The 60,948-nt window shown below is 39.0% G+C and overlaps 4 protein-coding genes and 1 non-coding gene across 6 annotated transcripts; 3 read left to right on the top strand and 2 right to left on the bottom strand.

Annotated features, from left to right (window-relative positions):
• Nucleotides 1–624: 624 nt before the first annotated feature.
• On the top strand, nucleotides 625–13,284 carry LOC106410172 (MADS-box transcription factor ANR1). 2 transcript variants are annotated; one of them, XM_013850659.3, is made up of 9 exons: nucleotides 625–744; nucleotides 920–1,104; nucleotides 4,681–4,759; nucleotides 7,291–7,352; nucleotides 7,947–8,046; nucleotides 12,540–12,581; nucleotides 12,691–12,774; nucleotides 12,856–12,995; nucleotides 13,082–13,284. In XM_013850659.3, exons 2-9 carry the CDS (start codon nucleotides 920–922, stop codon nucleotides 13,095–13,097), a joined length of 708 nt encoding a protein of 235 aa, XP_013706113.1. In that variant the 5' UTR covers nucleotides 625–744; the 3' UTR covers nucleotides 13,098–13,284. The 2 variants fall into 2 exon arrangements, with proteins under 2 accessions (XP_013706113.1, XP_013706114.1); XM_013850660.3 differs by lacking the exon at nucleotides 13,082–13,284 and having other exon boundaries at nucleotides 12,856–12,999.
• Nucleotides 13,285–19,414: 6,130 nt separating this feature from the next.
• Nucleotides 19,415–19,521, bottom strand: LOC125590828. The gene has a single exon (XR_007326830.1). It is a non-coding gene; the product is annotated as a small nucleolar RNA R71 (small nucleolar RNA).
• Nucleotides 19,522–20,374: 853 nt separating this feature from the next.
• On the top strand, nucleotides 20,375–26,536 carry LOC125590414. Its single transcript, XM_048763977.1, has 4 exons — nucleotides 20,375–23,528; nucleotides 25,178–25,485; nucleotides 25,546–25,875; nucleotides 26,396–26,536. Exons 1-4 carry the CDS (start codon nucleotides 20,654–20,656, stop codon nucleotides 26,534–26,536), a joined length of 3,654 nt encoding a protein of 1,217 aa, XP_048619934.1. The 5' UTR covers nucleotides 20,375–20,653.
• A 10,646-nt stretch (nucleotides 26,537–37,182) lies between these two features.
• Nucleotides 37,183–38,748, top strand: LOC125574821 (probable xyloglucan endotransglucosylase/hydrolase protein 10). Its single transcript, XM_048764442.1, has 4 exons — nucleotides 37,183–37,421; nucleotides 37,520–37,620; nucleotides 37,947–38,140; nucleotides 38,228–38,748. The coding sequence occupies exons 1-4, from the start codon at nucleotides 37,226–37,228 to the stop codon at nucleotides 38,628–38,630; spliced, it is 894 nt and encodes a 297-aa protein (XP_048620399.1). The 5' UTR covers nucleotides 37,183–37,225; the 3' UTR covers nucleotides 38,631–38,748.
• A 20,856-nt stretch (nucleotides 38,749–59,604) lies between these two features.
• Nucleotides 59,605–60,645, bottom strand: LOC125590413. Its single transcript, XM_048763976.1, has 2 exons — nucleotides 60,181–60,645; nucleotides 59,605–60,063 (listed from the first exon to the last, which is right to left on the bottom strand). The coding sequence occupies exons 1-2, from the start codon at nucleotides 60,643–60,645 to the stop codon at nucleotides 59,605–59,607; spliced, it is 924 nt and encodes a 307-aa protein (XP_048619933.1).
• Nucleotides 60,646–60,948: the final 303 nt, after the last annotated feature.

Genomic DNA, 60,948 nt, shown 5'->3' with positions numbered 1-60,948 from the left:
ATTCAAATTCTATGGCAAAAAGTAAACATAAGAATTAGACAATTGCATTAAAATCTCATAAAATCATTTAAAATACTGCAAAAGTTATTACATGTGAATTCTTTCAAATTCTTGAATTCAATACCACCCCATTAGAGTTTGAAAAGGTGTATTAGAAATGCAAAATTTCCTATGGTGTAATTATAAATTTGAAAAGTGTTCTATAATATAATATTCTGAAATAAAAATTGTGGAGAAAGACTACATCATCGGACAACAGTGCAAGTACAGCACCAACTCTGCCAAAAGCCAAATAAAGACATCTCTCAAATATCCACGTGTCCATCATCTATTGTTTGCTTCAATACCACTTTGTTTCATCGCCCCATGATTCGTGGGTTTATATCTGAGCGTCCGAGGATATTTTAAGCTCACGCGCTCCTGTCTACATTTGACTCTACTCGCTCTTCACATGCTTGCCAGAATCTTCGCCTCGCGATCTTAACAAGTTACGAGGTCAAAGATTTATGACCCAATCAGACTTGCCAGTATAAAAGCGAGTACGAAGGGTTTTTATACTCTCGCAATAGAGACCTTACTAAACTGCTGATTGTAATAATACCAGCAGTGGTTTTGTCCTCAATCCGCTCTCTTGCCATATATACACAGAGAAAACTCAGAAGGCATATTTTTTGAAGAAAAAAACAAAGAAGCTTCTCGTCTTCCTCTGCCTTCTTTCCTTATATTGGAAAAAACCCTAATCAAGTAAGTCAAATCTTCACGAGTACATATACATATAATTTCAATACAACTAATCAGGAAACCTAGCTATAAAAGAGAACAAATCTAAAGTAAGGTTTGAATCAGGAAGATCATCTAGATTTGATCATTTTTGACATTAACGATGTGCATACTTCTTGAAATTGGTGATGCACATTAGATGGGGAGAGGGAAGATAGTTATAAGAAGGATCGATGATTCGACAAGTCGACAAGTGACTTTCTCCAAGAGAAGAAGTGGGTTGCTTAAGAAGGCTAAAGAGTTATCAATTCTTTGTGATGCTGAAGTTGGTGTTATTATTTTCTCTAGCACGGGCAAGCTCTACGACTTCGCAAGCAATTCAAGGTCAGCTTCTTAATAATAAAAACTATCTTGTTGTCTTTATTTCTAATTTTTTGCTTTGAGTTGCATTTACTTGCCTGTTAGATTCCTTACTTGTCTTTATTGCGGTTCATTATGCGAAGACATGTGTATGTAAACAAATTTTTTACTCATGACCATGTCTCATCTCTTCATACTAGTATGTCAACAGGGTTACAGTATATGTTTTAAGGGATACGAAGAGCTCTTTCGTGGAATATTTTATATTTGTTTCTTCGTTATAAAACATGTTTTTTAAAGTATAGAACATGTTTTCTCATCTTTAGACTCGGTCTACCTTATTATACTATACTTTGTCCTTATTGATTTGAGTCCAGCCTATTAATATTCGCTTAGGTAATATGACTTGGATACTCTTAATTGACTTAAATGATTTTACTTCACTCATATATTCAAACAAGTAATATATTTGAGTCTGAGTATGTAGCAAGCTCATCAAGATCACAGTTGGTTTTTCACGTCGTGCTAATATAAGTCTAAAATTATAGTAAGAACATATACAGATCAAAGTTTTTGACTTTTGCTTCCTCGTTCAGTGGTATAAGAATTTAGATTTGAATTGTTTATATCGTATTATTTTGCAATTTAATTTTTTTTTCTGGTTAAGTATTTCCATTGTATGTGTGTTAAATTAAAATTTGTGAACTATGAAAGCTTATTTTGTGCCTTTCCATATAACATAGAACGAATATCATTTGATTTTTTGTTTTATTATTAGGTATATAGAATTGCATTATGCAGTTTCATGTTAAGTATGTAGCTAATGTATTGTAAGGACTAAGACCACGTATTTTATTGAATTTCTCGTTGATTAAAAATGCAAAAATAGGACGGAACTAAACATTTATCAATCATCATTTACATTAAACAAAAAATATATGAGAAAAAACTATTTGTTTATCTTCCATGCATATTGGATTCAGTCCTTAAATATCTAAACCGAAATCGTAATCAAACCCATAGAAATCCCTCAAAAAGGCATCCAAGACATTTATTATTTTGAAATTTGTTTACTCTTGAAGTTAAGATCTACGTTGCATGGAAGCTCGTTTCCATCTTCTTTTAACTAAGGCTTATAGAGAACACATTTCTAACGGGAAACATAATAAAATTTTCCTTTAAAAAAGGTATATAAAATAAATAATTAAGAAATATGAGATTAGATCAAATTTGATTCGTTAGGATAAATAAAGATCAATTTGACTCATTAGAGGTTATTAACTCTAGGAAGGATACCTAGGTTTGAGGATCTAAAAATTAGATTTGAAAACAGTTTTTGGTGGAGGTGAAAAAAAATGAGAATGATTTTTTATATATATATATATATATATATATATATATATATATATATATATTGTATTTTAACATGATGATTGTTATCTGTAAACTATTTAAGATTTGTATATTGGATTTATGTTGATTTAAACATTTTGCTTTTTCTTTTAAAATATGTGTTTGATGTTTTATATATTGTATTTATTAATTACTATTATTTTATATGTAGTTATTTTGATTTTTTTTTTAAATCCATTCTTATATATTTTAAATATTGTTTCTACGTTTCCGCTTCCATAAAATTCAGGTTAAATTTTCTAGGGAAAACTGTTTTTTTAGAGCAAAAAAACAGTAATTATGTCCCTTAGACTAATCTATATTTTGTGTCATATTTTCCTATAATACCCTTTAATATTTATGAAAATAATTTTAATAAATAGTTTTACAAACAAAAAAAATTTGGAAAAATAGTAACATTTGTTAAAATACCTATATGAACTTAATGGTATATTTTCTAGTTATAAAAAAGTTAAAATTATAAATTTCATATTATGTTCTAAAAAAAATAGAAATGACATTCTACGAAGTAGAAAAACGAAATCTACTTTTTTCATTAAATCTACAATGTTTAGAATACGTGATCTACGTAAATAGGAGTATTCTACAAATATGTAGAATACACATTCCGCGCTTAACCTACCATTCTAAAATTCTTAGAAATCAAAATCTACACATTAATCTAATTCTAAAACATGTAGAAACCGACTTCTACAGATTTACTATAAATCCAAAACATGTAGAAATCAAATTCTAAACATTACTATAATTCTAAAAAAACTGTAGAAACTGATTTCTACATATTAGTTGTATTCTACGGATAAGAAATCAGTTCCTAAAAATATGGAAACAAAATATTTGAGAATATTCACTTTTATATTTTTTAAAAAAATCGATTTAAAAAAAAAAAACGAAAAAGGAACAAAAAAAAGCGACAAATCTATTTGAGAATATTCACTTTCATCTCAGAGAAAAATATCCTATTTTAGAAATTCAAATTCAAAGGGGTGCTATTGGTTGTTGTCGATGGAACATTCTTGAAGAGGCGTGTCCTATTTTTAGAAATTCAAATTCCTATTTTTAGAAATTCAAATATTTGAGAATATTTGAGAATATTCACTTTCATCCCAGAGAAATCGAGTTTAAAGAGTTGAAATCATGCTTGGTCGGTTCAAATCAAGTGGGAATCAATCCGGATATAATCATACAAAACCAAAAAAATCGATTTGGGATTCTTTCCTCGGCACGGGATCGATCGATCTATTCTTACAGATCGGTCGATCTGTGTAAATCGACCTTCGCCGATCGAGTGAAATGGACCAGGTCGATCAGTATATATTTCGCGTTTTTTTTTTGTTCTGAATAATGATCGGGATCGATCGATCCACTATAACTTGTAAGAACATATACCATCGCTATTTGATGGTATATGTTATCTATAACATTATTTTAAAATTTCAAAAAGTTTACGTCACATACAAAAAACCATCAATAAAAGATATAATTACAACAAGAAAAATGAAAAATTATAAACATATAAATTTAAATTAAGAAAAACTAACATTGGAAAAACAAGAAATTAATATAAAAGAAAAAAAACCGACAAATAATATTATAAATAAAATAAATTTATAAGACACAATCCGCGCGAAGCGCGGAAAAAATCTCTAGTATCTTTTAAAAAAAAATACAATTTTAAGGGCATTACTGCCATTTTGGAAAAAAAATAGTCTAATAGGACATAAAGTAGTATAAATTAGTCTAAATGGACATAGTTACCATTTTTTTGCTCTAAAAAACAGATTTCCCCATTTTCTAACATTTTATGTATAGTAAGTAATTTAGAATAGCATTCATTTGGCATTATTACTATTATGATTGTTACTATTATTGTTAATATTGGTATGGAAAACCATGTATTTTTAAATCTTAACACCTTAAACTTTGTTTACAACTTTACGTTTTTAGTAGTAGCACAGATATTTTATATTTCTATGTATGAAATGTTTCTGTAAGTGTTCAAATTTAATAAATTCACTAGAATAAAAGTTAATACATGATTAATAAGACTTGTATCTATTTCATGTAATATTGAGGTTTTAATTTTACAGTCTGCTTACATAATCGATGACCTTTTTTAGTAATTTTTTAAATGTTAATATATTATTCATATAATTTTATTATTTATTTCTTCTGGAATATGTTTAGTATGAAAAGTATCATTGGGCGGTACAACAAAGTAAAAGAGGAGCAGCATCAACTACTGAATCATGCCTCAGAGATAAAGGTATTTCTAAAAGAAACAGAATTTATTATTTTCTTTGTCAATTATAATTTGTCTCACTAGGACTTCCATAAAATAGTACCTTTACAGTTTTTCACTTTTACATGAAATAGTTTCTGAAATGGGTGACTTTCAAAATCGTATCCTGAAAATGTTTATAATTCACAGCAAATACAACTATACATTCTTATGTATTATATTCTGAAATAGCATTCTGAATTTGCTCGACTGATCCGGCATGGCAATATAATTGTGAACTCATCCCTGCAGGCATTTCGAAACAAATTCTAATAGTAGTACACCAGTTTGAAAATAGGGTTTTGAAAACTGGAATTTGGATTCCTAAAAAATAAGTTTACATTTTTCACATGTATCAAATTTGTAAAATTACGAAAATCTTACAAATGTACCTCAATTATACATATAAATTTGTATGCTTACCAAAAAGGTGAACCGAAATTAAAATCATTTTTTTGATAAAAATGTATATTATATCATAAACTTCTCGTGAAAAAATACTATTACATATCATGATATCAATAGTTTTACATTAAGTTAGTTCAAATATTATTAAAAAAACTTAAGATTTAATAAAATTTAACTGTTGTTAGCTCAATTGAAAACGTACCGAAATAAAGTTCACAAGTAAATGTCAAAACCTCATGAGAATCTTTTTTTGTTTTTGTATAGTAAATGTCATATTAGAACATTTAAAAAAAATTTCCCCGCCAAACTTCAACCTTAATTTGTAAACGATTGAATGCAGCTTTGTCTATGTTTTTTTTTTTCTTTTGATAATATAATTAATGTTTTTTTTGTCAGAAGTAAAATCTAAGTATTAGTCAAATTTGAAGTGGTATGGATAACAAGACTGGTATATAGTTAAGGTTGTTAATTTCGATCGTTAACTGAAAGAATAAAATATTAATACAATTATATGCTCATGATTCTCAGCATATTGTTTCAACTAAACGCTTTGTTTTACACCCAAAAAAAACTAAACGTTTTGTTTGTCTATTGTTCGAGAAAGCGAACTTCTTTTTTTCAAGAAGTATTCGAATTAGTTCGTCTGGTTGTTTTACATGTTTAAAGTTATATTTCTCATTTATTTGAATTGAACATACACATGATTGGTTGGCTATAAAAATCATAAGCAAATGAAATTTGCAGTTTGAACTATAAAAAATAAATATTGATATGGCCAGTGCGGAGGCAAAAATTTTTTTTTGTCAAAGTAATAATATGATTTATAATATTATCGTTTCTTATAAAGTAATGTAGTATAGATGATTTTATCTTTATACAAATGTTTTCTTTCTGATTTTTAACGTTTTTTATATAAAAGGTAGGGGTGGGCGTTCGGATACCCGTTCGGATTCGGGTCGGATATTTTGGATTTTCGGGTATTTCGGTATAGGGATAGAGAACCCGTTCGGGTATTTCTATACTTCGGGTTGGGTTTGGGTATTTTTAGTTCGGGTTTGGTTATTTTGAATCGGGTTCGGATATTTAGATTTTAAAAAAAAAATTTTTTTTTTTTCATTTTTTAAGTTTCTTGTATTTAAAAATATAGACTTCACTTAACTGATTTTTTATTTTTTATAGAATGGATGATTAATAGGTTTGGAAATAATATTTCAATAGCAATAGATATTAATTTGGGTATTGTTTTTAAACTTTGAATTTAACTTTTGTTAATACATAAAACAAAAAGTTTGACATGCATTTAAATTGAATATCAAATTATTTTCTCCATAATTATATATATATATATATACTTTGATCTTAAAGTATGTGTAACATCAATATAAATATTAAAAAAAAAAGAGATGTAAATTAGAAATATAAGGGTAGTATATATATATATGTTCGGTTATCTTCGGATATCTATTCGGGTTCGGATATTACCCGTTCGAGTTCGGATATCCAATCTCTCCTAACTTAATACCCGTTCGGGTATTTTGCTACTTCGGTTCGGATTTCGGTTCGGGTTTTTCGGGTCGGGTTCGGGTGCGGCTTCGGGTATCGGGTAAAGTGCCCACCCCTAATAAAAGGGTAAAACATGAAAATTTCAGTGCATAAAGCACAAAGATTATGAAATGACAGAAAAACTTGAAAGTAAAATTAATAATAATTAAAATTCTGTCTATAACTAGAAAAGAAACTAAAATATGTGGTCAAACCAGAACAAGTCAGCTCTGGTGGTAAAAGAGTTACGGCTGTAACTTCCGCCACCCGGATTCGATTCGCGCTAGGAGAGATTATTTACATTGCTTGGGTTCTCGGCAAAGAGGTGAAAAACACATTTTTTTTCACCAAAAAAAATATGTGGTCAAATGGTTAAAAGGTATATTATGTTATTACTTTTATGTGTGTGTTTTTATCAAAATTAATTTTATGTGTTAATGGATAAATATACAGCTTCAGATTTTTATGTGGTGTCAAGATAGCCCTTCAAACTCTATATTATAGCCACGGCCCCTTTAGTATATTTATTTATATCAACATCTATAGTTTTCTCTTCATGTTACTAGTTTTGGCAAAGAGAGGTTGCGACTTTGCAGCAACAGCTCCGTTATCTACAACAATGCCACAGGTAAAAGCTCTTGTCCCATATAAAGTAAATAACATAAACTGAGTGTTATGGTGATTATGAGATTAGTATAAGGGGAAAAGTATTATACACGACAAATTGTGTAAACCAAAACGAACACAAAAATATATGGGTGATTTAATGCAATTTTGGCTCACCGTCGTCTAATCCGGTACTTTCTTCTTTTATTATTATTATTTTAATTTTTGGCACTGATTAAACTTTGATAATCACAAATCCCTCAATTCTTTTTCAAAATTCACATTCATATACCCAGTCTCTTATTTGGGGTTCTTATCTTATGATTTGACATTTTTTTCTTACACTTTTCGACTAAGAGACGTCTCTTATATCTCTTATTTAAAATACGGTTCTTAGTTTTTCTTAGTTAAAAGCTAAGAACCGTCTCTTAGCCGAATATAAGAACTCCAGTTAAGAGACCGAGGTTAATCATGGCCTAAAAGACCAATGATACAAGAAATTCACTTTAAAAAAATTGTAAACAAAAAAAAATTAGAACTCTACAAAATATAACTATTAAAAGAAACTATATTCCACTACCTAAAGCTAACAATTTTTAATTAACATAAAATGCAGGAAACTTATAGGAGAAGAACTTTCTGGAATGAATGCTAATGATCTACAAAACCTTGAAGACCAGCTAGAAAAAAGTCTAAAAGGTGTTCGTCTAAAAAAGGTAATATGCATTATTTTGTCCAAAGGCTATTGGTGATCTTTCTTTTATTTTCACATTTCTGAGTGTCGAGATCTTTTGTAGTTGTAAAACGGATTCTTAGAATGATAGTGTCATGCCCATTTTTTACTCAAAATATACGTCATGTATTCACATTGTCTTCATCCACAAAAAACACTTAAAAATGCCAGTGCAATCTTATTTTAAGGATTGAATCCAAATTTTTTACAAAACTGTACTAAAACGAATAGGAAACAATTAAAGAAAAGTATCAAGTTTTAAAATAAAAAAACTTAAATAAAACTCAACAACCAAAACACGCAACACCATACCATGCCGACTACTCCTGCACTTCCTTGGACTCACCTGAAAAGAAAAGAGAGGTGAGTATTTCGACAAATACGCAGTGTCTGAAGCTCTTGAAATCAATCACCAACAATCATCACACAACATAGCATAAGTATTAACTAGAAAATCTAATAAATCAATAGCAAACAACAAAAAACGAAGATAAATTCCGACGGTGCCAACATGAACACCTAAATAGGTACCCACGTTCTTCATGTTGTGGCATGAGAGCTCACCACCTAAATCGGTACTCGTAATTTCAATGCATTCACGCAATCACGGTACCGACACCGGTTCACGCGTGATCCGCCACCAAATTATCAACTCCATACACAAACACGCTTCATGTCCGCTCCGGCGATGTATCATGCCACTTAATTTTGTGTCATAAAGGTCTATATGAAATTCTAACAACATCAAGGCATGCTCAATTATCTCTTAACCTGGCTATGTTAGGCTCTTTAACTATTGTTGTAGCTCACCATATGTATTCCATTCCCCCTTATCCATATCTAGTTACCGACTATACTACACAATTATCATTGTTCACACATCAACAAGAAACGATGCAAAGCAGGAGAAGTACTTATCTACATTATGTTGCACCGGCACCACATAGGCCTTTAGCATTTCTCTAACTTCTATACACCACCCACACAGGTCGTATTCACAAACAACACAATCATCTCACACAATTCCTCAAACATCATTCAACCATATTCATTTTAACAACCTAGCAATATATCTATTTCTTTCACACAACAACCATCATATATATTATATGTTTTAGTATATATATATCTAGACAAATCAAGTACATGTATGCTAATAGATACATGTAGGTATGAAGGATCCACTTAGAAACTTCTACCTTGACGAGTTAATGATAAAAGGAGATAGAGATGGCAACAAGCCCTCACCTTATCCTAGATCTGCTAGTTGAAATATGAAATGATGTAGACCTGTGTTCTACGTCTCCTCACGAACCAGATCTACAAGTAATACGGTTGGTTTTTACCCAAACCCTAGATTAGAGACCTAGAAGAAGAAAGACACAAAGAAGAACAAAGAGATAGTGATTAGGGTTTCCTTACCCTCATCAGTAGCTGGATCTAGAAGAAAAGAGCAGAAGACAAAAAAAAACTACGAGAAGGAATCGATACACGACAAGATCTCCTCACTTCACGGTGGCTGGCGGTTCTCCTCCGTTGTCGGCTAGTGGCTCTTCAATCGGGCAGGGTTTCGCTATGTTTTCTCTCTATAAAGAAATACCTAAGAAGAAGAAGAAGGGAAAACCATATGATTTTTTTTACACGGACCATAACATCATGGGCCTCTTCATTAATGATTCGGCTTGGGACCGGGATGTCACATATAAACTACAAAGGCAGTGCTTTATTTACAAGCCTCTCATACATACAAATGGTCGTCATACATACGTCATTGATCGAGTATCGTTTGATGTAAATGGAAAGGATCACTCTTTGTTCGCTCTTGACAAAGCCAAAGTTCGTATACATGTCCTTGTCTACGTAGATGATCTCATCATAACAAGTAACATCTCCTCTGAAATCAATAAGTTCAAAGACTATTTGAGTACATGTTTCAAAATGAAAGATTTGGGCATTTTTTGGTATTTTGTTGGCTTAGAAGTCGCATATAGTCCTACATAAATGTATCTATGTCAACATAAATATTCACTTTATATCATCTCTAAAACAAAACTGTTGGGCGTGAAGCCATCTACATTTTCACTTGAGCAGAACCACAAGTTACTCAACGATGATGGTGATATTATGGATGGACCACATCGGTATCATCATCTCATTTGACGGCTTATTTTCTTAAGTACCACCACACCGGAGATAATCTATGTCATCCATGTTCTTTCACAATTTATGAACAATCCAAATGAATTCTATTGGGAGACAGCTCTCTATGTGGTTATATCTTGAAAAACAGCCCGGGTCAAGGGATTCTACTTCAAGCAAACACAGAATTGTTACTCTCAGCTAGTGTGATTCAGATTGGGAAGCATGTCCAAACAAGTATGTATGACGACCATTTACAGCCAAGAGTTTTCTTCCCTAAGTTTATTTGGATTGTCGAGAGAAATATTTGAGTTAAATTTCAAAAAAAAAAAAAAAAACCATTTAAAGCCAAGAGTTTTCTTCCCTGGTGGTAAGGTTTCAACCGTCCACATAGCTCTCTATCCTCAAGCACTACGATTTCATCTTCTACATCGAACCTCCAACTCTCATCTTCCACGTCATCTTTGTAGTTAAGCATTTCAATGGCAGAGGCAATAGCTAAGTGATAAGCTTGATAATGATCCAAAAATTTGGAGCTTAAGAGATAATTGACAATGGGATACAGTGTTTTTTGTCGGGTATGGCTGCTGAATTAAAGTAGTGAAATTATCGGCCAGCTTGGTTGGTGACTTTCCTTGTCTGTGACATCGTCCAAGGGCAGTAGGATCAGCTGGTGTCGTGGGAGCAATGAGATCCACTTAGAGTTTGTGGATCAAGCAAAGCGATAGGGAATCTTGTCTCATCATCGATTTCATTTTCATAGTTTTCCAAGGTCGGAACGGAAGATGCGCCAGTAGAGTCATCTTGAGAATCAACGAATGAAAGAGAGTGTTTTACATATTCCTCATGTGTTGTGAACTCAAGACGAGTTTCAATGTTGTTTGAGATAGGTTCTGCTCTGTTCATGTACATAGATATTCTCAACTGCATGAACACGTGTTTGATGCAAAATCAAAGTAGTCATCTTCCACAAATGCAGAAGTTCCACTCTGCAGGGAAGGCTGAGTTTGATCTGTTGCTAGAGAAACCGCAAAAGGGAACTATGTTTCAAAGAAAATGACGTCCCATTACTGAGATAACATGGGTCTAGAGGTTTTAAACATTCCATTTCTTTCCGAAAGGGTTGTCGAGATTCGAACTTGTCACCTCCATGTTTCTGATTGTAGATATATCAGGGACCGCCCATGGCTCTAAGATGATTCAACGTTTGGGGTTTTGTGTATATTGTTTTGTATGAAATTTTCCCTTTGAGGATTGTAGTGGGAGGGTTAATAAGATAACATGCTGCCAAGACGAAGTAACTCCAGAATTAAATAATTTGTGAGGCTTGGAAATGAAGACAACGCACCACGGTTAGAAGATGCAGATGCTTTGTTCCACACGACCATATTGTTGTGGAGTTCCTATGCATGCGGTTTCGTGGATGATCTCTTTTTTTCCAAAACACGCGGTCAAATAGAGAAATTCTGAGCCGTTCCTAGGATTTCAACTTAAAAATAATTGGTGATAAGCGGATTGACCCAAGTCTCTTATATGTTACTTAATCCTATCTTAATTAACTGATGTGTGATCTTTTCTCCAAACCCTCCCTCAAGATAATGACTCATTTAGCTATTGATGTCGACAAAATCTATCATACTCCTTCCAAAATAATGCTCTTTTCTAGGTATCTCGATGGATTTGAGTCTTTTTGGATCATAAATTAGTGAGATGATTGAGACAATTTTCGGGCTGGAGTAATGGGACATGGTGTGGACTGATTCTGATACCATAACATCCTTTTGTAGTTGTAATGAAGATCCTTAGTTGTTAAATTATAAATTTGGTGCCTTATATATATACAAGTCTGTCGTACATACAACGATGTAACCTAATAACGATAAAAAGGACAATGCCTAGGTCCACTACTGAGAATGTTTATTGTGATAGTTATCACTAACCTAAAATTTGTGATATCTATAGAAGTCAAAGAAGCTAAAATATTATATACTCTAAATATAAATGAATTTTTTCGAAGAACACTTGAAATACTTATGAATATAGAAAGGTTTTCTTCATTACTTTTTTCTTAATATTTTCTTCTCGCTTTACAAATTAATTATAGTGTGTGTGGAGTTATATACAAATTTGTATCCCAATCTTTAGAACTATCAACATATCTAGATAGTTATTTTATAAATGGTCTAGATAGTTATTTATAAGTTGTCTATATTGTGTCCCTTGGTTTCAGAAATATTTGGGATTTTGCCCAGTTTTGATTAATTGGATCATTGATCATAACTAAAGGTAGTCAAAAATCAAATTTAATTCAAGTCAATACCTTTTTCCTTTCTACAGGACCAACTTTTGATGGATCAAATTCGAGAACTCAACCTTAAGGTTTGTTAGTTAAATAACTAATAAAAATATGATATTATGGGATGATAAATAAACTGATACATTTCTTTTATTTTTTACCATAACTCTAAACTAGCCATGTTTCTTACAGGGACAAATTATCCAAAAGGAGAACCAAGAGCTACATAGTAGGGTAGATATCATGCGTAAAGAAAATATTAAACTGCAAAAGAAGGTGATACAAATAATTTTATAAAACAGAAAAGCCAGTCACATAAAATAAATATATTATGTTAACACATATAAACACTTGCAGTGTCAGGTTCATGGAAATCCAAATGCTATTGAAGGCAATTCAAGCGTAGATCGAGCAACCAATCGAAATGAAACATATGCACCACCGCAACTTCAACTCATACAACTACAACCTCCTAGAGAAAAATCAATTAAACTGGGGTAAGATTCTTCACTTACAGTAAATCTAAACTTATCCAAGATTATATTTACTAATATTAATGAATATGTTGGAATATTTGAACCAGGCTACAACTTATTTAGCAAAAAGTGTTGGAAAACTATCGATCTACAAATGAGGTCGTCTCTCCGGCGACCACTTCATGAAGTTTGTATATGATATGTATCGTTTCTCAAATTACATTTTAACCGAAAATATTTGATGTACATCATAAAAGAATGATGTGATGTGAATCCAAACACAATATACATTATAATTTCATCTTTTTCATTTTGTTATAAATGAAATTAACAAATTTTGTGAAAATGACATTTTTCACAAAGTTATATCAAATTAACCTAACTAGCACAAATTAAAAAGTTTCTTACTTTTGTACTCAAAAACATACCAAATATATTAGGACAATGGTTTGGAGTTCAAGTTTTACAAATATGGGCAACTACTTTATTCAAATTTTAGAGAAATTATGCGTGTGCATTAGCATACCTTGTGCGTAGTTATCAAAATTGAAGTTTATTTGGATTAATATATTTATCAAATTTTGATTTTATGAAATGCACAATATAGACAATATGTATTTTTTCTCCGACATTATAAGTTGAATAGAAAGATCCCCAATATATAAGGTGAAGAAACCAAGTCAAGGTTTGAAAAATTTGGTGTAATTATTATGGTGTATAACAAAATTAGGCATATGGTTGATCTAAACCTTGCTACCGCTTGTTTCAAGACTGTAAATAGAATCGGTGGATATGATTGGGTTAGTGGATTTAAACAAAAGAAAACGCATCTAGGATCCTCGAGACCATTGGCTGAACACGATACTTTGTCTTGTGGTGTAGACATGTATGCCTAACTCAGCGCTTCAGACTTGTTAGCGGAGGAGGATGTTACAAAATACTTCTAGATCCAAAGATAACACTAAAGGATAAGATATATATATATATATATATCTGCTTCTTTTGTAATCAAACTAGATTCTAATCCGCATTTTAAAAACGTAGAAATATTTTAACAAAATTTTATTTTTGATGTTTAATCATCTCAGATAATATATAGTTGAAAATGTAATTAAACCTCTCAGAAATATTACCATTTTTACTTTTTTTATAAATGTTCTATATAGTTTATTCATTTTAAGGTTTATTAATAAATTTGCTTTTATAAAATATTAATTATAATTAATAACAATGACGTAAATAGTTAATTATTTAGAAAATAATAAGATTTTATTATATATATATATATATATACATTTAGATTTAAAATAAACAGTATTTAAGGATTACATGAAAATACAATCTTATAGAGAATTTTTTTTAATTATTTTTAAAGCAATTTAGACAGACTCGATTAGGACTTTGCTAACCAAATTGGGACTCCGTCTCCATATGGACAAAATAAGAAGATTTTCTTCGTGCACCACTAGCAAGAGAATCTGCCATTGTGTTTGAGTCCTGGGTACATACTTGAGCTGAAAGGTAACAAAGCTAGCTTGCTACCTCTGGAAATCTTCTATGAATATTGCAAGAGCGTGCCATTCTTCTTGGTCTGAAACCATCTTCACCGATTGTGAACAGTCTGTTGCAAACATAACATTGAGTTGTCGTTAATTTTTCATACTTTCCATTGCCCAAATTAATGTTTCCAATTACCCATGTAGAGGACAAAAAGAGGTTCTAGAATTCTTTGTCCCCATCAAACCATCAAAACCCTCCAAAGTAATGTACCAACCTTGTCTTGAATATAATTCATTATCTTTCCAAGATACATCCGGAAAACACCATCTTCCAATCCTAAGCAGTAGACTCTAAAATTTTTCATCCCTTGGGGGTAAAACATGGTTCCCTAAGAAATTTGTATCCACTTGTGTTTCCTTCTAGAATAACGCCCATGTCTCCGCTAGCTGAAGGGTATCTTTAGGATCCTTTTCAAAACCGTTAAAACTTTTTCATTATGTCCCTTCCAAATATAAAAGAAAATCCATGCAAACTGATGATCTGTTATAAAAGGTTCAATCATCCAAAACAAATAGTCCATATTTTCAAAAACTGACTGCATATGAAATTCTGGATTAGTAGGAATCGTAGATAGAGCCCAAACCTGAGTAACTGGTGGACATTCAAATATGACATGATTAATAGTCTCCTCCTCCACTTCACATCTTGCACACTGAATATCACACTTTATACATCGGCTTCTTAGGTTTTTCCTTACCGGTGTACATCCATAGATGATTTGCAACATAAAATGTTTTAACTTTGGGGGCATTGAAGTTTCCAACAATGCACCATTAGACTTTTCGTATCCATACCTAGCACAAGTGCCTGTCATACAGAATCTGGGTAACATGATTCGATATCATAACCCAATTTAGCTGTATATTTCTCGGATTGTTGTCAAAACTATCCATCTTTATCCGCATATTGAATCCGACTCAAAGGTATACTCTCAATAAGATTTGCATCTTCCGGTTTAACATATAAGCTAATAAGCTGAGAGTTCCATGTACATGAGGTAGTGTTAATGAGCTGATCCACCATCAGTGTATAATCCGTGATAGGTAAATTGTTATTTGCTCGCCTCAGGCGGTTGACTAGTATCCATGGATCATTCCATACTCATATGGATGATCCATTATCCACCCTTTTGATTAGTCCTTTGTGAACCTGAGATTTAGCTGAGATAACACTATACCATATATATGATGACGAGTATGATCTAATGGGTTCCAGTGGGGGTTGTGTTCCGGAAATATCTCCCTTTGAATACCCGTGTGAATAATAAATTCGGTTTATCCATAAGCTGCCAAAATTGTTTTCTGAACATAGCTGTGCTAAAATCCGTCAAGGATCTAAAACATAGACGTCCATTAATCTCTTTAGTTTAGCAGACCTTATCCAACGAAAGCCAATGCATACCTCTCCCATTTCCTCTTGAATTCTACCAAACATGAGATATAATACTAGTAAGCTTGGATGTGACAGTTTTTGGTAAACCATAAAAAGACATGATATGATTAAGCATCACCATTGCCACTAATTTTATAACTATGGGACAGTTTTTGGTAAACCATAAAAAGACATGATATGATTAAGCATCACCATTGCCACTAATTTTATAACTGCTTCTTTACCACCTTTGGAGAAAGACCTAAATGTCCAACCATTCACTCGATTATGAAGGTTTTCCTGCAGAAATACAAACAATTCTGTTTTTGACCCTCCCAGACATTCTGAGATCCTTAAATATGACATCATGCCTCCTAGATTGTGAATCCTTAAAATGCCATGCATCTGCTTACGCTTCGAGTTTTCCACTTTATGACCAAATTAAATGGATGATTTCGCAAAATTAATTTTCTGTCCTGACTTTGTGCCATAGTCCGAAAGAATTTGCAAAATCGTATGACATTATTCCTTTTTTTTTACAAAAGAAAAGGTTGTCATCTACAAAACGTAGGTGAGATATCGCTGGGTATGCTCTGGCTACCTTGAATCTTGTCAACAATTTTGTCTCCCATGCTTTCTGAATATTAGAAATCAGTACCTTCGTACGTAAAATAAAGAGATATGGAGAGAGAGGATCGCCCTGGCGCAACCCTCTCTGAGAGACAATATGGCAATTTGGTTGTCCACAAATGACATTTGGTTGTCCACAATTTTGGAAGACAAACCTTCAATCTCTGACATAAAACTTTTGAGATGATCTTATACCCTACATTACACAAACTAATTGTTCGTAGATCCGTCATCCTGGTGGGCCTCTCTGTTTTAGAGATCATACACATATTAGTCATATTCAGTTGTTTATCCAACTTTCCAGTTCTCATAAAACTATTCACCAACTCAACCACATCATTCTTGATTAAGTGCCATGCATGTTTCTAAAACAGACCCATCATCCCACCCGATCCTGGTACTTTTTTCGGGTGCACCATAAACAAAGTATGTTTAATATCCTCTTCTTCTGAAACTTCCGCTATTAGCTGAATATTCATCTGATCCGTTATGCTTGTCGGGACATCTCGCAAGGCCTCATCGAAATCCTCAGGCTAAGTCATAGTGAATAATCCTTCAAAATACTCCACAACCACCTTTTCTATACCCTTATTGTCTGTGACCCATTGTCCTCCCGCATCTTGCAATCCAATAATCCTATTTTGGCTCGTCGATTTTAAGTCAAGGCATGATAGAATTTGGTATTGAAGTCTCCTGAAATGTTCAATGTATTTGATATCTTGCATATTTCTATTGTTTTATCCATTTATCCATGTGCATTTTGATCATATAGATTAGGATTTAGCCATGTTTAGGTTGCATTTTGCATACATGAGTCCTTATCAGGCATTGGAGTACCACATGGAGTTCTTGGAGGCACTTGGAGGCATTTGGAGCTCAAAAATGAGTGTTTAGAGTGGTCATTGGGCGAGCAAGGCATGGGAGCGACCAGTCTGGAGCGACACCACCAAGTCGCTCTGATCACCCTACTGGAGCGACCTAACCAGAGCGACAGGGAGAAGTCGCTCGCGGTTTCATCACTCGGAGACGCGAGAACGAGCCCGGAGCGACCTCTCGGAGCGACACAGCGAGGTCGCTCCAGCTGAGAGCGACGTTATGGGAGCGACAGGGAGAAGTCGCTCGCGGTTTCATCACCCAGAGACGCGAGAACGAACCCGGAGCGACCTCTCGCAGCGACACAGCGAGGTCGCTCCCGAAGCCTAGAGCGACTTGTCGGAGCGACGGGCTGAGGTCGCTGCGCGTTTTATTTCTACTCGAACTTGTGATTTCTCAAGGGCCTTTTGGTCATTTCATTATGCACGTTTTTATTTTCTAAACCTATGTTTTAATACTCTAGGAGCCACCAAGAGGGGGATCATCTTTGTTCTTAGAAAAACCACCAAAAATCTTTGGAAAGTCATCTCTTTGAATCAATTGATCAGTTTATTATTGAGAATTCTGTGTTCTTATCTATTTCCTGTGTTTCTCTACATGATTAATCTGAAATCCAACATGGGTTTAAGAGGAATCATGGAGATTAGTGAGTAATCACCTTTTGAATTCATGGGTTAGGGAGATTGAGGGTGATTAGGTTAGAACTAGGATGTTTTAGTGTAGATCATTCATATTTCCTTGCTAGTAGAGTGAGCATAAAGCATCTTCTGAGTTGGCCACTGAGTAGTTGAACCTTAGGCATTTCCCCCCCGAAAGGTGTTCGAGGAAATGCCCGAGACAACTCTTCTTAGCTTTTAGCATACTTTGCCAAAGACATTTGTTGTTAGAGGTGCTAAGATAGCCATTGGACTTGCTAGTTATGATTGCTTTCATATTATTCAACCAAAGACATTTGATGTTTGAGATATGTTAGCAAATGAGCATTCATCTAGACATAGAGCTTGCTTAGAATTGTGTCTAGGCTTAAGGTTGATAGTTTGATTGATCATTTGCCATCCTTAGTTCGATACTTGATCACCCAAGGTCTAATCCCTATGCCCATGAGTTCTCTTTTCCCTTAGTCAAGAAGTATCATTCTGTTATTGCTTTCTAGTTTTAGTCATAGCTTAAAACCCATCTAAATCATTGGTTGCACTTAGATTAAGTGAGTACTTGCATTCTCAGTGCTTTGATATCCCTCAGAACTGGTTCGACAATCATTTATACTACAGCATTTGTCTTAGGAGCCTTGAAAACTCCTAACATCAAATTGGCGCCGTTGCCAATTTCTGAGTAGATTTAAACATTGAGATTTAGTCAATTGCTTGAGACTAAGTCATTTTTATTTTCTTTTGTTACTGACTCTTCTTCACCTCCCTTTAATCTACAGGTGTATGAACTTGCGGAGCAGGGGTCCATCAAACCTAGTTCCAAGAGCAGCAGACATCAGAGCTTTAGAGAGAGAGTGTGCTAGAAAGAGAAGAGAAGAAGAACATCAGGCTCAATTGCAGAGACTGAACACTGACATGGGAGACGTTCATCAAGAAGATGCAGGCGTCAATGGCGCTAACAACAATGGTCCACCTAACCAACAGCGAGCAGCTCGGCCCATTGGCACTTACGACCGTCCAAACATTCATGGTTATCGATTGGGAATCCGAGCACCCGCTGTGGCAGCCAACAACTTTGAGATCAAGTCAGGACTCCTCAACGTGATCGAGAACAACAAGTATCATGGCTTGGCTCTAGAGGATCCATTTGATCACTTGGACAGGTTCGACAGCTACTGTGGGTTGTCAAAAACCAATGGTGTCTCCGAAGATGCCTTAAAGCTCAAGCTATTCCCTTTCTCTTTAGGGGATAAAGCACGTCAGTGGGAGAAGTCTCTACCAAGCGACTCCATCACCACTTGGGATGACTGCAAGAAAGCATTCTTGGAGAAGTTCTTCTCTACTTCAAGAACTGCTAAGCTGAGAAACGAGATCTCCAGCTTTCAACAGAAGGGCTTGGAAGGTTTCAGTGAAGCCTGGGAAAGATTCAAGGGGTACCAAGCTCAATGCCCACACCATGGTTTCTCTAAAGAGAGCTTGCTGAGCACATTCTACCGTGGTGCTCTTCCTAAGTACAGGGCCAGACTGGATACAGCTAGTAATGGATTCTTCTTGGGGAGAACTGAGGAGGATGCAGAGGAGCTGGTTGACAACATGGTTAAGAGTGATGCAGTCTACAGTGGAGACCACGACAGAGGCAGTAGATCTGATGATAAGCAAACGAGGAAGGAGTTGAAAGCTCTACAAGATAAGATAGACATCCTCCTTGCTGATAAAGCTACCCAAGAGCAGCTGCACTTTGTTGGCAACCCAACCCAAGAGACACCAGCTGTTGTCCATGAAGTTGAAGGTTTGGAAGGTCAGGAAGAGTTGTGTTTCATCAACAACAATGGTAGCTGGTACAAGAAAGAGCCCAACTTTCAGTACAACAACTACCAACAGAAATCCTATTCCAACAACCATCAGAGTGGTTACCAGCCTCGAAACAATCAGCAAGGCAGCTATCAACCACAGCAAAACCCTCCTCCTGGTTTCAACAACAAAGGCAACAATTCTTCCCAACAACAATCTAATCCCTCTACCTCCACCCCTCAAGTCAGCAGCACTGATGCTCTACTGAAACAAATCCTGGAATCTCAAACAAGAAGTGAGAAGCATGTTGGCTATGAGTTGAAGAATCTTCACTCAAAGATTGATGGGAGCTACAATGAGCTCAACAACAAGTTCAGAGCTTTGGAGAACCAGTTTGCTGCCATGAACACTCAACAAAATCGCCAACAAGGTTCTCTACCTGGAAAGTCTGAGCAAAACCCCAAGGAAACCATGAAAGCTATCACTCTCAGGAGTGGTAAGGAGTTACCTCAGAGAGCTCTCACCAAGGATGCTGAGAAACAAAGTGAGGGGGTTGCCATCACCATAGATGATGAAGTGGTGATTGTTGATGAGAAGACCAATGACGAGATCTTGGAAAAGATAGTGGAAGCCAAAGGAAAAGGAAAGGTTGGAGAAGAGAAGAAAACAGTTAAAGATGGTGAAGTTGTCACTCCTGCAAGTGAAAGTTCTTTTGTTCCTCCTGCCTATGAACCTAAGCTTCCATTCCCAGGTCGATTCAAGAGGCAGTTGCTAGAGAAGTACAAAGCTCTGTTTGACAAGCAAATGAGTGAAGTCCAGGTCACAATGCCCATTATTGATGCTTTCATGCTGATTCCTCAGTACAGTAAGTTCCTAAAAGATGCTGTAGCTGCAAAGAAGAAAGAGATGGAGGGCATGGTGATTCTCACTCATGAGTGCAGTGCTATCATTCAGAGGCTGGTCATACCAAAGAAGCTAGAAGATCCAGGATGCTTCACATTACCTTGTGCTCTTGGGCCTATGGTATTCGATAGGTGTCTCTGCGATTTGGGAGCTAGTGTCAGCTTGATGCCCCTATCTGTTGCTAAGAAGCTCGGTTTCACTCAGTACAAGAAGTGTAGACTTTCTCTGGTATTGGCTGATCGTTCAGTTAAGTACCCTGTGGGTATCTTAGAGGACCTCCCAGTGATGGTTGGAAATTATGAGATCCCTACAGACTTTGTAGTGCTTGAAATGGGTGAAGAAGCTCAAGACCCTTTAATCCTTGGAAGGCCTTTCTTAGCCACAGCTGGAGCCATTGTTAATGTGAAAGAAGGCAAGATTGATCTCCATCTGGGTAAAGGGCACGTTCTCCATTTCGACATCAAGGAGGTAATGAGGAGGCCAACAGTTCAAGGGCAGGTGTTCTACATTGAAGAGATGGACGCCCTTGCTGATGAAATCCTTGAAGAGTTGTCACTAGAGGACCCTCTACAGCATGCTTTGACTGTAGAGAAAGAGGCTGAGGTGGTTGAGAACCTGGAGAGTACTGCCTATGGGATGATGCTGGATTCACACCAGGGGTTTTTCAGTGAGGATCAGTACGAGGAGCTTCCCCAGATGGTTCACCAAGAAGTCTCAGTCACTCAACAAGAGGACAACCAGCAAGATGACTGGAGTGAACTTAAGGCACCTAAAGTGGAGCTTAAACCTCTTCCCCATGGTGTAAGGTATGCATTTCTTGGTCCTAATGAAACTTACCCTGTCATTGTGAGTAGTGAACTTACTGAAAGTGAGCTATCTGAACTTTTGAGAACACTTAAAAGATTTAGAAAGGCAATAGGTTACTCACTAGATGACATCAAGGGGATATCACCCTCTCTGTGCATGCATAGGATACATCTTGAGGATGAATCAATGACTTCTATCGAGCATCAAAGAAGGTTAAATCCTAACCTGAAGGATGTTGTAAAGAAAGAGATTCTTAAACTCCTAGATGCTGGTGTTATTTACCCTATCTCAGATTCTAAATGGGTATCACCTGTGCATGTTGTACCAAAGAAAGGTGGTATCACTGTGATTAAGAATGACAAGGATGAATTGATACCAACAAGAACCATCACATGTCATAGAATGTGCATTGATTACCGAAAACTAAACTCTGCATCTAGAAAGGATCATTTTCCATTACCATTTATTGATCAGATGCTTGAGAGACTTGCAAATCACCCATTCTATTGTTTCCTTGATGGGTATTCAGGATTTTTCCAAATCCCCATACATCCCAATGATCAAGAGAAAACGACATTCACATGTCCATATGGTACCTTTGCATATCGAAGGATGCCATTTGGTCTATGTAATGCTCCAGCCACCTTTCAAAGGTGCATGATGTCAATTTTCTCTGATCTGATTGAGGATGTTGTGGAGGTATTTATGGATGATTTCTCTGTCTATGGATCTTCGTTTTCTGCTTGTTTGTCAAATTTGTGCAGGGTCCTACAGAGATGTGAAGACACCAACCTTGTGCTGAATTGGGAGAAGTGTCACTTCATGGTCAAGGAAGGGATTGTGCTAGGACACAAGATTTCAGAGAAGGGGATTGAGGTGGATAAAGCCAAAATCGATGTTATGGTTGGTCTGCCTCCACCAAAGACAGTGAAAGACATCCGGAGTTTTCTTGGCCATGCTGGATTCTACAGGAGGTTCATCAAGGATTTCTCCTTGATAACTAGACCTTTGACCAGGCTGCTGTGCAAGGAAGCTACCTTCAGTTTTGATGTGGAATGCCTACAAGCTTTCAAGAAGCTAAAAGGTGAACTCGTTAGTGCCCCAATTGTCCAGCCACCTGATTGGGATTTTCCTTTTGAGATCATGTGTGACGCCAGTGACTATGCTGTGGGAGCTGTTTTGGGGCAGAAGAAAGATGGCAAAACCCATGTGATCTACTATGCCAGCCAAACCCTCAATGATGCTCAGATGAGGTATGCCACAACAGAGAAAGAGATGCTGGCAATTGTTTTTGCCTTTGAGAAGTTCAGGAGCTACTTGGTTGGGTCTAAAGTCATTGTCTACACCGATCATGCTGCCTTGAGACACCTTTTGGCCAAGAAGGATGCAAAACCCAGGCTTTTGAGGTGGATCCTTTTGCTCCAAGAGTTTGATATGGAAATCAAAGACAAACCCGGAGTTGAGAATGGAGTAGCTGATCATTTGTCCAGGTTGAGGGTAGAGTCTGGTATCCCTATTGACGAAGGACTTCCTGAGGAGCAGATCATGGCTATCGAAGCAGTGATAGCAGTCTGTGAGACTGGTAGGAAGCTGGAAGAAGTCCAAGCAACAGAGGAGAAAGAACCTTGGTATGCCGATTTAGTGAACTACCTAGCCACAGGAAAAGAACCTCTGAATCTTGTGGGCTATGCCAAGAAGAAGTTCTATAAGGATGTGAAAAGATACTACTGGGATGAGCCCTACCTCTACATTCTCTGCAAGGATCAGCTTTATAGGAGAGTGGTTGCAAATGAGGAGATTGATGGGATCCTTGCACAGTGTCATGGATCATCCTATGGAGGTCACTTTGCCACCTTCAAAACAGTTGCAAAAGTATTACAAGCTGGATTCTGGTGGCCACATATGTTCAAGGATACACAAGACTTTGTTTCGAAGTGTGATTCTTGCCAAAGAAGAGGAAACATCACCAAGAGGAATGAGATGCCTCAAAATCCAATCCTTGAAGTTGAAGTGTTTGATGTCTGGGGTATTGACTTCATGGGACCATTTCCATCATCTTTTGGCAACAAATATATCCTTGTGGCTGTTGATTATGTCTCCAAATGGGTGGAAGCCATTGCAAGCCCCACCAATGATGCTAGAGTTGTAATCAAGATGTTCAAGAGCATCATCTTCCCAAGGTTTGGAGTTCCAAGAGTTGTAATCAGTGATGGAGGTTCCCACTTCATTAACAAACTGCTTGAGGGACTTCTCAAGAAGAACGGTGTGAAGCACAAGGTGGCAACTCCTTATCATCCCCAAACAAGTGGCCAAGTTGAGATTTCTAACAGGGAGATCAAATCTATTCTGGAGAAGATTGTGGGGATTACAAGGAAGGATTGGTCCAATAAGCTTGACGATGCACTTTGGGCTTATAGGACAGCGTACAAGACACCACTGGGCACCACACCTTTCAACCTAGTGTATGGGAAAGCTTGCCATCTGCCAGTGGAGCTTGAGTACAAGGCACTATGGGCAATAAAGTTGCTGAACTTTGACATCAAGAGTGCCAAGGAGAAAAGGCTCTTTCAGCTACACGAGCTTGATGAGATAAGAATGGATGCTTTTGAGAACTCAAGAATCTACAAGGAGAAGACTAAGGCTTTCCATGACAAGAATATCCTGAAGAGAGAGTTTAAAGAAGGAGATCAAGTTCTTCTCTACAACTCTAGGCTGAAGTTGTTTCCAGGAAAGCTTAAGTCAAGGTGGTCCGGTCCTTTCAAAGTCAAGGAGGTTAGGCCATATGGAGCAATAGTTTTGTGGAGCACTGATGGAAGAGACTTCACAGTCAATGGACAAAGGGTTAAGCTCTACATGGCTACTGCACCAGAGGAAGATGGAGTTTCAACTCCACTGTCTGATCCTACCCCGGCCTAATCTAAAAGGAGGCAAAGTCAAGCTCGGGACTTAAAACAAGCTCACTTGGGAGGAAGTCCCATGCGTATCCTTGTATATATTGCATTGGTATTTTCATTTTTCATCTTATTGCATAAAAAAAAAAAAAAAAAAAAAAAGAGAGAAGTTGTGTGCAGGTGCTTGATCGGTTCAGTTTTGAGCAGGAGTCGTGCGTGGGAGCGAGGTCTCACAGCGACACCTCAAGGTCGCTCCAGCTGGGAGCGAGGTTTCGAGAGCGACACTCCAAGGTCGCTCGCGTTTTCGTCGCCGGATCAAGAAAAATCGCCTCAGAGCGAGGTCTCGGAGCGAGGTCGAAAGGTCGCTCCAGATGGGAGCGACGTTATGGGAGCGACACCTCGGAGTCGCTCGCGGTTTCGACGAAACGGAGCTCAAAAAAAACTGACCCGGAGCGACGTCCTAGAGCGACACCTTGAAGTCGCTCCAGCTCAGAGCGAGGTTTCTAGAGCGACACTCCAAGGTCGCTCGCGGTTTAGTCGAAACACGACGCGAGGAAACGACTCGGGAGCGACCTCTCCCAGCGACACCCTCACGTCGCTCCCGAACCGGTCCAGGTGAAAATGGTTAAGAAGACAAAGGGAAGGTTGGAAGCTGAGAGGCAAGAAGCCGAAAGTCAAGAGTTTGCCCTAAGAGGAAAAGCTTTAACCAGCGAGCCAACTGGCTCAGGGACGCAGAGGACTGTGCGACAGCAGACGTTGGCTGCAAGGAAATCGAAAGAACACGAGAAGAGGGCAGGGAAAAGTGTACCAGTTCCCACCCATGAAGGAGGTGAAACTGAGAGTGAAGATGAGCCGGCACCTACGAAGAAAGCCAAGATGTCAAAGGGCAAAGGGGTTGCTGTTGATCGAGACAGAGCAAAAACTCCATCTGTGGAGGAGCTATATGATCATTTGAAGAATGGAGTCACTTGGGCTCCAACCAGGTTTGCCGACCTCGATTTGCTGAAGGAGTTGGGTCTAGAGTCTGATATTGAGGCGATGCTGGGACATTTGAAGATGCCAAAACTCCTCACCATGGCTTATCCTTTCTACAAGGATGTCACTTGTCAGTTCCTATCCTCTCTTGTGGTCACTTACCACGACACGGCGCATGTGAGACAAGGATGGGGAAAAATCAGGTTCAAGGTCAATGGAAGAGAATACAACATGAACTTCAAGGACATTGGGAGGGTCATGGGGTTCCAAGACCTAGAAGACCACTCACTTCCCAAGTGTGAGAACCTCCCCACAGAGCTCTGGAAGTTGATCACTGGAAACAAGCACTCTACCGGGGCGGACAAGAACTCACACATCCGACACCCGTCTGTACGCTACCTCCACAGATTGCTAGTCCATGCTTTTTACCCACGGAAGCAAGCTGGTACGGTTACTGAGGAAGACATGCGACTGCTCTGTCCGGCTATCCGTCCCTACGCTCAACCTGGAGTGTTACCCCTTCCCAGCACTGACATCTATGCTACCTTTGGGATGGTCAGTTTCTTTGTGGGCCGTCTCGAGCACTACAGAGACTGGGCGTGGTACACCACTGATTCACGCCCAAAGATGGGGATAGGCGGAATGATCACACCACTGCTCCAATTTCTGAATGTTCCCTTGGGAAAGGACGCAGCGGGGCCTAGGTTCATTGATGGCACCTACTTGAGGATTGCCACCTATTTCAGTGGGATGTATGGGAAGGACTACGTCTACCACTACTACTTGCAGGGCAAGCCAGTCGAGGTGGTTCTTCCAAACCGGAACCTGACGAGTTTAGAGATACCTGGAGCTGTCAGCTTCAACATTCCCCAGGAGTACTTTCTCGGAGAACACGGGCCTCTCGATCCAATTCAAGCAGCTCCATCAAGGAAAAGGAGTGTCCCTACGCAACCTGATTCGCCTGTTGCAGACACATCTGAGCATATCTATGGACCTCCGCGCTACTACTTCAAGCCCCATGACGGAGTCCTTCCCCCTGGAGCTCTCCGTGATGCTCATGACCACATTGGTCGTCTCCAGAGGTGGAACAAAGCTCAGGACAGAACGATAGAAAAGCTGAAGGATAAGTGCAAGGCGCTCAGCAAGACTGTGAAGAAGCAGGCAAAGACTTCAGCAAAGTTCATGAAGAAAGTAGCTGATGTCTTAACTAGGGGAGGAATAGCTGGATGTAGCTCAGCCGATTTCGCTTTCGCGAACACCTCAAACCCCCAGCCTCCACCCCCGCCTGATGCTCTTGGCTTCCCCCTCACTGCTGCGCAGCTTCAGCGTAAGTGGAGGAACCCACCCACTCAACCTTCCACTTCCGGCAACAAATCCCCATCCCTCGCTTCTTCAGACAGTGAGGACGAGATTGACGAGGTTGAGAGCCAACCATGGTATGGAGGCTCCGGTTCAGCATCTGGTGGTTACTACACCACCTTCCCTCCTGACGACGACGATGCTGGGGCATCTGCCCCCACCTACTATCCATAGGAGGTACTTCTTTCTCTCCCTTGTATATACCATTTTTCTTTATATTTCATTTTTGCATATTATTTTTCTTCTCGGTATCTCTCTCTTTCCTTGACCACACAGAGACTGTGTATCTCAAGTTTGGGGGAGGTACCAAGCATTTGATCATGTTTGCTTTGATTGTGTTTCATTTGAGTCATGCATTGCACACCTATTTGCATAAAAAAAAAAAAAAAAAAAGATTTTTCATTTAGTTTGCATCATTTGCACCATTAGGAGAGTCTAGAGCATATAGGTTGCATTCACTTGCATTGGGAGCAATGATTTTAAATGCCTTGTAAAGAACACTACGTTGCACCTGAGTAGCCATGCACCTCTCGAAAAGACTTGTATGTTTCGAGCCTTGAAAACTCTTCTTGAAACTTGTTGATTGTAGAAACTCAGTCTTTGAAGCCAGCTACAACCTTATTTGAACTGAATGAACTTAATGCTTCTTGCTTAGGGTCTCTTGTGTACTGAGTCATGGCTATACACACTTGAGTTGTCACATCTTTTATGCCATTCTTTTTGACAAACTCTAGTGGTAGACCACTCCCAAAACCTTTCCTTCCTTTTAAGCTTTCATTGTTTGATGAGTGAGGCCTTCTTCGGAAAGTTTTACATGTGCATAATGTTGAGAGTATCGGGAACGACAATGCTTGATCTTCATTTTTGCTGGATTGGACACTCTATTGTCTAGCTATAGGTGGGAGGGTGAGCGTTGTAATCATGATTTGGGAGAAATAAAAAGGATAGATTCTTGTGCTCAAGTGAATTGATTTATTGGGATAAGTAGAGAACCTCCAGCTCTAGTTTTGAAAAGTCTTGGCTCCCAACCTAAAAAAAAAAAAAAAAAAAAAAAAAAAAAAAAAAAAAAAAAAAAAAAAAAAAAAAAAAAAAAAGGGGCTAGCAAAGTTGTTAGGAGCTGAGAGACATTTTGAGGTTGTGAAAAATCCCTTATAGATTTCAAGGAAAAAGAGCTGATGTTTTTAGAATCTTTTGGTGAGAGGTGTGAGTTGGGTTTGACATTTGAGAGTGAATGTGTAACTTATATGTTTGGGAAAAGGGTAGAACAATGGAGATTGAGCATTGTATGCATGAGTTGGTCCCTTTCTTAGATATATTATGTGCAATGTCAAGGCTACTTGTTTTGAGAGTAAACCACCTTAAAGATCATATGTTTTGAACCTCTTGAATCACTTGAATAAAAACCTTCCCTTACCCAACCAAATGACTTGGACCAACTGACCATTTGCAAGAATTCACTTGATATCTTATGCTTAATGAATGTGAGAGTTGGCAGATTTGAATGTGTGGATGCTTGATGATGAGTGTAGGGACAAAAGGAGTTGAGATAGGCCTAGAGAAGCTAGAGTGTAATAAGAGAGTGGGCTAATTGTGTTTGCTAGTGGTGTTTCTTTTGGCTATGAGCTCCCACCTTCAACCTCTCTCCCTATGAGTTCTAGAAAGTTCACTTGTGGACAAGTAAAGAACAAGTTTGGGGGAGTTGATATCTTGCATATTTCTATTGTTTTATCCATGTGCATTTTGATCATATAGATTAGGATTTAGCCATGTTTAGGTTGCATTTTGCATACATGAGTCCTTATCAGGCATTGGAGTACCACATGGAGTTCTTGGAGGCACTTGGAGGCATTTGGAGCTCAAAAATGAGTGTTTAGAGTGGTCATTGGGCGAGCAAGGCATGGGAGCGACCAGTCTGGAGCGACACCACCAAGTCGCTCTGATCACCCTACTGGAGCGACCTAACCAGAGCGACAGGGAGAAGTCGCTCGCGGTTTCATCACTCGGAGACGCGAGAACGAGCCCGGAGCGACCTCTCGGAGCGACACAGCGAGGTCGCTCCAGCTGAGAGCGACGTTATGGGAGCGACAGGGAGAAGTCGCTCGCGGTTTCATCACCCAGAGACGCGAGAACGAACCCGGAGCGACCTCTCGCAGCGACACAGCGAGGTCGCTCCCGAAGCCTAGAGCGACTTGTCGGAGCGACGGGCTGAGGTCGCTGCGCGTTTTATTTCTACTCGAACTTGTGATTTCTCAAGGGCCTTTTGGTCATTTCATTATGCACGTTTTTATTTTCTAAACCTATGTTTTAATACTCTAGGAGCCACCAAGAGGGGGATCATCTTTGTTCTTAGAAAAACCACCAAAAATCTTTGGAAAGTCATCTCTTTGAATCAATTGATCAGTTTATTATTGAGAATTCTGTGTTCTTATCTATTTCCTGTGTTTCTCTACATGATTAATCTGAAATCCAACATGGGTTTAAGAGGAATCATGGAGACTAGTGAGTAATCACCTTTTGAATTCATGGGTTAGGGAGATTGAGGGTGATTAGGTTAGAACTAGGATGTTTTAGTGTAGATCATTCATATTTCCTTGCTAGTAGAGTGAGCATAAAGCTTCTTCTGAGTTGGCCGCTGAGTAGTTGAACCTTAGGCATTTCCCCCCCGAAAGGTGTTCGTGGAAATGCCCGAGACAACTCTTCTTAGCTTTTAGCATACTTTGCCAAAGACATTTGTTGTTAGAGGTGCTAAGATAGCCATTAGACTTGCTAGTTATGATTGCTTTCATATTATTCAACCAAAGACATTTGATGTTTGAGATATGTTAGCAAATGAGCATTCATCTAGACATAGAGCTTGCTTAGAATTGTGTCTAGGCTTAAGGTTGATAGTTTGATTGATCATTTGCCATCCTTAGTTCGATACTTGATCACCCAAGGTCTAATCTCTATGCCCATGAGTTCTCTTTTCCCTTAGTCAAGAAGTATCATTCTGTTATTGCTTTCTAGTTTTAGTCATAGCTTAAAACCCATTTAAATCATTGGTTGCACTTAGATTAAGTGAGTACTTGCATTCTCAGTGCTTTGATATCCCTCAGAACTGGTTCGACAATCATTTATACTACAGCATTTGTCTTAGGAGCCTTGAAAACTCCTAACATCAGTATTCTGCCTTTTTTTATTCCAATACTCTTCCTCATCCTTGTAAGCCTCTTGTAATTTCCTAGAAATATCTTTGATATCCTCTGGTGTACTAATGTCATCAGTTTGGACTTCCTCCAGTGCCCTCTACAGATCAATTATCTTATCTTTCCCATATGGTAGATTATTCTTCCTCCACTGAGAAATCTCATGTTAGCAATTACCCAATTTGGATACAAAATTATGATTTCTCGGACCTCTCGAGTACTCCCATCCTCGAGTGATCGAATCCATATATAAGACCATCTCGACCAATCCACCTTTTATCAAAACGAAATTTTCCACTTCTCGTTGGGGCCTTATACTCAATAGTGGCCACTATCGGACGATGCTCTGACCCTATCAATCAGAGATACTATTAACAAAGGAGCATGAAAATAGTGTATGCCATTTTTCATTGGCCAAAGCCCTATCCAGTCGGTATCTTATTATTTCTACTCCTCGTCGTCCTTGCCATGACATCTGATTTCTTGAAAAGGGAAATTCCAAAAAGCTACAATCTCTTATCATGTTATTGAGTCCAACAAAAGCAGAAGCACTCCTCAGTGTGCCCATTTTCTTCTCATGATTTTCGGTAATCTCATTTAGGTCTCCTATTATAAACTAGGGTTCATACCTTGTGATGCCGTACCTCGTCAGCGTCTCCCAAACTTGATCCTTTAGTTTTTGAACCGGATCACCATACATAAAAATAATGTAGATCTTCTTTCCTGAGTATTCTGCTTCCACATAAATCATTATATTGCTCGTGTATAAAACATTGACCCAAAAGTCTTTAATGTAATATAATGCTAAACACCCACTTGTACCTTGTGGTTCTATATTTATTAATTTATCAAAATCACAGTGGAATTGAAAACCTTGTACAAATTGAAATATTGTTTTTTCTCTACCATAAAAAGAAGTTCCAGTATAAATTCATATCAAATCTCCCCTAAATAGCTTATGGTAAATTTACTACCCATACCTCTACAGATTCAACTCAATATCCGCATAAAAAAGCGAGGGTGATGGTCACTCGAGCAATATCTGTTTGTTATGATGACACCATAATGAAGTTCCAGTAAAGCATTAAGCGAACCACTAAAATGATCTATCTCAAAAACAATAGTAAATGGTCTGTTTCATTCCCTAAACACAGCGTATATCAAGGCTAAGAAACACCTCCTCCTTGTACATGTTACCACATACCTTGCTTGCAATACAATAACACATCCAAGAGCCCTTAGAAAACTAACCAACACACTATTTACAGCTCTCCGCCTTCCTGACCCGCATGACAGACAACTACTTTGATGCCTCGTCAAAACTCTCCTTATTTGTAACCTCAAAAGAACAAAATCTTGATGCACATTCCTTTCTCGTTCCCTTAGACCCCTCGATCTTCTCATAGAGAAACTATGATCACCATATACAGCATAGGTAATTCGTTTTGGATTGTACATTAAGCTCATCGAAAAACCTCTTCCTTCAATAAATTTCATGACCATATAACTCCATAGCCTATTCCCATACCTTCGAGAATAAACAAATTCAGCTTCATCACATTTAAGAGGACAAATTTCCTGAATCAATTTCTTTATGTATAGCAAACTTGTGTAATGCGAAATTCTCGTAGACAAACTTAAACGACATCACAGCCTTGCCGAGTCATGTCATGTAGAGAAACCATCATCTGACTGAAGTATCATATGCCAATCCTGATCCGCAACCAAAAAACCTTTCCGATCCTGACCATTGTATCCTGTTGTGGGTTTAAAGATATCCAACATAGATATATATGAGATCTTTACAATGTCCAGTCCAGGTAAAGCAAAACTTAAAAACCAAATATTCTTTTCCCGACCCAACATCCACCTCGATAAACTAGACCAAAGCACATGCATATTTCCAACACACCACCTGAAGATATACCGAAAAAATAAAGCATCACACCATTACTAAACCAACTCCAATATTATTAAACTGCGTGAAGGAAACAACAAAGGTACAAATGCTTTTAGAAAACGGGATATAGTCCGATAACAACTGGAAACAAAAAAAGATAAAAACCTTGCTAAAAGACCATAAACAAAATCAGACAAAAATCAAGACATGCTCATAGAGCTTATTAAAAAACATAAACTGACAACCAAGGCCACCCAAGATCATGTGGAACCTTCCTTCTTCTGTTCTTGTACTCCATAAAATGAAGATCATGGTATTGTGTCTCTTTCGTTGGGGTTTGATGGACCCTTATTCTCCACGGCCTTCCATGTCTCTCCAGAGCACGCCACCCTTGAGTAAAGACTTCTTCATGGGTAAGATCAGAGCTTGCACCATTCATTTTTTATGATGCTCCCCCACCACCAGAGCTGCTGGCTTAAAAAGTTCCCTTCTCGTACCATGTTTCTTCTCCACAAAACTCGTACCTTCAACCATTGTTTTAGACTTTAAGTTATCTTCATCTTCCTCTTGTTTTGAGCCCTCGAGACTCGCCAGCTCTGTCTCCTAAACCGGAACACTCTCACCTGCTAGCATTCCATCGTCTTGGGTCTCTTCTCCTAAGCTAACCTAATTCCTTCCCTAACTCACCATGTTCCTCATCCGTAAGCATATTATCATTTTCAAGAGCTTCATTCACAAGATCAAGACGATCTTTTACCAACACCAATTCAATACTTACCTTTTGCCTTTTCTTTCCTGTCAGGTATGTCCCTCCCTATCTCAGAAGAACTGTATGTCTGATGATGGATTGATTGGAGGTTCCTAGTGTCTTCTCGTCCTCTTCTGTAAAATTGATCTCTTCTCATATAGGTGGTTTTCGACTCCATGTGGTACTGCTGTCTATGATTCCTAGAAGCCACATTACGTGAAGACTTGTAGCTGTGCTTACTATCCTCCACATAGTACAGCTACCTACGGTCCCCATAGAATCTTGAATCTCTACCCTACGCAATGGACCATTTTGCCTCCTCCTCATAAAGTTTTCCCTTACACTTTCCCTGATATTAGCGTATGCTACTCTCCACCTCTTTCTCCCCTGCACCATCATGGATTACAAATCCCTTGTAACTAACACTTCGTTCATCCCTCTTGCCCGAGCAATTATCCTTATCATTGCGCCCATCATGACACCCATCGTCTCTGCTATCCTTTCTCGTGGGATAGTGATATTGATCATTGTGGATCCTAAAACCACACCAAGTATTTGGTAGTGTTTGTATGAAAACGATTAGGGAAGAATAACATGAGCGCAAACTCCTCAAAACAACATCGATGTAATCAGGTCTGAGCCAAAAAAATGGACTCTATTCGTATGTAATAGGATTGGGATATCGGAGTATAGAAGGATTACGACTGAACTTGGTGTCGACCAGACAACGTACCCGTCAAGGGATCAATTATAGACACAGTTCGGTTATCATCATCTCAAATGAGATGTCGGTTTCATCGGTCTTGAGAGATGACATCGGTTTCATGTAAATGACATCATATGAATATGAGCTCATGACATTAGCATGATCAATGTTCGTTATTGTCGTCAATAAGACTCTTAGCTTCAACAAATAGAAAGATGCATATTCTTCGTGAAGAATTTACAAAGTAATACGTCTCTTTTTCCTTTCATTGAATAATTAAACGGTGGACGAATTCTTTATTCATTATGGAAACATAATGATTCGATAATCATGGGTGATTATAATATGTGTGATCGTTTCTCCTGCTGAGTGAGAGATCTCTTTAAGTCACAAGCTCTCATGATCCTCAAATTACTATTACGAAGACGTGTTACATTCAATGTCTTGATACAGAGATTCCTCTTTCTTGTTTTCACCAATCTCATGGCTTAGCAAATTATGTCTCTTATTAAACATTATCAGACGTAGAAGGAACCTCGTTTTTTCTCCTTCAACCAGACATAGTTTTCCTCTCCTTTGTTGAATTTATGTTCTCTTATATTTGTGTACTTTTTCTGGAAAGATCATATGGATTGTGAGGGCGACCTCTTCCTCGTTTTATTCCAAGATCTATCGTCTTCGTCCACTTAGTAATACTGTTACATGTGCCTCCTTATTCTCGGTTTGACTCCGTCATATTAGCAGAATTCCAACTAAAGCATTTGACTCATTCTTTGCTAATAATCCATTCCATTAATTGCTGGGAAGTTAGTGTCAAACCATGGTCCCACAATCATAGCATAGGCTTAAGCAGAGCCGATAATAGTTAAAGAGTCTCTCATATCTTAGAGAAACCAAAGTTTCCTCTACACCAAGGAACTCCACCGAGGTCTCTAAGTTCAAATTTCATAATCCATCATTCACCACCAGAATCCTTCCTTCATCCAAAACGACTTGCTCGACCTCCCCAAATGCATCACAAATGCTCTATGGTGTGAACAGTCAAGTAGTGAAGAGCCACTCCCAGAACTCTCACCCAAAAGGTTATAGTAGATGGGTAGTTCATGTATACCAATGGCTCCCAACAAACTTTGGACGTCAATCAATAATCAAAATGGTATGGCTGAAGCTTCAGATCCTCCTCTATATCCTCCTCATTGACAAAGTCAAACTGAAACCTTCCTAATCTTAGGTCCGCTCCAATGACATGTTTCTCCATTTTCCAAAATTTTGGTAACATAAGAATTAACCCCTTCATATCTTGGTGGCTTGGATTCATACACCTTCCAATGAGAATATTTGCATATCCCTCAATCAAGGTTGTGTTATCAAACTTTGGCACTGAGATCTTCAAAGGTTTTGTGGCACCCTCCACCTTCCTGCTACTTCTCTCCTTACCCACCAGTCTGCTTTGAGTCATCTTAGTAAATAGATCAACCAATAGGAAAGAGAATGTGAAATGTAGCAACTTCAAAAAAAAAACAATTGAGAGCTGTGAAAATTTGTTGCTTAGAAAAGTCTATGAGATGCGCTATTTATATCCGTAGGCAGACCTTTCCCCGTAATCTTCATTTTCCATCAGGCATTGTAACGCTTGATCCATTTTCCATAACCATATTCCAAATATCTTCACGAAGACTTGTAATCCAAAGATTGTACATATACGATATTTTCAGAGATACCACTCTGTGATCTCCCACAATCCTCTCCTAATAGCTTTCTTAACTTTGTGATCAGAGAAAATCTGTATCTCTGACTAAATATGTATTTCCATGAAAATATTCCAGCCAATAAACCACTGATTCATACTTCAATCTTCATAACTGCAAAACTCCTTCTTATGGATTCTCCTTATGGATTCTATAGATACCCTCAATCCATTTGATCCTATCACAGTCGCAGAAGGAGGCCCAAATCTTTGAAAGGTTGACATTGTAATATGGGATCTACCCATCTGAAAACCCAATACCCGGATCCTCTGATTGAATTTTCTTGTGCTATTCCTCCAAATCTTATCTCCCTCGAACCCGAAAAAACTCAAAATCCATATCAGTAGACCACCACCACTGCACCTTCTCGATCACCAAACCTACTTCGATTCGAGAACATCTCAAAAACCCTAATCTTGAAATCGCCATTGCCCATTTAGTTTGGATATTTTATCAATTATTCATGTTTAGTTATTTTATGTTGTAAATATGTAAATATGTAAATATATTTATTTTGTGTAACCAAATTCATTATGACGAAATTACCTTTTATAAATATTTAAGCATTTAAGTAGCACTGAAATTAAATGTTTTAGTTCTATATAGTTGTTATATTTTAATAAGATAGAAGAGAGATTAATAAATTATGGGTAAAAAACAAACTGAACCAAACGAAACTAACCGAACCTAAATCGACGCAAGTCAAATAATTGTCTAGGTCCTAACCACTCGGTTATAGTTTTTATCAGCTCAAACGATTCGGTTTGGTTTAAAACATTATGTTTTAAACCAAACCGAAACGAAAAATGAATGTATTTAACTTACTTAACTAAATATACTAATAATATTAAGATTTAATATAGTTAACCTTTTAATCTAAACATTAAACATAATTTCTACATTTTACTTCAAAATGAATAGATAAAACACAAATAATAAAATATAAATATAAATATAAATATAAATATAAATTGCTTACTCTATAATGAAAACAAAACTACCTATGATAGTTATACTAAATTGAAGAAAATGATTTAAATAATTTTTCTACATTTTATTGTGATTATTTTATATTTGAATATTACAAAGTTAATGATTAAATGAATATTTGTTTTATAAATTATATGTTCTTAAACGAATTATAACAAAATTAGGAATTAATTTGATTTAGCTAAAACAACAATAAACCAAATCAAACTGAAATCGAACCAGACCAAACCGAAACAAACAAAACCAAAATAATTTTGATTTTCTTTGTCTGAAATTTTCTTTGTCTGAAATTTTCTTATAAACAGAGAAACCAAACTGAACATGAATCGAACCCAATTTTAAATCGAAATGTCTACCCCTGTAATAAACATCCAACAACTATTTTACGGATTCTATGGAGATTGTGGAAAAGTAAAATTATGTTAATATTCCAACAAAGACATTTACATCTGGATACGGTATAAACCAAGCCAGAAGTGATGAAGAAGAATGGAATGACACATATTTGGCTCCAATGGATTGCAAATAAGCAAACGGGACAGCTAATAAAATGGCAAAAAAGTAATTATATTTTACAAAAATTTCAAATAAGAAGACAAGGCAGCCAAAAAAGTAATCATATTTAATAATTTTCAAAAAAAGAAATATAATAATAATAATAATAATAATAATAATAATAATAATATTTTTTTTCTCTTCCATTTCTACGTACCAAGATTATATAACTCTCTTTAACCCAGGGTCTTAAAGGTTACATCATGATCTTGTAAACTCTTGTTATTCGTCTACATTTAACTGAAATATTGAATTATAATTTAATATTATAATATGATATATTATTATAAAAGGTTTTATCAATGTTGATGTTCTAAACTCACAAATAGAGTTAATTCATGCCTGAATTTTGATCTATATCAAATATTCAAAAGCAAACATATACTTTAACTATGAATTTCTATGAAGTAAACAACAAACATTCTTTATGCTTCAAAAACAAAGCCTTCAAATATTCCGACGTAAGTATGTATTCTCTTTGCTTCTCCTCAAAGATATTCTTTGTATATGAACACAATCCATTTCAAACACTTTTTGTGGAATATAAAATGTATATATACTGATGCCTGATCAGACGTCCAACTCAATCTCGTGCATTTTAATAATTTAATGACGTTCGTAAAGCGGTCAAAATCATTTGTACTTCTAATTTATTTAATCTCAAGTTTGCTATTACGGGTCTCAGAAGCGTCCGTTGTTTCATCCGGAGATTTTAGTAAGGACTTCCTCGTGACATGGTCTCCAACCCACGTTAACACCTCCAGCGATGGTCGATCAAGAACTCTTAAGCTTGATCAAGAATCTGGTACATAATAATATGCTCATTACCGTCTCAAACTCTTTTTGACTTTTTTTTTCATTATCCATAACTTATTTATATTTCGATTTCATATGTATACGTAGGAGCTTCCTTTTCTTCCATCCAGACGTTCTTGTTCGGAAAAATAGATATGAAGATCAAACTAATTCCTGGACCTTCTCAAGGAACCGTGGTTGCTTATTATGTAAGAAACATTCTCTCTCTCTCTCTCTCTCTCTCTCTCTCTCTCTCTCTCTCTCTCTCTCTCTCTCTCTCTCTCTCTCTCTCTCTCTCTCTCTCTCTCTCTCTCTCTCTCAATGTGTAGACGTGGTCCAGAGCATTAGCAAATATATTTGTTCAGATTTTGGGAGAAACTTTTAGGCCTTTCTCTACAAAAACAAAAAAAAGAACATATTAAAAGAGGCACAAGTTTGTGATGGACCTATATATATATATATAAAAAATTAAAACCACCATGCGTAAATCTCATCATGATAAATCTTATGATTAATCTTTAAAACATTTGATCAGATGTCCTCGGACCAGACAAACCGGGATGAGATAGACTTTGAATTCTTGGGAAACGTGAACGGGCAGCCTTATATTCTTCAGACGAATATCTATGCCGATGGAGTTGACAATCGTGAAGAAAGGATCCATCTCTGGTTTGACCCAACCAAGGACTTTCACACCTATTCCATCTTGTGGAACGTTCACCAAATTGTGTAAGATTCTTTAGGCAAAATCTGTTTCACTACGTACTCCAAAAAGTAAGATGTGTAAAAAAATGATGTTTTGAGGGGTGGTTTTAGGTTTATGGTGGATCAAATTCCGATAAGACTGTACAGAAACCATTCAGAGAAAGGAGTAGCCTATCCAAGGTTGCAACCTATGAGTATAAAAGTGAGTCTATGGAACGGTGAGAGCTGGGCTACAAGTGGTGGGCATGAGAAAGTTGATTGGTCGAAGGCTCCATTTGTGGCATCCTTTGGGGATTACAAGATAGATGCTTGTATTTGGAAAGGCAACCCAACATTGTGTAACGAAGAGAGCAATGAAAATTGGTGGAACAAAAATGAATTCAGTTCTTTGACAAGAGTGCAAAAGAGATGGTTTAAATGGGTAAGTAAGTACCATTTGATTTATGATTATTGCCAAGATTATGCAAGGTTCCATAACAAGCGCCCCAAGGAATGTTCTCTTCCTAAATATTAAAGATTGAATTTGCATTTGCTCTTCAGCTTTTATTTTATATTCATTAATTATAATTTTTATCTATTTTCTAAATGTGTTTGTTCTTCGTTTGTAAAAGTATAAATACTGGTTTTCGTGATATCATGCGAGTTGATTCAATCACAACACGTTAGAATCACTACTACTTGTCTTTGGTACCTTTGGCATAGAAATTGATCTTGCTTAAATTTCCAATTATGCCTCATAAGCTTTTCAATCTCTTGTAAATTCATATACTTCTTTTTGTCATCGTCACTTAACAATAGTCCCACATAAAAACAAACTCTTTAACAACCGGAAAACACAAATACATGCGGTTTTTCAATAAAAATAGTGAATATAACAAGGGAAGTTTACTCAAACATTACATATTTTAGGACAATTAACGAGAACCATACTAATCTTTTGACATTTTTTTAGTACCAAGCGTGCCTTTTTTTACGTTATGAAAAAACGTATTTATAAGGATGTCATTACTTTTTAATGCCACGTAAGCAAAAACCCGGCGCCACGTAGGAATTCGGTTCCATGTTTTCATTAAGTCAGCCGTAAAATGCTACATACGTCATTACGGCTGAGTTATTGTTATGTTGCGGCTGAGTTAAACAACGCGGCTGACTTAAGAGAAAATGACTGACTTATGAACATAAGCCAGCCGTTAGTGATGGCTGATTTACAGAATTCTGGCTGATTTATGGGAAAACGGCTGACTTACGTACACAAGTTACGGCTGACTTATACATCGATGTTGTGAATTCTGGAAAATCCGGCTGAGTTGTAGTTAAGACACGACTGAGTTATGTTTCACCGGCTAAGTTAATAAATATCGACTGGCTGAGTTATTAAATTTACGACCGACTTATGGGAGGTTGTTACGGTTGAGTTATGGTTAATCACCCGCAACTGTCTGGATTAACAATAATCGCAGCTTAATTACGGCTGACTTATTAGCGAAAAATTAATTACTAGAATATCATTCGTTTGACGGCTGATTTATGTGACGATACGGTCGACTTATTGTTTTCCATGATAATTACGGCTGATTTTTTAGCAAAAGTTTAATTACTGAAATAGTATTCACGTTTCGGCTGACTTACATTAATAGGTACAAGAAACGCCAAACGGGCTGATTTATCTAGGCTGAGTTATATATTCGTTTGGTGGCTGACTAACCGATTTTACATGTCATCTGCCATGTCATCAACTCGGATTTGCCATGCCACTACTAACGAACTTTACAACTTGGTTTGTCTGTCTGTTCATCTTCTTCTTCATCGTCTTTATCTATCTATCTTCTTCATCTTATGAAGAATTCACAAAGTCTGTACTCGATGATTACAGATTGAATGAACTGAGGCATCAGATTCAGCTTAGCTATATGCTCTCGAATAAAGCTTTGAAAACAATGGCGCACGACACTCCACCAGTTTACGTCTCCAATACTCGACAATTGCAAGGTTTTCTAAGCCTAAAGAAAATCGAACAGGTACGTCTCTGTGTGGAGATTACGGAGAACAAGGATGTCCAAATGAATCTGAATGACAGTTTGGAGGAGGAACGCGAGGAAAATGAGAATGACTGCTCAAGTAAAGTGGAAGTAGAAAAACACAAAGTAGGCGGAGAAGATGAAGTAGGTGAAGAAAATGAAGAAGATGATGAATCCGAAAGCCGATTTGATATGTTGGAAGACTTGGACGGTGCGTCATCTGAAGATGATAACTTCAGCTTATACGGTGAGTCTCCAACACAAGACGAAGATTCACCGACGCTACCTCCCAAGAAGAGATCTCAGAACTTGTCGAGATGTAAAGGGAATCCGGAGGTTCTAAGGTTGGAGATGTCGTCACTAAACCTTGCGGTAGGGCAAAGATACATGAGTAAAGACGATTTGGAAAGACGATTGAAACTCCTTTCAGTGAAGGATCGATTTGATTTTGATGTAGACATATCCACTCCGACATTATTCATTGTTAAGTGTTGGGTTGATGGATGTCTTTGGAGAGTTCGTGCTTCTACACAAGGGCGATCCCCGACATTTTATGTTCGTATTTACGATTCGGATTATACATGTTTTGTAACTGAGCGTTCTTATCGATCTCGACAAGCAACACCAGATATTTTAGGAGAGTTGTACAAGGACTTTCTCGGCGACGTTGGTCCATCCATTCACCCTACGAGTGTCAGAATAGCTATCACTAAGCAGTTTCGTGTAAAGGTATTTACTTTGCTTCGGCTGAGTTATTATAACGATATGGCTGAGTAATATTTGCGGCTGACTTATTTATTCAATGCGGCTGAGTTATTGAAACGATATAACTGAGTAATATGAAAGGTTGCGGCAGACTTATTTATACAATGCGGCTGAGTTGTTATAAGGATACGGCTGAGTTATAATAACGTTACGGTTGAGTTATTATTACGTTGTGTCTGTCTTAATTATGTGATGCGGCTGAGTTATTTGTATCGTTTCTCATGTGGACAGATGGATTATTGGAAATCACATCGGACGCTGAAATTTGCAAGGGGAATCGATGAGGGAACACCTGAGAGTGGGTTTGAAAACTTGCCTTCTTACTTATACATGATAAGAAGGGCAATCCGGGTACAATTACGCGTCTTCAAATTGATGAGTTTGGAAGATTTATGTATGTGTTTCTTGCGTTTGGTGCGAGCGAAAATGGGTTTCCTTTCATGTGAAAAGTTGTGGTTGTCGACGGGACGTTTCTTAATGGTAAATACAAAGAGATGCTTCTCACAGCACTAGCTCAGGATGGTAACTTTCAGATTTTTCCAATAGCCTTCGCAGTGGTTGACACTGAAAATGGTATTTTGTGGCATTGTTTTTTTACGCAACTAAAACTTTTGATTCCTGACGACGAGGGTCTTGCGATAATCTCAGATAGGCATAACTCGATAGGGAAAGCAATTGGAAATGTGTATCCGTTTGCTTCTCGGGGAATTTGCACCTACCATTTATATAAGTACATTTTGGAACGGTACAAAGGAAAAGATGTATTTCGTCAAGTGAAGAAAGTGGCAAGATGTTTTAGGATGTCTTAATTTACTGCGATGTTCGAGGAGATTGAAGCGATTAATCCTGAACTCCATGGCTACCTCCAAAGAGCTGATGTCCAACTGTGGGCATGTGTTCATTTCCGGGCGAGAGGTACAATTTGATGAGTATGAACATAGCGGAATCAATGAAAAGAGAATTGTCGAATGCTAGAGGTCTTAACATCGTTCGAATATTAGAATCGATACGGGTTATGATGACCAGATGGTTTTCTGAACGGAGAGAGGATGCTAGATTGCAGCCAACCACGCTTACACGTGGTGCGAAGAAACTACTACATGTAAGTCAGCCGTACTTGTAAAAAAGTCAGCCTTCTAAATTCATAAGTCAGCCTTTAAAATTCATAAGTCAGCCTTAACAGTTTTTAAGTCAGCCGTAACCTTTTTATTCTATATTTTAAATAGGGTCGTGTAACTGCAGCCAGATTGTTGACGGTACAAAGGATTGATGATCATCACACTGAAGTTACATATGGATCATCTGGCGAGTCTTTGCATGTTCTTAATTTGGTAGAGAGAAAGTGCACATGCCGGCGTTTCGAATGCGAGAAATTACCATGTGTACACGCAATCACAGCTGCGGAAAACATGAATGTTTGTCGTATATTCATGTGCAGTCCTTACTATAACAGCGCTTATTTGGTGAGCGCATACGCTGAATCGGTCATGCCGGTTTACTCATCGCAACCTATTCCAAAAATCGTGGCTAACCAACCGTGCTTGCCACCGTGAATTCGTCAACAACCAGGAAGACCTAAAAAATATGATGAAATATGCTTTAGAAGTTGCACTTGCAAACAAACGTTCTAGGAAAGAACACACATGTTCTCGATGTAGATAGAATGGACATAATGCGAAAACTTGTCGGATGTAAAAGTGTTGTATGATGGTTGGGTTTAGGATTTGCTTGATTTGTATTATGGCTAGGTTTAGGATTTTCATGTTTTGTTTTACGGTTGGGTTTATGATTTTCTTGATTTGTATTACGGCTGGGTTATGGATTTTCATGTTTTGTGTTACGGCTGGGTTTAGGATTTTTATGTTTTGTGTTACGGCTGGGTTTAGGATAATAATGTTTTGTGTTATGGCTGAGTTTTGGATTAAATTCCCGGTCAAAAAATGAAACGTCGCAGAGCGAAACGTCTTGATGATATAACGGTTCAATTGGCGATAAATAATGTGTCTTCTCGAACAATACAACTTTAACCTCACTTTTTTACACAATTACTCTCTATCAAGAAATCCGTTTCACCCCTCTAAAAGAAAATGGAGAATTTTCCGATTCTTGAAAGAAATTCAGGGGTTAGTTGTTGAACGTGTGACCGGTCACTCCTTTAAAGATCTCTATGGCCTAAGAGCATCGTGCAAGTTGATGAAGGCGTTAGCAGAGCGGCGTACGGTATACCATTTTTACGATGTGTTATATGTTCCCCAGGGACTTAATATGCCTGCTGAGTTGTTGAAAACTTGCTACGGTGAGAGAAAGCCAAGCGCACTTTATATAAATGGTGTACAGTTTTTCTTCACATTAAACCTTCAAGAAGAAGGACTTTGTCTCATTAAGCTTGCAGCGGATGCAGGATATGAGTGTGTTGTGTATACACATGCAATGAATCGGAAAATCATTTGGGACGATGATGAGGACTATTTTACTCGTTTTCCAAGGGAATCAGTTGCCAGGATCGGGAAAGTAGTGTGATCTGTGAAATGGGGATGGGGTTTGTGGCACGGTGATGCGTTCCGCGCAAAGAGGGCCGAGTTCATTTCAGCGGTTGTTCTGTCGGTCTACAGTTGCCAATGTGTTCCTCTTTTGAAGCGAGAATGTCTCTGCTTGTGGCACATTGATACCAATAAGTATGACAACATGTGTAACCGCTGTTTCTGGATCAAAGAGGTGGGACTGTTCTTCCGTGAGTTTGAACTGATGAGCCTGATTAGGGACACAAGGAAGTGTTGAAGATGCATTGTATCAGAATCTTATCTTTTTATGTTCTTTGCTATGTCATTGTGTATGTAGAACAACATATTAATGTATGAAAGGGTTTGTGTTTAATTATGTTTGAGTTATCGTTTATTTACGGCTGGGTTATCGTTTATTTACGGCTGGGTTATCGTTTAAGGATGTCTGGGTTATCGTTTATTTACGGATGTGTTATATTTAATATACGGCTGAGTTATCGTTTAAGGATGTCTGAGTTATCGTTTATTTACGGCTGAGTTATGAGTTATTTAAGGCTGGGTTATCGGTTATTTACGGCTGGGTTTATGTTTAATTATGTCTGAGTTATCATTTAATTATGTCTGAGTTATCGTTTATTTATGTCTGAGTTATCGTTTAATTATGTCTGAGTTATCGTTTATTTACGGCTGGGTTATCGTTTAAGGATGTCTGAATTATCGTTTATTTACAGATGGGTTATATTTAAAATATAACACGGCTGAGTTAATCCAACCTAATACGTTAAGGCTGAGTTAATAAATGTTACAGCTGAGTTTCATAAAACGTTATGGCTGAGTTTCATAAAACATAAAGGCTGAGTTATGATTACAAAACATGACTATGCAAAGAAGAAGTAGTAGCAAAGTATGGCTATACCAACCACCACATTCCTCAAACACTGCACCTTTTCCGCTTTATCAAACTTTTTCTCTAACCGAGCAACGTTAACTCTCAGATCTGACATGCCTTTGTTCATGTCATTCATCACTGATTTCACATCTTTCACCTCTTCCACCAAGCACTCATCCGTCCATTGGAATAAATATTTCTGATTTCACCAACAAAACCAGATCTGAGTATCGCATTCAGAACATGATAAATAAATAAAAAACGTTATTATATCCTTTTGCACATCAATAGTACAATCTTCCAGGATTTGTATCTGATCCAGATGTAAATATTTTAGCGGGTTCACCAAACCAACACTGTTTCGGCGTTCCTCTTTCCACATTCCTACGTCGCCTAAAGTTACCTGAGACCCGTGATGAAGAAGACATTTTCTTTGTAATGTTAGAAAATACCACAAATTCCTACGTTTATTTTAAAATTAAGATAATTTAAAATAAAAATTATAAAGTATTATCGTCTCGATATTATAAAGGCCTCAATATTTGGTTTGATCTGTATTTACCACACATTTGAAGCGCCATAATTAAACGACAACTCAGACAAATCAAGTAAGACGAAACGTTCCATTATTAAAATATTAAATGGCTAAGTTATATTATAGGTTGATTAAACAATGGGCTGAGTTAAATAAACTTTCACGGCTGAGTTACCGTAAACGTTGTGGCTGAGTTATTTTAAATTATAAAGTATTATCGTCTCAATATTATAAAGGTCTCGATATTAGGTTTGAACCATTTTTTCCACACACTTGATGCGCCATAATTAATGGACAACACAATCAAATCAAGAAAGACGAAACATCCCATAATTATAATATTTAGTTATGTAAACGTTATGGCTGAGTTATGTTAACATTTACCGCTGAGTTATATAAACGTTATGGCTAAGTTATATTAACATTTACGACTGAGTTATAGAAACGTTATGGCTGAGTTATATAAACGTTATGGCTGAGGTATATTAACATTTACGGCTGAGTTATATAAACGTTACGGCAGAGTTATATAAACGTTATGGCTGAGTAATATAAACGTGATGGCTGAGTTATATAAACATTTACGGCTAAGTTATATTAACATTTACGGCTGAGTTATATTAACATTTACGGCTGAGTTACATTAACGTTATGGCTGAGTTATACGACATAATATAAGAGAAATACAAAATAGACATGTCGAATTACATTCATAAACCTAAATTATCAGGTCCAAACTCTTCAAACATGTCCACAAGAGCAAGCCAAACTCTAGTTAACATCCATTCAGACTTCTCGCCAACATGCGCCCAACACCTCTTCAACAACCGCATTTGATCTCGAAATAGCGTTCTGGCCACCAGATTAAAATGTGTCCAGACTAGAAAATTATGCCTCGGATCCCACGTGTTTCTCCGCTAAAAGAAGACATTGAATATTAGTGCTGTTGGCAGCAAATATAACAAATTATAAATAATCGGTGCTTACAGCGAGTATAAGAAACCAAGGTTCCTTAAAATGAGCGGGAATGAAGCAGTATGTCGGCCACTCATGAACCCATCCTTTTCGAAGAATCTCTGGGATCGCCTGCAAAAGATCATGTAAAAATCTAAACCACGTAACATAGGTTTTGTCAATGTAGACACCCAGACCAGGGTCTAGAACTGCGAGGCTCTCTCCGTTTGCAGTGCTTAGAATGGCATTCACACTGCAGGAAAACTTTAATGACCAACCAGGGACAATTGACATATTTTCATTTTTTTCTAGAGAGAGAATGTGTAAGAAAAGAGAACTATTTAGAGAGAGATATAGAAGTCATACGTCGCGAGATTAAATTAATCAGATTTCTCAAGATCTTTTTTCCGCCCAAAATACGAAACGACATGATTAAGTTCTACTTTACGGCTGAGTTATTAAACATTTACGGCTGACTTATTATTTGGGTTAAGGGTTTAGGTTAATTATTTAGGGTTTAGGGATAATTATTTAGGGTTTAAGATTAGGATTTTTAGGTATATTACCACTAGGAAATATAAGAGCACAAATTCAGTTGAAAGTATATTGTATATGGTTTACTTTGGTTAAAACTTCACATCTTCTATCTAAATGTTCAACATATACCTAAAGATCATGATCGATTCTAAACTCGTAAATTCAATAAAGTAAACACATTCAGTTGATTATATATTCACTTCAAAATAATAATTGGAACTTCAATATAACTTTATAAAGTATTTCTATTTCATTTTTCGATTTTAGGGTTTGGTCGAGGTATGGCTGAGTTATCACCCCATGATACGGCTGAGTTATATTTACCATTATGGCTGAGTTATATAAGCATTTTCCGACTTTAGGGTTTGGTTGAGGTATGGCTGAGTTATCACCCCACGATACGACCGAGTTATATTTACCATTATGGTTGAGTTATATAAGCATTTTCCGACTTTAGGGTATGTTTGAGGTATGGCTGTGTTACACATATACGACACGGCTGAAATATATGAGAGATAAGACTGAGATTTATAAGCGAAAGTCAAATACGTAATAAAATTTCACAACTTAAGTTAAGTCAAATACAACACAAAGTTATTTTTTTCCCTTCAACAGACTGTTAAGCACAATATTTCCTCCTTCATCGAGGATTTCTACTGCCATCTTCACCCGTAAACCATGAATAGTTTTATCGTTTATCCCATCAAAAGTTACCCCAAGCGCTAAACATTCGACAAAATTCAACGAATACACCCCCACAATTGCCAATTTGGGTGTTTTGTGGAATATTTTTTGTCTTTCTTCCTTCTGAATGTGAACTGCTTTTTACTAGGTTTTCGGAGATTGGCAGGAATAACATCACACAACATCACAGGGAGCATTTGCGTTAGCGGCTTAAATGCATTTAGCATCCTATTCTCACTTTCAGATGTTACATATCCAATGACTGGATCGTAGCAATCAGTCTTCTCCTTCTTCAGATCCACGTGAAGCGCTACCCAGTGATTGCCAGTAACTTGAAGCACTCCGTACAAGTAATCCACATCTTCAAAACACTTCAAGTTTGTTTGACATTCATCGGGAATCTTACCCTTTGCTAAATATTCATAGCCAGTGCCTTTGAACTTCATCAGAGTAGGTTTTATCTTGAACAACTTGTAACAACTTCATACTGTGAGGAACCAAGGGTCAATAAAAGCAATGCCCTTGAACCAGAAAGGGCAAGGATCTCGCAATGGACCTTCCAATGAGGACTTTCATATACGCAGCGACATGCTACATAATGAAGATTAACTAAGTCCTCAAATAATATATAACTCAGTCGTAATATAATATATAACTCAGCCATAAAAGAATATATAACTCAACCATAATAGAATATATAACTCAGCCATAATATAACTCAGTCGTAATAGAATATATAACACAGCCGTAAAATAATATATAACTCAACTGTAATATAGACTTTCAGTGATGAGTATGCTGTAGAAGTCACCCTCATAGTCAGTTGTTCTTATAATAGGTCTTTAGTTGCTGGTGCTGGTTGTTTGGGTGGAATGGCTTTAATATGTTGAATAAGTTTTTCCAATTTCGCCGGATCAACAGGTGCTAGAGGATCATATATTACTGATGAATGCTCAAAATTTTTCCTCATGCACGTCGTTCCATTGTCTCCAATGTAAGGAAAACCTGGTGCTGAAGAAACAACCATCTATGCACACCCCTATGGAGATAATTAAACACTTATCTCCTGATAATCTTTTATTCTGGCAGATCTAATTAGTTCCTCTTCCTCGACATCAGACTCCGGAAACAATTTGTTCTATGCCGCGAGAATTTCGTCGGTCACTTACGCAATGTTACTGTCCCCACTCTGCGTCTTAATCTTTACTCATATACAATTGGCATGCGGTGGAGTGACGGTTGGAGCAAGGCCCTCCTTTATCTCAGCCACCTTTTGGTTCTTTAACTCGGCCTTCTTCTTAGTAACAGCTTCTTGCTTCTTTAACTCAGCATGTTTACTTTTTTTCTCAGCCGCCTCCTTCCTCTTTATAGCAGCCTCTTCCCTCTTCTTAGCAGCGGCCTCCTTCTTTATTAACACAGCCTCATCATCCTTCTATTTTGGATTGCCCAAGCGGCCTCCTTCCTTACTAGCCTTAGCATCCTTAGCACCTTCAGCAGGAGAAACAATAATTGAATCAAGAGCAGCATCTTTATCAGCTGTTGCAGCAACTTTAGCCTCAGGAGCTTTAGCAGGTGTTGCAGCAGCTTTAGCAGATGTTGCAGCAGATTTAGCATGTGTTTCAACGGCACTACCAAAGTCTTTTTCACCTCTAAAGCCTTATCAAGATCCTCTGCCAATTTATTTTTCTCCCCCAAACCCTTACCCATGGGCTTAGCTAACGTTGGACTATTGACAGACTTATGTTGTGTATTCGGCTGCGGTGATGCCAACTCTAAAGATTGTTCGGGACCTTTTGAGAGGTTATCAGAGTTTTTGGCACTTTCCCCTACCCCAGATGTTTTAGACGCTCATCCACTGAAGCTTTCACTATATCATCAATGGTCTTCTAATCCATATTTGGCATGTTCCGGGCTTCGTAGAAGTCAAACCACAAGTCAATCGTTTCAAATCGACCTTCATATAGATCAAATTTTCTGGACATATGATCCAAAGTACTCATTATGGTCATCAGCACCCCATTGTTCCCTAAATCTTCCCTTTCCTCCTCGTTAGAACCCTTTCGGGTTGCAGCAGCTTCACCCTCACTGGTTTTCATCTTCTTATGTTTCTTAACTTCTTTCTTATGCTTCTTAGTGGGTGGTAGCTTCTGACGAAACTCCACCCTTCATTTTTCTCTTCTTCTCTTTCTCCCGCACTTCCCAAAAACCTCTAACAAATCTACCTCCATGTATGTATGTTATCAAGTTAATTGGTTGTGGGTCGTCATCTTCACCCAGCCATTTAGGAAACATCTCTTCAACTGAGTCCTTCATAATCATTTTCCTCACACGCACCTGCAATATTAACTCAAAACTCAGCCACCATAACACATGACTCAGCCATCAATTATAATAATTCATCAATTAAATAACTCATAACTCAGCCACCAATTACTTAATAATTCAGCCATCAAATAACTCATAACTCAGCAACCATTTTCTTAATAATTCAGCCATCTAACAATTCAAAACTCAGTCACCAATTACTTAATAACTCAGCCATCAAAAACGACTCAGCCTTCTACAAAATAATAACTCAACCATCATATACTCATAGCTCAGCCACTAAATAACTCATAACTCAACGTTAAACCTTACCTCGCCATGATCTTTGATCTCCTCAGAGAATAATTTAGTAAAACTTGCACGTGTACGCTTTCCACCCCATCACAAAAGTGGAATGTCTTCACTATTGACCACTCTCCCAAATTGCTCTCCAAAGCAAGTGACATATTCATACACCCAAACCAATAACACGTCCTTCATGCCGCTTATTGTGTATGACCCTCCTTGTGGATCCAACATTTTAATGGAGTCAACAAGAACTTCATATGCAGTCCGACCCCATGGATGCAACATCATGGCTTCATCGTCGAATACTCTTTTTGCACTTTCAAATGGTATCCTAGAATTATGATGCAAAGCATAAAGTCGCATGGCTTGAAGAAGTAACAGCCCCAACCATTTACGCTTTCCAAAACTCCAAGACTGACAAACCTCTAATGCTGGCTTCAGTTCATCTAACTTGGGTCCCATCCCAAGCGGCAGATTCAACTCCCCCCCAAAACGCTTTGTATTGATCCGGTTCAAAACTTTCTGTTGGCACTAGATCTGTCTTTAGCCCAGTGATCTCGCCAAACTCGTGTAATCTAAACCTGATGGGTTGATCAACAAAAAGACTCCAAATCTCCTTCTGCAATTGTCTACATAGTAGATAATGTATGGTCTTACCAGACCACACGCTTTTGCGTGCAGCTAGCTTAGCAATTACTCCAATAGGAGACTTCTCCGGTTCTTCCCACACATCACGTCCTATTGCTTCTCTAACGTGATGGAATTCTCCTAAAAGGAAATTGTGATTAATATTTTTACCTTCTAGATTAAAAGACCCTTCAGGGTAAATTCTTGGAGGGTAATCCCGTGATTGAGCTTCAGAAACATCCATCTGATCATATAACCCAAAAATAACTCATCGACAATATAATATATAACTCAGTCCCAACATAAAATAATTCAGCCACAACATAATATATAACTCAGTCGTACTAGTATATATAACTCAGCTACAACATATTATATAACTCATCACCAACATAAAAATAAGTCAGCCACAACATAATATATAACTCAGCCCCAACATAAAAATAACTCATCCACAACATAATATATAACTCAGCAATACTAGTATATATAACTCAGCCATAATAGTATATATATATAACGCCCCCACCCGCCCACGGCTAATGGGCTACCCACACCCGCTCACTCGGCCCGTGGGCCCCATCCCATCTGACGGGTGGTGTATTAATTTTCCAAGGCTCGAAATCATTGTTTACTGACCCTGCAATCACCACCCGACCTTTCCCCGTGTTCTGGCCTCACTCGCACGGTATCGCAAATCACTTCCCGATAAGTCATCCATCCTTTCACTACTCCAGCCCAAGCACGCTTAACCATGGAGTTCTAAACGGATGTGTGACGGAAAAGTTAAGTCAACTTTGGTGACATAGGTAGCCAAATCAATTCTCTTAAGCCTTTCCATATATCACAACTCGGGATGTTACAATTCACCCCTTCTCAAAGAATGCAATGTCCTTGTAGCGCCCTACCACAGGTCTCAAGATGCCTCTCGGGTCAGAACCGAGATGGCTAATAAGCTCTGATACCACTTATAACGCCCCCACCCGCCCACGGCTAATGGGCCACACACACCCTCTCACTCGGCCCGTGGGCCCCATCCCATCCGACGGGTGGTGCATTAAAATATATAACTCAGTCGAAACATAATATATCACTCAGCCAAAACATAATATATAACTCAGTCACAACTTACCGGAGAAGACGATTTCATAGATACGGTTGCGCTGAAGACGATTTCGTAAAAACGATTGCGCCGAAGACGATTTTGTAGAAACGATTGGAGACGAATATTTCGGTGACAACGTGATCAGAGAAGACAAGAAAGTTAGGTCAGAGACAGTAAACACAATGTCGACGGTTAGGGTTAGTTCATTCGAGAGTTCGACAAAGAAAAAAGTTGTGTAGTTGTGATTAAGGAGATGCTTGATTGTCCATTTTTAACGTGAAAGGAGACGGTTGATTATCTTCTGACGTGGATATATTAATTATCTACGTGGATTTATTCTTTAACATAATTTCAATTAACAAAAAAACATTCTCAGGTAATTACGTCGCCTGTAGTTACCTGAGACGTGTGATGAAGAAGACATTTTCTTTGTAATGTTAGAAAATACCACAAATTCCTACGTTTATTTTCCAAGGGAATCAGTTGTCAGGATCGGGAAACTAGTGTGATCTCTGAAATGGGGATGGGTGTGGCACGGTGACGCGTTCCGCGCAAAGAGGGCTGAGTTCATTTCAGCGGTTGTTCCGTCGGTCTACAGTTGCCAATGTGTTCCTCTTTTGAAGCGAGAATGTCTCTGCTTGTGGCACATTGATACCAGTAAGTATGACAACATGTGTAACCGCTGTTTCTGCATCAAAGAGGTGGGGCTGTCGTGAGTTTGAACCTATGAGCCTAATTAGGGACACAAGGAAGTGGTGAAGATGCATTGTATCAGAATCTTATCTTTTTATGTTCTTTGCTATGCCATTGTGTATGTATAACAACATATTAATGTATGAAAGGGTTTGTGTTTAATTATGTTAGAGTTATCGTTTAATTATGTCTGAGTTATCGTTTATTTACGGCTGAGTTATCGGTTATTTAAGGCTGAGTTATCGGTTATTTACGGCTGGGTTTATGTTTAACTATGTCTGAGTTATCGTTTATTTACGGCTGAGTTATCAGTTATTTAAGGCTGGGTTATCGGTTATTTACGGCTGGGTTTATGTTTAATTATGTCTGAGTTATCGTTTAATTATGTCTCAGTTATTGTTTATTTATGTTTGAGTTATTGTTTATTTACGGCTGAGTTATCGTTTAATTATGTCTGAGTTATCGTTTATTTACGACTGGGTTATCATTTAAGGATGTGTGAGTTATCATTTATTTACGGTTGGGTTATATTTAATATACGGCTGAGTTAAACCAACCTAATACGTTAAGGCTGAGTTAATAAACGTTACAGCTGAATTTCATAAAACGTTATGGCTGAGTTTCATAAAACATAAAGGCTGAGTTATGATTACAGAACATGACTATGCAAAGAAGAAGTAGTAGCAAAGTAAGGCCATACCAACCCCACAAACCACCACATTCCTCAAACACTGCACCTTTATCGCCTTATCTAACTCTTTCTCCAACTGAGCTATGTTAACTCTCAGATCTGACATACCTTTGTTCATGTCATTCATCACTGATTTCATATCGTCTACTGTGGGAACCGAAATTCACACCATCGATTATAATAAATAATAATGGAGGAAAACCGAGTGAACCCGTTTTTCCTTGAAGGTCCGAATTCTCTGCGTAATCACTTTAGAACGATAAAAAGATAGATAATCGCTCAGAGGCGTTTTATTTAATAGTATGAATACAAGATTTCTCCGAAAGGAGTAGAGATATGCTAACTATCGGAACAACAAGACAAGAGGCGGCCAAGATGTCCTAAGCCTTGCCGTGCTAGTCTAACCACCTAAGCCCTAAGTTCTCTAAGCTAGCAGGAGTTCTCTAAGTCTAAATTCTTGGATCCCCTTTTCTTCTGCTCCTGCTCTCCTTATATAGTCGTTCTAGGTCGGTGGCCCATCCTTCGCCTTCGGGCCCAAGTCTATCTCTTTTGGGAATATTCCTTTTTTCGTCGATCTTGATAGTTATCCTCGAATCTTTACATTTATCCTTGGAAACTTAGCATTTATCGTATTTCTGCGAGTTAGGACAAACCGTCATAACTTTTATGGGCTCGAATCCCTTCTGAGAGCGTAGATGGGCCTCTACACCAGTTTGGATCCTTGCGGACCGTTCTTAGGCCTTTTGGCGTTTATACGATTTCTCGGTTTTAGTCATAAAACTTTGAGAATAACTTTAATCAAAACGAAACGAGAAGTATATGGTCCCGAAGGTCGGATATCACAGTTATACGGAAGATACGGGAGTCGAAGTAAGTCGGACAGGCCGGGATCAGGTCGAGCTCGCCGGGCGAGCCGACTCGCGTGACGGCTGAACTCGTCGGGGAGCACAACCACACGACGGTTCAGCTCGCCGGCGAGCTGACCGGCGCGATGGTTGAGCTCGCCGGGCGAGTGCAACCACACGACGGTTCAGCTCGCCGACGAGCTGACCGGCATGATGGTTGAGCTCGCCGGGCGAGTATAACCACACGTCGGTTCAGCACGCCGGCGAGCTGATCGACGTGATAGTTGAGCTCGCCGGCGAGCTGACCCGCGTGATGGTTCAGCTCTCCGGCGAGAGGCTTTTGTGCGGAATTCGCTCGTTCGTTCACTTCCGATCTTTCTTTCAGTGAATGTTTTGTGAGAAATCCGTGAATAAGAAATAATCATAGCCGTTGATTTCGAAATAACCATTTTTGACCCCAACAGTTAGCCCCCCAGCCCGTAAGACTCGGAGACGATTTGGCGGGCGAATGTTGTGAATTAGAAATCAAAATCATTGGCTAAGAATATTTATTGCGGAAATCCACCTTATAAGTGGCAACTCACCAGTCCTCATTCTTCACACATCTCTTTCTCTCACATTCTCTTTTCTTCAAATTACCTATCAAGAATGTCTTCCCCCCCAAGTGAAAATAAAAGCTCCGACATAGAGATGGGTGAGGCCAACTCGGCACTTCCGACTCCGGCCATGCATGAAGCTACTCCAACCTTTGTTGCCGGGTTTCTTTCTTTCAAAGAGAGACTGTCCAGACGCAGTGCCGAAAAGGAAGGGGGTCGGATTCAGCCTGAGGTGCCAGCTATCCTTTCTTCGCCTGCGATGTCGACCTCGGCTGGAGGAAACAAGTCCCTTGGTGATGCCACGCCCCTAGCAGAATCGGCCATGGTTCCTGTTCAAGTTCTGGAGGTCTCGGCTCAACCCTCGGGCTCTTCGACCACACCAGTCCCAGCTCCTAAGGAGGAGAAGGCGACGGAGTTGATGCCTCCGCCTTTGGATAGGAAGGAGATCGTCCTAGGGCTTCCCGCATCCAGTGCTACTCCTTTGACCAAAAGTCGCAAGAGGACTGGCGCTGCGACCGAGACCGTCAAGAAGAGGAGATGTACCGCTGGCGCGGAAGGGGAGCCCTCGGGACCTTTGTCGCAACATCGTGCCAAGGTTTGTTTTGACTATTTTCAGCATAAGCCACCTTGTTCTACGATTATCCTGACCCTTATTTCATGTATAGTTTGTATCCCTGATTGACGGGATGCTCAGCGACTGCGGATCAGAGATAGAGCGTTCGACAAGGGGCCTGGCTGAATCGCGAGAGGCATTGGAACAAGCCGAGGCCGCGTTGAAATCTACTGAAGCTGCTCGTGCTACTGAGCTCTCTCAGCTGGAGGTTTGGGTCAGCGATCTCGAGCGGGACCTCGGAAAGTCGGCGAGCGAATTGTTCAAGCTGAAGAAAGAGAAGAAGAGCAAGGCTTCCGAAGTCCGTCATCTCCAGCGTGAAATTCAGAACCGAGAAGAGTCGAGGACTGTTGTTTCGAGGGATGATTTTCACGCTTGCCTGACGAGGATGGCTGTTCTGTTTGATTCCCTCATGGCAGTCCGTTAGAAGGACCTGGCTCTGGCGAGCGTCAAGGGAAGCCTGAACGAGATCCACCTGCTCGAAGGCGACATGGCTCCGACTCTGGACTCCGAAGAAGCCAGGCTGTTGTCTCGCAAGGAGGAGTTGAAGGCTTTTGACGGGGACTTCGACTCGATCCTCTCTCAGCTGCAGTTCGAGTGCACCCTCACGCCGTGTTCGGGAGAGACCGAAGGGCAAGGCCCCGTGGCTGAAGAAGGTGGAGATGTTGCGAGCAGGAGAGGAAACGACGAAGCGGCCGAGGGAGGCGATGGCTGTGAGGTTGAGGATGAAGGTGGTGCTCCGAGGAGTGCTTAGCGTAACAAATCCTTTCAGGAATTTTTTTTATTTTATGTTTTGGCATGTTTGTGAGGCCACAGTTTGCATGTTTCGGAACTGGCCGTTGGTGGCTTTCAATCCCTGCCCTTGTTAGGGCTTTTTGTATAATGCTTGGCTCAATCTATAAAACCTTTTCGGCTTATTATAAATCAAGAGAACTCCGGGTTTTTCAAAGTTAGAGGGCAAAGGAGTGAGTTGTCGTCTCGTTCTTTGCTCCCGGACGATCACCACATCCATAGTCTGTTGAGCGCGCAGCTTTTGCTTTATGCGAGTACTCGTGAAAACGTATAGACTTAAGTGAAGAGACAAGTTTTGGGATCTCATATCGGGATGTCGATATTATGCCTTTGAGATGTCAGGATCCAGCAAGACTGGGTTTAGGGCAAGACCTAGGTTTACTTTCGGACTAAGGCTATGCGATGACAAGTCGGCTTTCGTTTTGCATGTTTGCGATTTCTACCTGATTCGTACTGATATAAAGTCCGCGAAGTGTTATCAGCTTATATGACTTGTCTTGGCATGAATCGAGCTACTTCCAAAGGCCGTTTGGAGGTGCTGGCCAAAATTTTGAATTTTTTTGTATAGCGCGCTATAATATCCTTGTCGGATGTAAGAGAGCCTATCCTTTCGAGGGCGGCTAGTGTCTGTTTAGGACGTTAGGGTTCGTTTGTTGTGATCAGCAACAAAGAAGTGATGCCATTTTAAAGGCATTTTACCGTTAGAGGTATGTTGATTTTGGAAACAAGAGTGTTGTTTCCATAAGTGTTGGAAAGACCGTAACTTAAAGCGTGTTGCGACGTCTCACAGTGCCAGAAGTTAATCTCTTTGTTTTGAGCCGCGTTTTTCTTGCAGGCTTTTTACCAAGGATGTTTTTTTATGAGCATTCGTGGGTTTGTTGGTTTTAGCGTGATAGCTGATTTAGGCGTTCTGGGCGAGTTCTGGACCGCCGTTCTAGCCGTTTGTCGGATAGTGGGCTTAGCGATTGTAGCGTCGCATTTTTTTTTTCCGTAAAAAGTTTCGAAAAGATCGACTTTTTGAAAGTTGTGGGAGTATACGAGTATACGTACCCATTCCCCCCATTTTTTTAAGATGGGGGGGGGGTAGCTGAACTCGCTAGGCGAGCTGCCTACGTACCCTTTTTTCGGGGATCAAGCCATCTCGTAGTTCTTTGGATCCACTTTACGATTAGTGGTAGTATTTCTTAAGATGCATCGCGTTCCAGGTTCTTTGGATCTTGAAGTCCTGCATGTTTGCGATTTGGTATGATCCTGGTCAGACTACCTTTATGACCTTGTATGGACCTTCCCAGTTTGCTCCCAGTTTTCCTGCGTTACGTTCGGCAGTGTTTTGGAAGACTTTGCGAAGGACCAGGTCACCTTCTTTGAACCTGCGATGGCGAAATTTTGAGTTGTAGTATTTTGCGGCGGTGTGCTGGTAATTTTGGATTCGTATGAGAGCTTGATCTTGCCGCTCGTTAATAAGATCGAGTTCGTCAAGCAGCATCGCGCTGTTAAGATCTTTTCGTTCGGGGAGGAATCTTCTCCGTACTCCAGGAAATTCTACTTCCGCGGGGATCATACATTCTGTTCCGTAAACGAGGGCGAATGGGGTTTCACCCGTAGCCCGTCTCGGGGTCGTACGATGCGACCAAAGAACTCCTTCGAGCTCTTCTGCCCATCGCCCCTTTTTGGCTTCTAAGCACTTTTTTAACCCGTCGAGGACGGTTTTGTTGATGGTCTCTGCCTGGCCATTGCACTGCGGATATCTGGGAGTCGACTTGGTCAGTCGTATCTTCCACTTCTCGCAGAATGCTTCAAATCGGGAAGAGATGAACTGAGATCTGTTGTCTGTCACGATTTCGTAAGGGACCCCGTGTCTGGTGACGATGTTCTTCCAGACGAAGTTCTCGACATGTACGTCTTTGATACTTGCGTAGGAATCTGCCTCTACCCACTTTGAGAAGAAATCCGTGAGGACCAGGAGGAAGCGTTTCTGCTTCGAGTTATGTAATGGCCCGACGATATCCATGGACCATCGCATGAAGGGATACGGAGACGAGATGGACGAGAGGACTTCCGCGGGTTGATGGATTGTCAGCGCGTGCCTTTGGCATTTTTCGCACTTCCGTGCGAACTTCTCGCAGTCTTTGATCATAGTTGGCCAGTAATAACCATGGCGTTTTATTTTTACGGCGAGAGATCTTCCGCCGGAGTGGTTCCCACATGATCCGGAATGAACCTCCTCCATTACTCTTCTTGCTTTTTCGCCTTCAGCGCAGGTCATGAGTGGGCCGGAGAATCTCCATTTGTAGATTTCTCCTTCTACCGTTACATATCGCGCGGCCTGGGTCTTGTTTTGCGGGCCGCCCATTTCTCAGTGGGAAGCGTTCCGTTGATTATGTATGCTCGGATTGGCTCTAGCCATGGGCTGTCGCAGCCGTATTCCGACTGATCCACGTTTTCTTCTGGTGGGTCTTCGACTTCCTCCGCATTTTTGATTTGTGCTTGAATCAGATTGGCGACCACTGGTGGTCCGATGCTTGGGTGTTCGATGAACTCGACGGGGATTACTCGTCTTAGTCCAGAATCCGAACTTGATGCGAGTGCGGCCAAGGCATCCGCCTGAGTGTTTTCCGAGCGAGGAATCCTAGTGAGGGCGAAGTGGTTAAAGTCTCGGGAGAGGTCTTGGATGAGTTTTAGATATGCATCCATTCTTTCGTCCCTCGCTTCGTATTCTCCGCTGTACTGATTTGCGACTAACTGAGAGTCACAGTAAGCGTGAATGTTGCGGATCTTAAGCCCATGGGCTAACCGTAGTCCTGCGACGAGTGCTTCATATTCGGCCACGTTGTTCGACGCATAGAATTCCAATCGGAACGACTGTTCCAAGACTTCGCCGGTCGGAGACGTGAGCCGGATTCCGATCCCGGATCTTTGTTTGGACGATGATCCGTCGACGTGAAGGATCCAGGTTGAGTCCGGTTCCGTGTTTGTCATATCCCCCGTGGGCAATTCTACCAAGAAGTCCGCTAGTACTTGAGATTTTGCGCAGGTTCTTGGGCGGTACTCCACGTCGTACTCGCTTAGTTCGATTGCCCATTTTGCGAGTCGTCCTGACTGACTCGGACTGTGCAAGATCGTTCGCAGGGGGAAGGTGGTGAGGATTATTATGGTATGCGACTGAAAGTACGGCCGGAGTTTCTTTGCCGATGTCACAACTGCGAATGCTAGTTTCTCCATCAGGGGATACCGGGTCTCAGCGTCCAGTAACGTTTTGCTTATGTAGAAGATTGGTTTTTGCTCACCGCGTTCCTCTCTAATCAAAACGCCGCTTACCGCTGTTGTGGAGATTACGATGTACAGGAACAATGGTTCTCCCTCCACTGGTTTTGCGAGGACGGGAGGAGTGGCCAGGTAACGTTTTAGCTGTTGGAAAGCTTTCTCACATTCCTCCGACCTTTCGAACTTCTTATTCCCTTTCAGCGTGTCGTAGAAAGGAAGACACTTATCCGTCGAGCGCGAGGTGAAACGGTTCAAGGCCGCGACTCTTCCGGTTAGCCTTTGGACTTCCCGTTTCGTCTTTGGCGAGACCATCTCTATTAACGCATTTATCTGCTTAGGATTGGCTTCGATCCCACGACACGTGACTAGGTACCCGAGAAATTCTCCTGATGCCACCGCGAATCTACGCTTTGCAGGGTTCAGTTTCATGTTGTGGGCGTTAGGTCTTGCAAAGCACTCCTCCAAATGGGAGACGTGGTCGTGCTCGTCAAGAGACTTTACGAGCATGTCATCGATGTATACCTCCATAGTCTTGCCGAGCTGTTCGGAGAAAATTCGATTGACAAGTCGCTGGTAAGTGGCGCCTGCATTCTTGAGACCGAAAGGCATTACTTGTAGCAATATGTTCCCCGATCGGTGATGAACGCAGTTTTCTCACGATCGTGGGATTCATCATGATCTGATTGTACCCGGAGAAGGCATCCATAAATGATAAGATTTTGTTCCCTGCTGTTGCTTCGACCAGTCGGTCGATGTGCGGGAGTGGGAATCAATCCTTTGGACAGGCCTTGTTGAGATCGGTGAAATCGACGCATACTCGCCATTTACCATTTTTCTTTTTGACCACGACCGGGTTAGCGAGCCAGTTTGGATACCTAACTTCTGTTATTGATCCGACCTTCAGGAGTCTTTCGACTTCCTCATTTACCGCGGTGGCACGCTCCGGTCCTAGCTTTTGCCTTTTTTGTTTGACGGGTCTATAGGTCGGATCGATGTTAAGCTCATGACACGTTATGCCGATATCGATCCCTGGCATATCTTCCGCAGCCCAAGCGAACGCATTGGGGTTCTTTTTGAGACAGGCGATGAGCTCTGTCTTTAGTGGCTCGCAGAGGTTGGCTCCAATCTCGACGCATCGTTCCGGAGAGGATTCGTCGAGGCAGATCAAAATTACCGGTTCGCAAGTCAGTTTGCGCTTCCCTTCTAGGGCTTCGGCCCTTTGAGATTGCTAGAAGACTTCCGAGTCTCATTCCGGGGCGTTCTCATCGCGAGTCAGCTTTCTTTTCTTTTTATGGGAAGTTTCAATCGCAAAGTTCTTTCTTTTTAACTCGGCGGCGAAACATACTTGCGACATCCTGCGGTCTCCTTGTATAGTTTCGACTCCACGAGGGGTTGGAAACTTAAGGCACAGATGGAATGTCGAAGGGATCGCTCGCATTGAATTCAGCCATGGAGTACCGACGATCGCGTTGTACGATGTTGGGCGGTCGATGACTAAGAATTCTGTGACTTTGATGATGCTCCCGGCTTTAACAACGAGGTCGATCGAGCCGAAAGTCATAGTAGCATTTCCCGAGAGTCCGAATATCGGGCTGGGTCTTTCCGTAACGGCGCACAGATCGATCTCCATTCTTTCGAGGGTACTTTTGTGGATAATATTGGCCGAGTATCCGGTGTCGACCAACACTCTCGCTACGTCGATGTCCTGGATCGTCAGCTCGATGACAAGGAGATCGTTGTGGGGTTTGGCCTGATCGGCCGTTGCCCGGTCATTGAAAGAAACGACATAGTTAGCTGCTGGAGCGGACATCCTGTGTCTTTTATCGTTTAGTGATTTTTGAGTTAGAGAATTCGTCATCCCCCCTGCTTCTAGCGCCAAACTGTGGGAACCGAAATTCACACCGTCGATTATAATAAATAATAATAGAGGAAAACCGAGTGAACCCATTTTTCCTTGAAGGTCCGAATTCTCTGCGTAATCACTTTAGAACGATAAAAAGTTAGATAATCGCTCAGAGGCGTTTTATTGAATAGTATGAATACAAGATTTCTCCGAAAGGAGTAGAGATATGCTAACTATCGGAACAACAGGACAAGATGCGGCCAAGACGTC

Source organism: Brassica napus, chromosome C7, assembly GCF_020379485.1.
Source record: "Brassica napus cultivar Da-Ae chromosome C7, Da-Ae, whole genome shotgun sequence".
NCBI lineage: Eukaryota > Viridiplantae > Streptophyta > Magnoliopsida > Brassicales > Brassicaceae > Brassica > Brassica napus.
This window is presented reverse-complemented; position numbering and strand designations above follow the sequence as displayed.

Excerpts from the sequence above, each read along its gene's own strand:
- LOC106410172 (XM_013850659.3), top strand. The coding sequence starts at position 920 with ATGGGGAGAGGGAAGATAGTTATAAGAAGGATCGATGATTCGACAAGT. Across the intron at positions 4,760-7,290 it reads ATCATGCCTCAGAGATAAAG|TTTTGGCAAAGAGAGGTTGC; the intron begins GTATTTCTAAAA and ends TCATGTTACTAG. Across the intron at positions 12,775-12,855 it reads ATATTAAACTGCAAAAGAAG|TGTCAGGTTCATGGAAATCC; the intron begins GTGATACAAATA and ends AAACACTTGCAG.
- LOC125590414 (XM_048763977.1), top strand. The coding sequence starts at position 20,654 with ATGAGTGAAGTCCAGGTCACAATGCCCATTATTGATGCTTTCATGCTG. Across the intron at positions 23,529-25,177 it reads AAGAAGAGGAAACATCACCA|GGACGCAGAGGACTGTGCGA; the intron begins AGAGGAATGAGA and ends CAACTGGCTCAG. Across the intron at positions 25,486-25,545 it reads GTCTAGAGTCTGATATTGAG|GATGTCACTTGTCAGTTCCT; the intron begins GCGATGCTGGGA and ends CCTTTCTACAAG.
- LOC125574821 (XM_048764442.1), top strand. The coding sequence starts at position 37,226 with ATGACGTTCGTAAAGCGGTCAAAATCATTTGTACTTCTAATTTATTTA. Across the intron at positions 37,422-37,519 it reads TAAGCTTGATCAAGAATCTG|GAGCTTCCTTTTCTTCCATC; the intron begins GTACATAATAAT and ends ATGTATACGTAG. Across the intron at positions 38,141-38,227 it reads TGGAACGTTCACCAAATTGT|GTTTATGGTGGATCAAATTC; the intron begins GTAAGATTCTTT and ends GGGTGGTTTTAG.
- LOC125590413 (XM_048763976.1), bottom strand. The coding sequence starts at position 60,645 with ATGTCCGCTCCAGCAGCTAACTATGTCGTTTCTTTCAATGACCGGGCA. Across the intron at positions 60,064-60,180 it reads GAGACCGCAGGATGTCGCAA|CAATCTCAAAGGGCCGAAGC; the intron begins GTATGTTTCGCC and ends GAAGTCTTCTAG.